This window comes from Hordeum vulgare, chromosome 5H (assembly GCF_904849725.1).
Source record: "Hordeum vulgare subsp. vulgare chromosome 5H, MorexV3_pseudomolecules_assembly, whole genome shotgun sequence".
Lineage (NCBI taxonomy): Eukaryota > Viridiplantae > Streptophyta > Magnoliopsida > Poales > Poaceae > Hordeum > Hordeum vulgare.
The window spans coordinates 63,936,144-64,008,232 of record NC_058522.1 but is presented as its reverse complement, the minus strand read 5'-3'; the positions used below and the strand labels follow the sequence as shown (position 1 = coordinate 64,008,232).

The 72,089-nt window shown below is 45.8% G+C and overlaps 1 protein-coding gene and 1 pseudogene across 1 annotated transcript; both read right to left on the bottom strand.

Annotated features, from left to right (window-relative positions):
- Nucleotides 1–22,668: 22,668 nt before the first annotated feature.
- LOC123396326 lies at nucleotides 22,669–30,735 on the bottom strand (annotated as a pseudogene).
- Nucleotides 30,491–34,286, bottom strand: LOC123452767. The gene has a single exon (XM_045129478.1). The coding sequence runs from the start codon at nucleotides 33,502–33,504 to the stop codon at nucleotides 30,760–30,762; it is 2,745 nt and encodes a 914-aa protein (XP_044985413.1). The 5' UTR covers nucleotides 33,505–34,286; the 3' UTR covers nucleotides 30,491–30,759.
- Between the last annotated feature and the right edge of the window lie 37,803 nt (nucleotides 34,287–72,089).

Genomic DNA, 72,089 nt, shown 5'->3' with positions numbered 1-72,089 from the left:
TCAATGATATCATGCTTTTGTGGTAAAATTTTATTTTTAAGTGTTTTCGCATCAAGAGAAATTCTATCCATGTTCCTAGCAATATCATCAACTTTATGTAATTTTTCCTCTGCCATAGTATTAAAAAATGAGAACTACTGAATTCTTTAAGTGTTCTCAAGATGAGAGGAAAAAATATTATTTTTGGTAGAAGTATTTCCATAAGAATTACCATAAGAGTTGCCATAACTATTAGAGGAGTTACCGGGATATGGCCTAGCACTGAAATTACCTATATAAGCATTGTTATTGAAATTGTTTCGTGAGATAAAATTCACATAAATGACATTATAATTTTGATCAATCAAAGTAGACAAAGGCATATCATTGGGATCAACATGAGAATTTTTACTAGCAACCAACCCAATAAGAGCATCCACTTTCTCACTCAAAGTAGCGATTTCCTCAATAGAATTTACCTTCTTACCAGTTGGAGCTCTTTTGGTATGCCATTGAGAATAGTTCATCATGATTTTGTCCAGAAGTTTGGTGGGATCTCCTAATGTCACCTCCATGAAGGTACCACCTGTGGCATAATCTAGAAGATTTCAAGATACAAAGTTTAGTCGAGCATAATTTTTTTGGATAATCATCCACAAGTTCAAACCATGAGTAGGGCAGTTTTAATCATCAATTTCATCCTTTCCTATGATTGTGAAACATGTTGTTGGCCATGTTGCTTAAAATAAATAATTTTATTTCTAAGGGAGATGCTCTTAGCAGGAGGAAAATACTTGGCAATAAAAGCATCTTTACACTTATCCCTTGTTCCAATATTGTTACATGGTAAAGATGGAAATAAAGCCTTAGCTTTATCTCGTAGAGGAAAAGGAAAATAATAATTTGGCCACATAATTATCCATTTCCTTTTTGTTTTGAATATCACATAATTCAACAAAGGCATTAAGATGAGCAGCAGGATCCTCATTAGGACTTCCCGAAAATTATTGTTTCATCACTAGATTTAGCAAAGCAACATTTATATCATAAAACTCTGCACTGGTAGTTGATGGTATAGGAGTACGAATAAAATAAATTGTTATTATTATTTGATAAGTCACACAACTTAGTAGTACCTTGAGACGTGGTGACCGAGCAAGCAAAGTAACAAGCAGAACGAGTAAACTAGCAAGTAAAGCAAGCAAAGAAGTAAACTAGCAACTAGCAAAGATGATTTTTTTGTCTTTTACATTTTTATGAAGCAAGCAAAATATAATAGAAAATAAAAGTTATAACAATTGAAAGATAATTTGTGCAAAGGTACTTGATAGTAGGTTGGTGATACTCCCCGGCAAGGCCGCCAGAGATCCTTCCTCATACTCGTGATGTGCATTGGTTTTCCGCAAAGAGGAGCGGGTGATGCAGCACGGTATAGATAAGCATTTCCCTTAGTGAGAACCAAGGTTATCAAACCAATAGGAGTAGCACGCAACCCCCAACTTCAGCAACTACACACAAAAAAGCAAACACTTGAACCCGATGCAGGCAAGAGGGTTGTCAATCCACTTGGACTCGTTACTTGCAAGCAAATGAAGTGTGTGGATGATAGCTGATAAATATAAATTGCAAAATAAGTAAAAATTAAATAATGTCAGCAAGAAAATAGAGGTTTTGTTAATATGAAAGTGGCTAGACCCGGGGGCATAGTTTTCTCTAGTGGAATCTCTATCGAAGTAGGCATACGGTGGGTAAACAAACTACTCTTGGGAAATTGATAGAAAAGCGCATAGTTATGCAATCTTTATTCATGGTAATGATCATGTGTATATAGGCATCACGTCCATAAGCAAATACGCTGACTCCAGTCTACACCTCTTACTATTACTCCCCCATCAACCGCTATCTAGCATGCATCTAGAGTATTAAGTAAAACAGAGTAATGCTTGGAGAATGATGACATGATGTATATAAAGAGAATCCAATTAATATGAATTAACCCCATTATTTTATCCTTAGTGGCAACAATGCAAAGATGTATCTTGTCCCTTTCTGTCACTGGGATATAGAGCACTGCCAGATTGAACCCACTACAACACACCCCTCTCACTGAAGATAAATTAATCTAGTTAGCCAAATGAAAGGACGTGGATGTCGCCTAAAGGGGGGTGAATAGGCGCTTTAAAATAATTACGGTTTAGGCTTGAACAAGTGCGGAATAAAACTAACGGTTAATTTGTCAAGCACAAAACCTACAACAACTAGGCTCACCTATGTGCACCAACAACTTATGGTAAGCAAGATAAACAACTAAGTGATAGCAAGATATATGACAATAAATAATATGGCTATCACAAAGTAAAGTGCATAAGTAAAGGGTTTGGGTAAGAGAAGAGATAACCGAGGCACGTGGAGACGATGATGTATCCCAAAGTTCACACCCTTGCGGATGCTAATCTCCGTTGGAGCGGTGTGGAGGCATAATGCTCCCCAAGATGCCACTAAGGCCACCGTAATCTCCTCACGCCCTCGCACAATGCAAGATGTCGTGATTCCACTAAGGGACCCTTGAGGGCGGTCATTGAACCCGTACAAATGGCAACCCTTGGGGGCGGTTACCGGTACCCGTACAAATTGCTCGGGGCAATCTCCACAACCTAATTGGAGACCCCGACGCTTGCCCGGAGCTTTACACCACAATGATTGAGCTCCAAGACACCACCAAGATTCTAGGACGCCAAAGCATCCACGAAAAACAATCTCTAGGGTACTAAGTACCAAAAGATAATATGGCTTCTCAAACTTCACTTCCACGTATCACCGTGGAGAACTCAAACCGATGCAACTCATGCAATGGCAAGAACACACGAAGTGGACAAGTACCTCACACTCAAATCCCTCCACAACAACAAAAGCTATGGAGAAATATAAGAGGAAGAACAAGGAGCTCACAAAGAACTCCAAGATCTACATCCAAGGGGTTCCACTCACATAGAGGAGAAAGTGATTGGTGGAGATGTGGATCTAGATCTCCTCTCTCTTTTCCCTCAAGAACAAGCAAGAATAATTGGAGGGATTGAGAGTTAGCAAGCTCTAAGAAGGTCAACAATGGGGGAAGAACACGATCTCAACGGATATAATTAACCAAGGGGGAAGAAGACCCCCTTTATATAGTGGGGGGAGGAATCAGACCGTTACCCCCACTTACAGCCCGAGCCAAACGGTACTACCGCTGGCTGCAGCGGTACTACCGCTGACCCTCCAGCGGTACTACCGTTGACCCTCTAGCGGTACTACCGCTGTGTGCAGCGGTACTACCGCTGAGCCCATGGTAGTGCAAAGATACTACCGGGCCAACCACCGCAAAAAATGTCTTCGCAAAAAGTCCGACGTAGTACAGCCGCAAGGATGACGGTACTAAAGTCCTCGAGCGGTACTACCGCTGACCAGGGGAGATGCTACCACTGGGTTAGCGGTACTATCACCAGCTCTAGCAGTACTACCGCTAGGGCCAGCGGTACTACCGCCAGCTCTAGTGGTACTACCGCTAGGACTGGAGTGGTACTACCGCTCGCCACTGAAACAGCCATTACTTTCGTATACGAGCTCTGAATCGGGCAAACCCAAGCTTGCTGGATTTAGGACGACAAGAGCTGTCCAAACTAAATCTTAAGACCATGCAGATATGAAAATGCCAATGATATAGAGATGTGAGTCCTCTATGAATGAAGAACCGGCAAAAACTCCAACATCGAAAACATCATAGTAGATGCATATGGACTCCGTTTTCGATGAACTCGAGCTTGTCATGAAGATGACCATAAGCTCTAAAACTCACAAAGAGAAACACCAAATAAGAACCAGGAAGTATGATGCAAGGATGGAAATGGTTTGAGCTCTCAACGAACGATACGATCGAGCTACTCACTTGAGAGCCCCTCCTTGACAGAACGGCAAGCTATCCTAAAACAGAAAACCTATCAAGGGAAAACCTGTACCTTGCACCTCGTCCTCTTGAGCTAGATGGCGATGATCTTGGCTTCCTCAAGATGGACCACCTTCTTGATTGTGTTGTCTTGATGAAGACTAGTTGATTGCTCCCCCATACTCACTATGGGTGAGCCACTCCTCAGCATATCTTCACAAGTCCATTGCCACCACAATGGACGGCAAACTTCAAGCATGATATATTCGTGCTGATCCACTTGAACTTGCACATCGCAATCTTGATGACACTCACCACTTGACGTCATCCTTCATGGGTTGTATGAGATCTTCCTTTTGACGCAAGCCCATGGAAACACACCTAACCCCCACATAGAACTCTCACGAAGACCATGGGTTAGTACACAAACATGTAATGGACAATGCTTACCATACCATGTGATCACTTGATCCCTCTCGGCACATCTTGTACGCTTTGTGTGTTGATCATCTTGATTTACTCTTTGTGTGAGATCTTGATCAACCTTGTGTCTCTATGACCATTCTTTGGATAATACCTTGAATACCATCTTGGTCATCATATAAACTCCTTGAACCCAACAGATGGACTTCAAGAAGTGCTTATGGACAAATCCTATAAATATAACTTAAGGCAACCATTAGTCCATAGGAATTGTCATCAATTACCAAAACCACATATGGAGATATATGCTCTAACACCAAACTACATCAATAGGTCAAAGAGATTTATGAAGCTATAATAATCATGCAAATAAGAATCATATATTTCATAAAGGACTCAAATCTTTTATCATGAATAATTTGAACATAAACCAAAAATTCATCAGATCCCAACAAACGCACCGCATAAAGTGATTACATCGAGTAGATTGCCGCGAAGATGCGGTGAACTCTGTATTGAAGATCAAGAGAGAGATAGCCATCTAGATACTAACTACTGACTCGTTGGTCTGAGGTGAACTACTCACGCATCACCATGGGAGCAACAAGTTTGATGTAGAGGCCATTCGTGCTCGATCCCCCTCCGACAAGGCACCAGAACAGGGCTTCACATGGGAATATGGCAGAACAGAGACTTGCAGCAGCGAAAAAAGTGTTTCGGGTTGCTCTCTAGGATTTTTGGAATATATTGGAATTTATAGGCCAGAGAGGGGCATCGAGAGATACCAGGTGGGGCAACACACAACAGGGTGCGACCACCCCCTGGACGCGCCCTGATGGGTGATGCCTTCCTTGTGCGGCCTCCGGTCTCCTCCCAAGCTTTTGGATCTTCTTTTGGTCTAGAAAAAATCATCATAAAGTTTTGTGGCGATTGGACTTCATTTGGTACTATAAACCTGAAAAGCCAAAAATACGCAAAAAATAACAACTATCACTAGGAACTGGGTTAATAGGTTAGTGCTCAAAAATAATACGAATCAGCAAATAAATGGCCAAAAAGTATCCTAGAATGATAATATTATAGCATGGAACAACAAAAAATTATAGATCCATCGGATACATATTAGTTGCAAGGAGAGCTTTGATCTTCTATAGAGCGGACCCTTCTTCACTTGTCCATCTAAAGTTCTTGGTCTGTTTTAGTAGCTTGTATATGGATAATGCCCTCTCCCCAACTCGGGATATGAATCGGGTGAGAGTTGTGACGCATCCTTCCAACTTTTGGACGTGTTTCAGTTTGGCGGGCACCTCTAGGCGAGTGAGAGCTCAAATTTTATTAGGGTTAGCCTTTATCCCTCTATGGGATGTGATGAACCCGAGCAGTTTACCCACCGGTACCCCAAAGACACGCTTCTCCAGATTGAGCTTGATTTGATATGTTCGGAGATTGGAAAATGTTTTGCGGAGATCATCAACCAGGTGGTTGACATTTTTGGTTTTAACAACCACATCGTGTACGTATGCTTCTACTATTTTGCCAATTTGCTTCTCCAGACATGTTTGAATCATGCGCGGGTATGTTGCGCTAGCATTCTTTAGTCCGAAGGGCATTGTGTTTAAACAGAACGACCCATAAGGCGTTATGAATGTCGTGGCAGCTTGATCATATTCTTTCTTTTTTATCCGGTGATACCCTGAATAGGCATCCAGAAATCACAAGGAGTTGTGCCCTGCCGAGGCATCCACGATCTGATCAATTCATGGAAGTGAGAAAGGCTCCTTGGGACATGCCCTGTTGACATCCTTAAAGTCAACGCAAAGGACACATGACTTGTTCTTCTTGGGTACCATGACCAAGTTTGCCAACCAGACGGGGTGTTTAATATCTCGGATGAATCCAGCTTCGAGCAATTTTGTCAGTCCCACGCCCATGGCCTGATGCTTGGGTTTGGAAAAACGGCGAAGAGCATGTTTGACAGGTTTAAAACCTTTAATTATGTTCAGGTTGTGTGGGATTCCTCGCATATCAAAAGGATGCTAGGAAAAGGTACCCCGATTTTCGTGAAGGAAATTGCGTAGGGCCTCGTCAACTTCTGGGTCTAACCGTGCTCCAACGGATGATGTCTTCTTTGGGTCTGTTGGGTGCACCTCGAACTTGATGGTCTCATTGGCTGGTTTGAATGAGGTAGACTTTGACCTTTTATCAACAATGACGTCATCTCTGTTCACGGTGTCCCAAAGGGCAGGCAACTCCTCAACCGCAAATCTTTCATCTAGCAACTCTAGGGAGAGCGACGTTGTCTTGTTCTCGGCTCAAAGTGGTTTATATGTATTGCTTGCGAGTGTAATGATTCCGTTGAGTCCCGACATCTTGACTTTCATGTATCCATAGTGCGGGATGGCTTGAAATTTCATGAACGCTTCTCATCCCAATAAGGCGTGGTAACCACTTCGGAAGGACACGATATGGAAGGTCAACTCCTCAGACTGATAGTTCTTAGGGGTTCCGAACACCACATCTAGTGTGGTTTTTCTGAACATCGCGCCCTTTTCCTTGGAAAATCCCTTTAAATGTGGTGTAACTTTGCTTGATCCATCTTTTGCCAATCTACATCTTGTCGAGCGTGTCCTCGTATATTAGGTTGAGGTAGCTACCGCCATCCATCAACACCTTATGCAGTCGACACTCATCCATGATAGGCTCGAGGAGCAAAGCTGTCGGACATTGATGGAGATCGAAAGTCGGTCGATCCTGCTCTCCAAAGGTGATTGACATTGACTTTAAGGATGGACTTGAGTCAACTCATGAAGAGCTCTTTTCCGTTTGTTCTTGGATGTCCAAGTTTCATAGATCATTAAGACTTCTTCATCGTCCGAGTACGTGGCTGGGCATATAGGTGTGATTGCGCCTTGAAGGAGGGTCTCTCCCCCCTTAGCCACCTGTTTGACCACCCAACATGCTCTAAGGCATGTGTGGGGCTGGCGTTCAATAGGATTGACTGTATTGGGCACCGCTTATCCAACAAGCCATCAAGGACGGAACTAGTTCTCGTAGCCATCTTCTTCTTTTTTCGAGGTCTCTTACTTGGTGTGGACCGACGGGTTTGCGCCCTTGGGTGTTTTTTCTTATTCTATCTCGACTCTTCATCTTAGAAAGAATATGTTTGCTCCTTCTGAGCGACCCAGTAGTCCTCCATGACACAGAAGTTCTCCACCATATCGGCAAGTTTGAAAAAGGTTTGGACATGACGCCGCACGAGGGCGTTTAGAAGTCCTCCATCCAGGCAATTATATCGGAAGGGTGTCAGGACTTCAGCGTTGCAATAATCCATTATTTTGTTCTTGATGAATAGGAATGTGTACTAGAATTGTCGAACAGTCTCATTGGCCTTGTGTATTACATAAGATAGGTCCCAGACATTAGTAGGCCCGGAGTTACGTGGGAAATACTTGATGTGGGTTGCGGGCGGGATCAAAAATTGACCCCGGTCGAATGCGGGCCCGAGGATCTTAGGTACCTCTCGGGGAAGGGACGTGCTGACGCAACGTCTTCAGAACTAACTCGGATGTCCAAGCCCCTAGGCTCCTTCATTCAATCAGTTTAGTTGGATTCTGTTGGCTGGCATGTTGTCTCCAATAGGCCTTTAACCGAGCCGGGAGAAGGTGCTTGAAGCGTCGGTGTTGGTTCCTCCTCCCCGCTCTTAAGATTGCCAGGGAGGAGGTGAGACACGATCTCTTCCCCTCCTAAAAGGGTTCCGACGGAGTGTAGTTTTGGCGTGGAATATACGCCGTTTAGGTTTTGGTCATAGACCGACACCTCCATTGCTCCGGACCGATCACACCGGGACATGCATGGCCACCAATATCGATACTAAAACTGGCTAATCTTGGGTAGGTGGTTCCGAGTTGTGGATCTAAGATCAATTGTAACAAGGGACCTAGGGAGACGAGATTTACTCAGGTTCGGGCCCTTTCGGAGAGGTCAAACCTTACGTCATGTAATGCCCCAGATGTAACCCTTGCCATATTTGGAACCCTTTCCTATTTTCGAACCATGATGTCAATGCTATAGAGTTATCATTTCATGTCATCACCTTTGCATCATGGCATCATCCTTTCTTGCAACTTTTTTTTCTTTCTTGTCGTTGTTGATAGCTATGCTTGTGGTGTGTTGTGATGATGTGGTGAATCCCAAGTTATGTTTCAAACTATGATTGTTTTCAAACTAGGTTTCAAAAACCCCTTCTCCATTATTTATTTGAGCTCATGTTTTAACTTGCTCAAAACCTATTTTAAAAATGTTGATCTTTTAGTGTGTTACCTTGTGTTTGAGGGGTATTGAGTTTGGGGTTTTAAAACTTAAGTTAAAGGGGGTTTTATTTACAAAAACAGTGTATTAAATTCTGTTTTGGAATTAATTTAGTTGCTCCAAAAATCAGTTTTATATTTTATTTAAATAGGGCATAATTCCCTTATGCCCAAGGTATTTTCATTTTGTTTTTTTCAAACCCCTGTGTGGCTGCGTGAATTTTGTTTGAGGTTTGTATTTAAAAAAATAAAAAAATCCTTTTGTTTTAAATAGAGTGGCCAGGTGGGCTGGCTCCCTCCTTTCTCCCTGGCCCATCTCCTTCTGTCGCCAGCGCCAGCCCATCCCGCGACCATCTCCTTCCTCGCGCGACGTCACCACTGTACGACAGAAGCTCCACCGCCGATCTCTTCTCCCCTTCTATCTTGTGGCTCCAAGCACGCCTCCTGAGGTCATTTAAGCAGCCAGGCCCCCTCCTCGCAACCCTAGGGCTTCATTTTCCTCCTCCTCTCCTCTCTGGCGCCGTCAGGGCTGGCTCCCGAGAAGCTCCAACTCCATGGCCGAACCTGGTGAGCTCGTCGCCGGCATGATCGTGCCTAGTCTTCTTCCCCGACCGGATCAAGAACACGCGGTGGACGCGGGGGTTCCATTCCCGACAAGATCAAGCGACGGGAGCGGCTACATCGACGACCTCGACGACCCCCTCTTCTTCCACTTCGGCGGCCTCTTCTGCAGCACCTCGTCGTCGGCACCTCCTCCTCCACGGCGAGCTCCTCTCCTCTCAACGCAGGGTGAGCAAGGCCCTTGTTCTCCTCCGCTTCTCCTCTCCGTTAGTTGCGTCCGAGCCGTGAGCTCGAGGCCTGCCGGAGTTGCACTGGCAGGTTGTGCAGCTACGGGCGTTGCTTGCTATTGCGCGTGCATGTCGTAGGTCCTCTGCTTCGTGGCCGACTTGTCCCCCTCTCGCAGATGTAGAGCAGCCGCAGTAGTCCCCGCAGGCATAGCGTATGTGTGAAGAACGACCCACTCCGGTGAGCTCGTCGTCGGCGCCTCTCTGCAAAAGCAGAGCAAGGCCGCCCTTTTTTCGTGCTTACCTGGTTAGGGACCCCCCCTCTGGGATAGTAGCATGCGCAAGCTCAACTGGTTGGTCCTTGCACGCAGAACGGCGCGACGCGGGTTCGATTCCCCGCAGGGCCCTTTTAATTTTGTTTCGCTAGTAGCAGTGCTTGGCAGAGAGAAGGCTTACCTGGTTTCCTGCCCCTTCTCTGTTGAGAGCAAGGCAGCAGCCAAGTGGTGTGTGGGTGTGGTAGCACCAGGGAGGTCCTGGCTTCAAATCCAGGGGCCTCCCCCTTTTATTTTTTGTTTTTTTCCCTTGTACATTTTTTCCCTATTCCTTTTCTTGGGCAACAAGTTTTGCTTAGTTCTTCTTTTAGCTAGACCATGGTGTGTATTTCTTTTAGTGCCTAGGATATTCATGTATGTGTGCATGTAGTGTGTGTATGCACTTGTATGTATATGTGCACATGAGTGTGTGGATGGGTGTGGATGGGTGTGTATGCACATGAGTGAGATGTGCACACATGTGAGTGTGTGTGTGTTTGTATTTGGTTGCACATGCACATGTGCAAGAGGGCCTAGCCCCTCATGTTGCACCTTTTGTAGTGTGTATGTGTGTGTGAGCACACAGATGTGTGTGTATGTGCTCATGCATGTGTGTGTGGGGGCATGTGTGCACATATGAAATTGTGCATAAGGGCTAACCCCTCATGCTTGCCACTATGGAGTGGTGTAGTGGTGTATGGGCTTGTGTGTGTGCATGTGTAGGTGTAGTTGATGCTACAAGTGCTATATGTACATGTGATATTGTTCCTATTGGACATATTGGATTCTAGGTGTGATTTTCGAGCTAGCCTTGTGCCTAGATGTTACATGCAAGTACCCATGTATTATATATGCTTTTGGGGTAGAATCATCCCAAGAATCCATTGGTGCAATCAGATTTCACTTTGGAGCAACTTCATAAAACTGTCATTTTCTGTCATGATACCATATTTAGTGATTTGTATTATGTGGTGCTTTGACCCTATGAGGATGATTCCTTGATGTAGTGGTAGTGGGTGAATGCTACTGCAACAAAAGACCTTCCAATGGCGCCAGAAATAGGCACGTTGTCGGGAAATTCTCTTGACGTGCTCCTCCCGGCAACGGCGCCAGAAATAGGAGTGTTGCTTGATACTCCTCAGCAACGGCACCAGGAATCCTTCAGTTGCGGCTACGCCTTAAGGGACTTCCTAGGCAAGTATACAAAGGATTTCCCCCGTGGCCTTGGAGCCTTGCGTTGGTGTTCCCTCGAAGCGGAAAGGGTGATGTAGCGTAGCGGTGGTAAGTATTTCCCTCGGTTTGAGAACCAAGGTATCAATCCAGTGGAGGAGTATCTCAAGATCCTGCACAAACACAAAAGCTTGCTCCCAATGCTATGAAGGGGTTTTCAATCCCTTATAGATTGTTCGCCAAGTGAGAACTGAAAGCAACAAAGTAACAAGCAAAGTAAAAGCGAAGGTGTAAACGATGCATGTGAATAGACCCGGGGGCCGTAGTGTTTACTAGTGGCTTCTCCCATGAAAGCAAGTAGACGGCGGGTGAAAAAATTACTGTCGAGCAATTGATAGAACCGCGCAAAGTCGTGACGATATCTATGGCAATGATTATATCTATAGGCATCACGTCCAAAACAAGTAGACCGATATTGTCTGCATCTACTACTATTACTCCACACGTCGACCGCTATCCAGCATGCATCTAGTGTATTAAGTCCAAAAGAACAGAATAACGCCTTAAGCAAGATGACATGATGTAGAGGGATAATCTCAAACCAATGATGAAAACCCCATCTTTTTACCCTTGATGGAAACTACTTAATGTGTGCCTTGCTGCCCCTACTGTCACTGGGAAAGGTCACCACATGGTAGAACCCAAAACCAAGCACTTCTCCCATTGCAATAATCATATATCTAGTTGGCCAAACAAAACCCAAGACTTGGAGAGACTTACAAGGATATCAAATCATGCATATAAGAAATCAGCAAAGACTCAAATATATATCATAGATAATCTGATCACAAATCCACAATTCATCGGATCTCGACAAACACACCGCCAAAGAAGATTACATCGGATAGATCATCGTGAAGATCATGGAGAACTTTGTATTGAAGATCCAAGAGAGAGAAGAAGCCATCTAGCTACTAACTACGGACCCGTAGGTCTGAAGTGAACTACTCACGAGTCATTGGAGGGGCGATGATGATGATGAAGAAGCCCTCCAACTCCAAAGTCCCCTCCGGCAGGGCGCCGGGAAGGGTCTCCAGATGAGATCTCGCGGAAACGGAAGCTTGCGGCGGCGGAAAAGTATTTTCGAGGCTCCCCCGATTTTTTGCTGTATTTTTGGGAATATATAGGCCAAGGATCTAGGTCAGGGGGCGACCAGGGAGGCCACAAGCCCTGACACTGCTGCCTCCCCCCTGGTGGCGGAGTGGGAGCTTATGGGCTCCCTGGAGCCCACCTGCCTTGGCCCAAAGGCCACCTGATCTTCTTCCGTTCGGGAAAAAATCATTTCAGGGTTTTTATTCCGTTTGGACTCCGTTCCAAAATCAGATCTGAAGAGAGTCAAAAATACAGAAAAAACAGGAACTGGCACTTGGCACTGAATTAATAAGTTAGTCCCAAAAAAGATATAAAAGATACATAAAACATCCAAAGATGACAAGATAACAGCGTGAAACCATCAAAAATTATAGATACGTTTGAGACGTATCAAGCATCCCCAAGCTTAACTCATGCTCGTCCTCGAGTAGGGAAGTGATAAAAAATGAATTTTTGATGCTTTCATGCTACCTAGCATAGATGTCCTTTGTAACTCCTCTTATGGGACGTGAATGTTCAGATCCATTAGATTCAAAACAATAGTTTGCTATTCACGTGGAAACAATAATAATTCAAGCAAACTAGCAAGGTAATCATGAACTTTCAAAATAACAAGGCCAAAAGAAAGTTATCCCTACAAAATCATATAGTCTGGCTATGCTCTATCATCATTGCACAACGAATTTAAATCATGCACAACCCTGGTATTGGCCAAGTAATTGTTTCACACCTTTACTTTCTCAAACCTTTTCAACTCTCACGCAATACATGAGCGTGAGCCATGGTTATAGCACTATAGATGGTGTGGAATGTGGTGGAGGTTGCAAGACAAAAAGGAGAAGATAGTCACATTAACTAGGCATATCAATGAGCTGTGGAGATGATCATCAATAGATATCAATGTGAATGAGTAGGGATTGCCATACAAATGATGCACTAGAGCTACGAGTATGTGAAAGCTCTTAAAGAAAACTAGTGGGTGTGCATCCAACTTGCTTGCTCACAAAGTCCTAAGGCAATTTTGAGGAAGCCTATCATTGGAATATACAAGCCAAGTTATATAATGAAAATTTCCCACTAGCTATATGGTGGTGACAAAACGAGAGACTCTCAATCATGAAGATCATGGTGCTTAATATGCACAAGTGTGGAAAAAGTGGTAGCATTGTCCCTTCTCTCTTTTTCTCTCATTTTATTTTTATTTTTATTTTTTGGTGGGCTCTTTGGCCTCTTTTTTTATTTTGGTGGGCTTCTTTGGCCTCTTTTATTTCCTCACATGGGACAATGCTCCATTAATAATGATCATCACACTTTCAACTCAAAACTTAGAGCAACTATGACTCTATATGGAATGCCTTCGGTAGTGTACTGTGGCAATGATCTAGCATGGCATAGACATCAATGGAAACATCATGCTAGCTATCTTACGATCATGCAATGGCAATGTAGACGTGATGGCACATGTCATGGTGGTAGTTGCATGGCAATATATCTCGGAATGACTTTGAAAAAGCCATAGTAGGTAGGTATGGTGGCTGTTTTGAGGGAGGCTAATGATGGGTTTTGTGTACCGGCGAAAGTTGCATGGCACTAGGAAGATAGTGATGGTGGAAGGTGAAAGTGCATCTAAACCATGGACTCAACATTAGTCATGAAGAACTCATATACTTGTTGCAAAAAAATTATTAGTAATCGAAACAAAGCATTCAACGCATACTCCTAGGGGAAGGGTTGGTAGGTATAAACCATCGCGCGATCCCGACCGCCACGCAAAGGATGACAATCAATATACTAATCATGCTCAGATTTCATCACATAGCGGTTCACCATACGTGCATGCTACGGGAATCACTAACTTCAACACAAGTATTTCTAGATCCACAACACCTTACTAGCATGACTTCAATATTACCACAACCATATCTCAAAACTAATTGAGAGGAATCAAACTTCTCTAACTATTCAATGCACATGAAGGTGGAAGTTTTCGTATCCCTTTGGATAACTACCCCTTTTGAGACTACTTTCAAAGCATAGATCAACTACCAAGCCACGCACCGTTGTGCTCTAAAAGATATAAGTGAAGCACATAGAGCAAAAGTATCTAGCTCAAAAGATATAAGTGAAGCACATGTGAGCTGAATTGTCTACCAAAAGATATAAGTGAAGCTCGACAAAATCACGGTGTGTGCATGTCTCTCTCTCTAGGTGTGAAGCAAGGATGATTGTGACACAACAAAAATAAAATACTCCTACGATACAAGACGCTCCAAGCAAAAACACATAACATGTGGTGAATAAAAATATAGCCCCAAGTAACGTTACCGACGGATTGAAGACGAGAGAGGGGATGCCTTCCCGGGGCATCCCCATGCTTAGGCTTTTACGGCATCCTTGAATCTCTTGGGGTGCCTTGGGCATCCCCAAGCTTGAGCTCTTGCCACTCTTTATCTCTTTGTCCATAAGAACTTCATCCAAAACTTGAAAACTTCACAACACAAAACTTAAACAGAAACTCGTGATAACATTAGTATGAGAAAGCAAACCACCACTTCCTTAGGTACTGTAGCAAACTTAAATTCTACTTGTGTTGATGTTGGGTTACTGTATTTTCAATCTTCCATGGCTAATACCCCCCGATACTATCCATAGTTTCATCAAAATAAGCAACCAACACAACAAAAACAGAATCTGTTAACAGCAGACCAGTCTGTAGCAATCTGCATATTTCGTATACTTATGTACTTCACAAATTCTGAAAAATTACGACAGTCTGAAGAATTTGCATAGATATCAGCAGAAAAAAGAATCAACTCAAAATCTCTTACAGAAAAAAAATGAAAATTCTTTTTGTGAGCAGAAAGTTTTCGTCTTCTCCAGCATGACCAAACGATCATCCCCAAGACTAATCATAACGGTTTTGCTTGGCACAAACGCAAAAAGAAACACAAAAAACACAATCATAACAGAATTATGAAAGTGTGGAAAACCAAAACAGAAAGAAAAAGGATAGGTTCGTTGGGTTGCCTCCCAACAAGCGCTTTTGTTTAACGCCCTTAGCTAGGCAAAAAGTGATGGAATCACGTATAGTCATCTTTGGTGCTCAAACCATAGGTAGTGTGATCATTTATCATCTTAAGAATTTCATCTTTATTGGATGACTCACCACTAGCTTTAGGAACAAAAACAGGCTTGACAGTCTTTTTGAGAGTAAGATTTGGAGTATTTTGCACAGCGGCAAAAGCGGAACCCAAATTGGTTATGACATCTTCTAATTTGCCAATTCTAGAAGAATCATTAACTATAAGTTCCTTCTCCTTTAAATTTTTCAAAAAGTTTCCCACTTTGGATCCGTACTGAGTAATTTGATTGTGGATCTTTCTATCCAAACCCTCAATAAGTTCAATTGTGGCAATTTTGTTTTCAATAGCGTCAAGCCTTTGCATCACGTGTTCCAAGGTCAAGATAGTTCCATTAACCATGAGCGGGGATGAGCCCACCAAATTCATGATAGATCTATAGGAGTCAACAGTATGGCTCTCCAAAAAGTTCCCGCCTACAATGTATCAAGGATATACCTATACCAAGGAGAAATTCCAATATAGAAACTACGAAGGAGGACGGTAGTGGATTGCTTACGAGTAGATCTACTTTGAGCATTGCAAATCCTGTACCAAGCGTCCTTCAAATTTTCTTCCTCATTTTGCCTGAAATTGAGAACTTCATTTTCAGGGGTGTCGTTTGGAGTGGTGGGTCTAGCCATGGATGGACTATCTCACACACAAACAAGCAGGAAGAGAGAGTGAAACGGGCAAAAGAAAACGGCGAAGGAGAAAGGCAAATGAAAACGGCAAATGTGAAGTGGGGGAGAGGAAAACGAGAGGCAATTGGCAACAAAATTAAATGCAAGAGAAGAGTTTGTGAGACCTACTTGGATAGATCTTGATTTCTCCTCCCCGTCAACGGCGCCAGAAATACTTCTGCTACTGCAACAAAAGACCTTCCAATGGCGCCAGAAATAGGCACGTTGTCGGGAAATTATCTTGACGTGCTCCTCCCGGCAACGACGCCAGAAATAGGAGTGTTGCTTGATACTCCTCAGCAACGGCACCAGGAATCCTTCAGTTGCGGCTACGCCTTAAGGGACTTCCTAGGCAAGTATGCAAAGGATTTCCCCCGTGGCCTTGGAGCCTTGCGTTGGTGTTCCCTCAAAGCGGAAAGGGTGATGTAGCGTAGCGGTGGTAAGTATTTCCCTCAGTTTGAGAACCAAGGTATCAATCCAGTGGAGCAGTATCTCAAGATCCTGCACAAACACAAAAGCTTGCTCCCAACGCTATGAAGGGGTTGTCAATCCCTTATAGATTGTTCGCCAAGTGAGAACTGAAAGCAACAAGTAACAAGCAAAGTAAAATCGAAGGTGTAAACGATGGATGTGAATACACCCGGGGTCGTAGTGTTTACTAGTGGCTTCTCTCATAAAAGCAAGTACACGGTGGGTGAACAAATTACTGTCGAGCAATTGATAGAACCGCGCAAAGTCGTGACGATATCTATGGCAATGATTATATCTATAGGCATCACGTACAAAACAAGTAGACAGATACTGTCTGCATCTACTACTATTACTCCACACGTCGACCGCTATCCAGCATGCATTTCGGGGTTTTTATTCCGTTTGGACTCCGTTCCAAAATCAGATCTGAAAAGAGTCAAAAACTGAGAAAAAAAAGGAACTGGCACTTGGCACTGAATTAATAAGTTAGTCCCAAAAAAGATATAAAAGATACATAAAACATCCAAAGATGACAAGATAACAGCGTGAAACCATCAAAAATTATAGATACGTTTGAGACGTATCAGTGAACCCCTCTACAGCATGGGGTCTTTGTTTTGTTCATAGGAGTTTGTATGCACCTGTTGTGCCTTGCCAAAGTTGACACTTGGTTGAAACTGAAAGTTTTGTGAAAATCTGTGATTTTCACTAAGTCTGAGAATCTGCTGTTGTTTTCTTCCCTTGTTGTCTTCGTTGCTAAAGCTCATGTATTAGGAATCAACCAATGCAACAAACTAAAGTTTGTGAGATTTTGTGTTTTTCTAGCTCCCTGTTAAATTTCATGCTTATACACTTCCTGTAGATATCATTTTGCAGGCTGCCAAAATGCTTCAGAGCATAAGCAGCTGGTGAAAATCTGTGATTTTCACTAAGTCCCAGAATCTGTAATTTTTGTCCAAGTTAGCGCATGTAGATCTGCTCATGTGTGACTCCTTTGCATTAACTTCTTGCACAGGGTTGTAGAGCTTTTGAATGGCTTTTGCCTCATATCTTGCTTGGCTAATTTGGATGGTTGTAGCTAGTTTAAAAGTTGTAGACAAACTGCTATGATGCTGTTAAAAACAGATTGCATGTTTTGTTGATTTGAAGCTTGTGTGGGCATTGTTGATGGAGTGGTGTGTTTCTATGCACCACCCCACTTATATTTGGTTGTTTTATCATGTGGCAACCTGGTAAGACCAGAGAAGTGCCATTGGAGTGTGTTTGTGGTTGATTTGAACTATAGGTCTCCATATCTTGTCTCGTAGTTTCCGGTTGATCCGTAGCTCCGTTCTCCATGATCTTTATATGTTTTTGCATCGTTTTCTCGTGATGCACATGTTCATGCCATCTTCATGCATGTCAAGATAACTTAATATGAAGTTTTGTCCAGAATTCTATTAACTCAACTAATGCATATGAAAGTGACTAGAATAGTGATGCATGCTTCCTTCTTCACTTATGCATCATATTGTTTGTTGCATCATGTTGTGTTGGTGTTCATTGGCTGTTATTTTATCTTGGGTAGCATCGGGGTCGGAGAGCGAGTACGTGGATTCTGGAGAGTACGTGCAGGAAGATCAAGAGCAGTGCCAAGCTGAAGAATTCACAGGCAAGATGACCGTGACCTTGATACCGTATCTAGCTTTGTTATGCTTAGAATCACGTTTCCTTCGATACATGCTCGCTGCCTACCACTTGATATAAATGCCTCCTGACATTGCCATGAAACCCAAACACCTCCCTCTCCTAGCAAATGTTGTTTGGCTAAGTAGGCTTGCTCAACCTCTAATGAATAGCTTTGCTAGTTGCAGGTGCCAGCTGTCTCATGTGCTAACATGAGTATTTTGATATCATTGTGTTAATCTGCTATGTAATTAATGCACCTATATACTTGGTAAATGATGGAAGGCATAGTCTTTTGCCGGGTGATTTGTTTCGTTGTTGCTGCCTTAGTTTCGGTTACTGGTGTTTGATTCCATAACTGATCGCTCCTAACACGTTCGGGGTTGTTATGGGGACCCCCTTGATAAATCGCGTAGTGTTAAGGCTTGTCTGGTAGGACCCAACATTGGTTTTAATCTGCTAATCACCTTATAATAATTTGCATAGGGAATAGCTACCCCGAGGATTTAATCAACAACCCAGGGCAGTGCTCCTCATGAGTGTTGGTCCACCCACCTAGCAGTCGGCGGTGCCACCTCAGGGCTACTTGAGGCATTTGGTTATCGTCCACTATGCATAGACGGTGTTGTCCTGAGAACAAGATACGCGGCTCCTATCGGGTCATCGACACACCGGGAGGTCCTGCTAGAGTTGTCTTGCCTTAGCGATATATCTTGCGTATAGGGATTCCGGTTAAACTTTGGGTCTCCTCAAAGTTGAGGTTTTCCTCTAAGGAATCCGACGAGATCACGAGTTTCATGATAGAGGATTACTTTGCGGCATGTGGCAGTTTGTGATGGACTAGTTGGAGCACCCCTGCAGGGTTTAATCTTTTGGAAAGTTGTGCCCACGGTTATGTGGCAAACATGGATAATTTGTTAACATCCGATTCTAGACAACTTAAAGTAACTCTAATAAAACTGTCAACTGTGTGCGTAACCGTGACTGTCTCCTTCAAAGATCGTTCTTCGATCAGGAACACGGTGGGGTTATGTTTGACGTAAGTAGGTGTTCAGGATCACTTAGTGATCATCTACTCTTCGATTGTTCGCGTAGACCACCACATAAACTACTCTGATCATCGTAAGTTAGCCACCATATATGCTTAGGTTGCTGCAAACCTATACACTAAACCTTCCTCACCTAATAACTTGACTAGATTCAATACCAAGGTCATTCTTCAGTTATGTAATGTTATGATTATCTCGCTTGCGAAACGTTTAGATGCACCTCTTTCCCTTTTGAGGCATCGTCCCAAAATAGGAAAGGGCCGCATCTTAGTTGTTACACGTCATGATGGGGTGTCAAGTACACGATGATGATCTACCTCGAGATCGTTGTGTCCGTTCTAACCCTAATGTGAAAAAGGTGTCCTTCTGTAGACGAAACCTTGGGCTTATATAGATACCAAGGTGACTAGGTTACATGTTAGGTTAGTTGTAGACATGCCGAATACAAGGTTGTCCCTGGAGTGCACGTCAAGTCTTCGATATCTTGCATACGAGTAGATCTTGACGCTCCGGCCGTCCTTCACGCGGTGGCTTAGCAGGTCCTTATTCGGCCCATACGGGTTAAATACGTGAGTTAGTATCCTAGTCTGGGACACTCTCACCATATCTCCCCTAATAATAAAGCGTGCGGCGCTTCTGTCGTCCGTCACGGCATTTTTTGCAAGAACACCCCTCGATTTTCCGGTATTCAACCCGCGGTACGTTTTTAAGTGATACAAACAGAAAAACATTTTGTTTTTGTAGAAATGCCCCTGTAGAAAATAAAAAAGCCCACCTTCCACAGATCCCGATCCACATCCCCCGCACCCAACTTGCCACCCGCCCACCGCCCCGCGCCAGCCGACCGCTCGTCGTCGGCACCGTCTCCATGCTCCATCCATGAAGCTCCGCCCCAACCGCCTCGTCTCTTCTCTCGCGACCACCCCCTACCCTCTCTCCACCTCCCCGTCCCCGCACCCGGTCCGGTCGTCTCCTTGAACCCTGGCTCCGCCATCGCATAGAACGACCACCTCGACGACCTCACCAGACCAGGAGCCCTCAGGGCCGACGATGTCCTCTTCCGCCACCTCAAGTCCCGCTCCAAGACCGACGACGCCCTCGGCCTTGTCCTCTCCACCTACACCCCTACCGCGCAGCAGCAGTAGATATCCAAGTAAAATTATATGGGCTCACTATTGTTGAGAGGAAGAGATCAAAGTTGAAGGGTTGGAGCAACCTGGATTTTGGGACGCCTTTTCCAGTGCACCTATTAATTCAGACAGCAAAATGAAGCCTGGCAAGGAGCAGATTGATTCACCATCCAGGACTGGAGTGGGAAGCCGGAAAGTGGAATCTTATGATTCTGATTTTGAGCTCGTCCAGAAAGCGATAGCTAGAGGTGTTGTTCCAGCATTCTCGTCTTCTGGGACTGGAAAGGACCCCATGGAGGAGTCCATGAATCATGCTCCTATGATAAGTTCTGCATCTGCAAGAGATGGTGATTTGTGAAGTTGTCACAACTCTTCAAAGGCCTGAAGTAGTAAAGGAAGGTTGCTACTGCTCAGGGTCTCCGGGGCTGTTGCTGCTGTTGAATCCACCCCCACGCCGCTGAGATGCAGCGACCGTAACCTCGTCGGTACTGATAGCACATCAGCCACCGACGAGGATTCCTTCCTGAAGGCCATGCGCAGAACGGCTTCTCGCAACCTTGATTTCGAAGGTACCTCTCCGTGTAAATCTTTTCTGTCCTTTGATAAAGCCAAAGTTTCGCCGTGCTCGAGATTTACAACGAGGAAATCTATGATCTGCTCGTCGGCAGCAGGCCCAATACTAAAGGGAACGCCCTCAAGGTGATACGCCCTCGTGATTATGTTTCAGATGCTACTGCTGGTTCATCGTTGTAGATTACTATTTTTGCGAGATATCGTTGTAGATTACTTAGTTACAGAAGTCAGTTGCTGTTATGTGAGGATGTCAGGTGGATGTAAGTAGCATAATTTGGGTTTAAACTTCACATCTTCGTTGTTATTTCAGAGAAGATCTGTTCTACCTATCTCTGTGTTGTGGTCTATCTCTGTGTTGACAATGTTCGGTACTTTCTTAGGAAATGTCACCGTTTTCTAGATACTACAAAGTTCACAAATATCAGTGGGTGCATACCAATAGTTCTTTAGATGAAATTGGCAAATTGTATAAGTTTATAAAATACAGTTATTTTAGATATGTCCATATCATTGTACTGTATATTTACCTCTATGTTGGTGCTACAGTATGAGTTTACTTTTTACATGTTAAGATAACCCATGTTGATTGCTGCAAAGCTAGCGAGTACTATAAGCCATTATATTTTCTTAATCGAGACAGTATTGGAAGAGATATATACCAGTTACAGGTTAAAATATTTGATGCTAAGTTGCAAGAAAATATACCAATTATAAAAAGAGATTTATTATTTTATACTGTTTGAGTTATTGAGTTTTCCTTAAAAATGAAACTAAAATAATCACGGCTACCATAACAATGATCTTTCTTGCATCATTTCCTTTAGATCTTTTCTCCCCCCTTAAGGATGAAGTTATTTTTAAGATTTTATACGAAAAAGAAGATCCGTTGATGAAGGAACCACTATTTTTCATTTTGATTAATCTACCCTTCTAGAATACATAGTATGTAACAAAGGAAATATGGTGCTAAATTAACTGTTTATTTTTTCCTTTTCGTATTACACAGACGTGATGATATTATAGCCATGTGGCTATAATAAGTTTTTTTTAATCCTTTCCTAAAACCAAACCGTTGTATTCTCCTTTTTTTGTGTACTCCCTCTATGAACTACATATGGATTAAATGGATGAACAAAGACTTAAAATATGTTTACGTACATCCAAATCAGAAAAAAGTTATAGTATCTTATTGTAGTGATCCGAGGGAGTACCTTTGGTTTTAGGAACTGTACGTGCTATCTATGGTCCATTTTCTTATTTTTAAAGCATTAGTCTGTTTAGGGATGTGAAGCTGCGGTATTCCTTTCTTCCTTTTTAACCTTATGTACTTGAATTACTTTTGCTTATCGTGCAATGCATGTGTTATACATAACTACTCTCTCCATCTCAAAATAATTGACTCAACTTTGTATTAACTTCATACTAAAATTAGTATAAAGTTGAGTCACTTATTCCGTGACAGAGAGAGTACATATTAGTACCTGCATATGAAATGAATAGCCAAATGTTTAATCTGATAGGTGTTTCAAAAACTAAATAAAAAATATGCAGCCTAAATTAGTGGGTGTGGTCTTAAATCATGGTTATTGGGTTAAGAGTGTGTTTTTTTTATCTCGTTGCAACACACGTGCTCTTTTGCTAGTACTACTTAGGAGAATACCCTTTGATTTGTGGGTGTATATACACCTCATACAAGCTTTCTTTTTTTAAAAAAAATGAAAGTTTTTCTACAATAAACTTGACTAATTTTCACGAACAGAAAACCAGCGTGACTTCAGGGCGGGAAAAAAATATTTGCTATTATAGATCAATATTCACATTATTTTAACCGAAAATTTTGTCTTTTTTAAAAAGAAGTCAACGAGAATTTTTCTTTTTGTGGAACTTTTTTTACCAATGCAATGGAGGGTTAAGTTTATTTCAAAAATATTTTCAGAATCTGTTGACTTTTTATTTAATTATTAAATTGTTTTTTTCATATAGGGTGTATATACATCTATAGACCAAAAGTACCCCTCCATACTACCTACTACTACGAACCCTTAGTCATGGAGGTACACCTCTCACATCTCATTGGGGGCAGCCGAAAGACAATTGTTGATGAAAATCAGTGGTGATTTTCCCTCCGGTTCAGAAACATTCAGCACACTGCTCAGCCCAGCTAAGTACTCCCAGTTCAGGTTTCAGTACTAGGCACTTGCACATATCTAACTGCATATTGGTACATGCCAAAACATTCAGCACACGTCTCACACTGCGGGACCTTAGCCCACTAAGGCAAACCGGCCGTCGGACTTCTTCCTCCTGACGACATGGACGGCCATCGTCGTCCTGGCCATCTTCTTCTCATTCCTCGCGCCTTTGATCAGCTCGAAGACGCAGACATCCCCCTTGTGCAGTTTGTTGTCGCGGACGAACTTCGCCCAGGGTTGGCCCCTGAAGCCTCTGCTGGATTGCCCCTGGTAGTACCTGACATGCCACCTCTCTTCTCTGTTTGGCCTGAGGAGCACAACCTCATGAGATCTCATGTGGAGATGTTTGTCTACAAATGCACTGGGGATGACCTGCACAAGCCACAAGGAGAAATTAATGTCTAAAGATGGGAATTCATGTACCTATATGCCACAGTTGACAAAGAATTACACAAGCTTGCTGCAAGTGTGTTAGATCGTTTTGATCAGTCCAAACTGACCAGAAAGTTGTCCTTGTATTGCAGGTGGGCCCTCAGCAGAACCGTGATGAATGCTGGATTGCCCGGTTGGATCGAAGCCAGCCCGATTATTTCACGTTTTTCGCCGTCGACTAGTTGCTTCGCAGCCCTCGAGTAGCAGTAGTCGAAGTCAGCATATGTGTCATCATCACTGTCTTCCTCAGTTTCCTCATGCTTAACTTCACATGAGCTACAACTGTTTGGTAATTCAAGAAGCTCTTTGCCTGAAACAGTGTGTGCATGAGCTTAAATTTAGTATTTTAAATGATCAGCAAAAGATGATCATTGATCATGCATAATTACATGGGTCTGTGTTAGCTGACTACACCAAGATCTCAAGAAAGGGATTTATTCAGAGATATCATCTCATGCATTAGTCGGACCACAAAATCGTAATGCCTTACTTGGTTTGGTCTTGCCACTGAATTTCCTTAAAGTGGAGACCTTCTGATGAGACACAATCATCTGAGTTGGCACACCTGTATCATCGTCGTCCTCGTCATCATCATCATTATCAGAATCATCATCATCATCATCATCATCAGAATCAGAATCATCACTCGGAGAGTATTGCTCAACCTGTTGACCCACCATACCATCAAAATGTTTGTGCATGCCAGCGCCAGCGAAGAGAGAAGACAGTTTCTCGCAGCCGGTTGCATCGAAGATGAGGACCTCAAAAGAGGAGTTGCCGCTGAATGTGAAGACCACCAGGTCATTCTCCTGCAGTTCATGAGCCTTGACAAAATCTCCCCATCCTGAACTGAAGAACAGGTCATTGGCAACCTTGGTAACACCCACATGCCATGTTTCGCCGCTTGGTGCTTTCAGGTCAAATCCCTGTGAGCTCTGCATCTGCCTGATGAAATTGCTCGCAAACTTGTCCGGTATGCGCTAATTAAGATGGAGAAACATAAATTTTACAAATAAATCACATGGTTTTTAAGGGAAAATTACAGTCCTTTGAGAGAGGTGCATCGATGCACTCTATCTTCTATGGATGAACTAATCAAGTAAGACTTGTTTATGAACTCGATGAAAACAGGGACATTTTAATCTATTTTCACTAAATAAGTAAATATAATCTAAATTTAAAATGAATAGGATCATATGGTTTGTTCTTTAGTATTTAAAAAATTGTTCTATTTTCGTTACTCAGTTTTACTAGTAAACCGTCCATTGAAATTGAAACTAACCTAATCCTGGCAAGAAAATTTGAACTTTTTTTTACTGAAACCTCCAAATATAAACTAGCTATCCTTCACCCTTTTTCTTAGAATCATGTCACTTGTTACTTGTCAGGCTGATCTATATATACTTACAATACCCTGCGAAGTATCTCCTGTGATGAGCTTGCTGAACCTGATCTTCTTCACATCCATGTGCTCCCAGTAGTAGTGTTCTTGCCACTCCTTGCAGCTCTCACACCCCTGCCCACTCATCACCTGCTGCCATTCAAAAATCAGAGAAGCAACATCGTCAGCCACAGCACACACACACACGCAGAGAGAGAGAGAGAGAGAGATCTTCTTGCCTTGCCCTTCATGCGTTCCCCGATTCTTCCTGATGAGTGAGAGAGAAAGAGGAGTTCTGCTGGCTGACGAGAGAAACTACTAGCGGTAGTTCTTTGGTGAGGGTGAGTAGAGTAACTGCGTACATAAATAGATTTCACCTACAAGTTACAGCTCAGTGGAGAAACACCAGTGGACTCTAGGTATTCATGGACCAGGCCCACTGAAAGGTGGGGTCACCAGGGCAGATTTATGCTATTTTTACTTTCATCTTGGGGAGACGTAAAGTTGGCAGTAACTTGAGGGGACGGTGCTCAGAACTTATTTTCTGCCTGTAATGGTAGTATCATAGGTGGTATCATTCATGCCAACTAATCAATTTTTATGAGGTGATATAGAATTAAATGAAAAAAAAGAGGATTGAGTATCATATCATGATACCGTATCATATTAAATTATGTGCTAGTATGTGTCTTGCATGGCAATAAATAAGCTACCCTATGATACTAACATATGATACTATGTATTATGGATGTGGTATCATACACTAGTATCATATGCATGATACTAGTATATGATACTACCCATTACAACCAGCCTTACAGTGATTCATTCAAGTAGTACCATAAACTATGCCATAAACCTAACTGTAATCAATTTCGCTGTGATCTCTTGGTTGCAGCACACAATTGTAAGAGGCGACAAGCAAATCCACAAAAATATTAACATAGGCATTAGAGTTGTTACAAAAGCATATTAGCATCCATACATAAATATTGACATTGGGGGGTTGAAAAATCAAAGCACCAATGCTTAGTGAAATTGAATAGTTTGCCAGAAGTTTTTTTTTTCTCACTTGAGAAGTACTACTTCAACTGAAGTAAAAAAAAAAAAAGATGCATGAAAGCTTCTTGATTTTTTACACATAAATTTCATGAGATTAGCAGTATTTGTGCAAATTATAAGGATGTGTCCCCCAATGAATATCCGAAGTGTCTTATACTGCTATTTGATAAAAGTAAAAAATATGAAGTGCTCATAATTCTGTAACACAGGCTAACCAGGAAGTAACATCATATCAAAGTAATATATCAGGATGGATATGATCATAGGCGAATTCCTACACAAAATCTACCAGCAAAACTAAACGTTCCGATTACAAAAAGCATACGCAAAAGAGGCAGCAAATCAACAGTAGTCTTCTTTTTGGATGATATGGACCATCATCCTGAGCTTCTTCTTGTTTTCAATCCGCTCGAAGAGGCAGACATCGTCTAGTTTCAGTTCGTTGTCAATAACAAATTGATTCCAGCCTCTAACAAGCCAACGCCTTGAAGCAAATCTCCTGAATTGAGTTTTCCAAGGAGCGCTTTCCCTGGGCCGGTGAAGCCTGAAATTTTGGTCCTGACCAGGGAGATAATCATTGGCATAGTCCAGACTGAAGGCCTAGATTGCACGAAAAAAAGAAGTAAGATTCAGTGAGTACTTCACTGCTCTAATTTTCTGTTTTCTGGGAATAAACTTCCGCTGATGAATCGTATTTTTCCTTTTCTTTTAAACATGAACAAAGTGATGGTGACTCACCAAACTGGAGTTGTTGCCGCTAACATTGGTTTTCGACATGATAGACACGAAAATAGGGATTTCAGGCTTAATAGCTTTTACTTTCTCATATACTTTAGTCTTCAGCAGACCTTCCAGAGTGACAAATCGTGAGAGCCTCACCTTATCTTCAGGCCTAAAACTCTTGGCTTCAGGCCTAAGACTCTTGGAAGAAGCGGCAAATCCTACATAAAAGACCCAGTCACAAATTACTAAACATGGGACACGAAACCATTAGTGCATTAATTTAGACAATTTCTGTTACAGAATCTGCTGGATTCATTTTCAAGTTTTTCCCTACGGTAATTAGAGCTACATCCAAAGGACGATCCCCCAGACTACAGGTTTTACCTGGTGGATGATGATATCTTGTTTTAAGCAGATGAACTGCCATTGTGAAACTTCTCTGCCTCATTAATACTTCAAACACGCAAGTATCACCTTTTTGCAACTCGTTGTCATTGACAAATCCCGACCAGCCGGCAGAAAGATGATATGTACCATCAGCGTTAATCTTGTAATGAACAACCCATGTCTTGCTATGACTTGCATGACAAAGTGTGATGGCTTCGTCTTCACGTGGAAGGTGTTCGATAGCATAATCTTTGCATATGGCCTATTACAAATGATCTCGCAGTTAGTTTCGATGAGTTCAGCAAAGCTCCAAGATTTGACAGGTGAATCTGAAGTTCTAACATCGCAAGAATATGCTCGGAAAAAATCAAACAGCTCAAGTAGTCATTCAAGTATGCACTGCAAGTAATGCAATTGCCAACATACCAGAAATCCATCAACCAGACTGGCACTGGATATGGTTTTGGCATATAGTGGAATCTCAGGCCTGATGTTTTGCTCAATTCTGTTGACTTCCACCTTATGTGCCTCCGTCAGGTTGCACCCTGTTGCTAAGAAATAGCGAGACCTGGTGGAAGTCTGAAGTTCACCTGAACTCCTGGCATCTTCAGAAGATGGGGCTTCCTTTTTAGCTGCGCAATGTCAATCATTAATGCTGTTAATAATGAAACTTGATCGCACTGTGCTAGAACTTGGATAAACATATGTACCTTTACTTGGTTTGAGTGGAGAGCCTGCTGCATTCATCTTTGAAGTTTTGCAAATGTCACCGCAGCAACCATTGTGGCGCTTTGCTAACCTTTCGCCCTCCGGGGACAACATTGGATCATCATGAGGAGCGCCCCGTTTTGGGGGACCTGGATTGTGGTTCATTACAACGCAGGATGTCTCTTTCTCGCAAGCACTTGGATCATAGATCTCAACTTTGAAGTGGGAGTCCCCATTGTATTTGAACCTCAAGAAGTCACCATCTTGAAGCTCATAACTACTGGCAAATTTTGACCATCCAGAACGAAGGACCAGTTTATTCAGTTCCTTGGCAATCTGAACATTATATGTATTACCATCTGGAGTTTCTAGTTTGACTAATTCAGAGATCTTTCCTCCGACACTGCGCACAAACTTCTCTGGTATGGTCTGCAGGGATTAAAAATAAATTTGACATATGAACGCCGTAGTGATGTACATCATAGAATTAAACAGGGGTAATTTACACTAACATGGAGTATGTCATAAAATTGAAAGCTATCACGCCGTTACTAAGAGTAATAACTAGTTATATTGATCCTTATAAATAACAAGGTCACTGCTGCTAATTTTACCTGAAAACCAAGAGCAAACATTTTTCTTCTCAATGCAGATAAAATTTTCTTTATTTGAATATATGCCTTGTGTATATTGTTTAGGAGGGTTTCAGGACATGCCACCCCATTAAGTCAGTTTTTCAGGACATGCTTTACGAATTATCCATGTCTCAGAGTTACAGACATGTGGATCCAAACTCCATGCATGAACAGAATGTTGAAGTGGAATATCCTGATAATTCCCGATTACCTTTTTACGTTCAACATTTTTGCTTGGAATTGATTCTTGAACAACTACTCATACAGGAAAGCAAAACTGGTTCGAACCTCCAACTCAAGTACTAAGATGAATAAATCATGAAACTGTTACCCAAAACAACAAACTACAGAACATGTATATTTGTCCACAGGAACGGCATAATCGAGAAGATCATACCACCCCATTCTTGAAATTGCCAAGCATAAGCTTAAAGAAACGCTTTTTTCGATTATGCATGCGGTCCCAATATTGATGTGCGGAGTAATCCTTGCAACCTCTGCAAGACTTGTCCATCCTCTGATCACTCCTACAATGTTAATAAAGATGAAGTTATTAGGAAGGGAGGTCACAATCAATTTACAGTTGGCACGCAAACAAGTGGGAACTGGGTAATAACCTACAAACTTCAGTATTCAGGCTAATTGACACGAACCGACTATACTATTGTGTTGAAAAGGAACATCACTAGTAAAGGTTATTAAGGCAGATGCAGATGAAAGCATGACAAAAGTTGCTATCTGATAGCTTTGACTTTTGAGCACCAAAAGCTGAAGAATCTACTGACATATTCCAGTATTATTTCTTCTAGTCTAAGAAGATAAGGAAGAGCTGCAATATCTAGAGTGTAGTAGCAGATTTTGTCAGTAGCAATAGCCAAAACAACAGCAGAGATTAAAGCAGGAGATTACCAGGACTTTTGCAAAGATTCCAGTTGCCACGGATCCAGAGGGATGTTCTGAGCAGTGCTGGTGCAAAGGTCACAGTTAAATAGTATGGCTGTACGGAGAACCCAAAGGTCACAAGCCACATTCAACACTTAAAGACACATATTTATGTGAATCAAAACCCACTGTGGACAGAGAAGTAAAAACTGATTAATTAGTGAGAGGAGAGGAATAGACTGGGAACTGAAAACCATCCTCTTTAACTTTTGCAATGAAACGTTTTCTTCTGAGAATGAGCAATGAACACACACACTGCCACTGCACTGCTTCGATGTCCCTGGGAAGATTTTCTTGACTATGGCTGTCAAACTGAGTGAACAGAGTAGGGTATGGCAGATCAGAGCCAGCCAGGCCTAAACAGGAAAGAATGTTTCAGGCATTTGTTCTAGGAAGGAAATGCATTTAATGCTGGGATCATTTTCCTTTTGTTTATCCAATGTAGTAGAATCCAACCATAAGGCTGTACAGAAAAAAAATGCATTTACAATTCCTTCATTTTATAGCCCAATGGTTGCATCATTTTGTAAGTTGCTTGGCATAAAATGTGATGTTGCTGCTACATGGCAGTACAAGAAGGAAAGGGCAGCCACAGTATGTAAGAGGTTTATCAAAATTCTATTATCAGCCACAGTATGTCAGAGGTTTATCACAATTCTACTATCTTCTGCATTTCAAGGATATAAAATAAAATGGCACCTTTCGGCAATTGTGGCATTGTACTTAAAAGGGAAAAATAATGAAATCGTCATATTAAGCATAACACTTGGCGATGCACATGAGTTAACATGAGCAATTACTGTAGAAACCAGTACAGAAACTGAACATTGACAGGACATAACACATGATAAGCTTCAGATCAGCTTATCGAAGGCACTCAAGTTTCAGATTAATAGTAATCCTGCCAAAAAAAACATAACATACACAAAAAGGGGGTTGAAATTGTATAATACCAGACTGAGACAATTCATGATTGAAGTTCAGCAAAGAAGGAAAGCGATAGTATACTTACAAACAGTTCAAATCCAACTGAATGGTTCCATTTCAACAAGACATAAACATGTTGAACAGACTGACTGGAATAAAACCAAAGTGAAAGTGGATCATACAAGTGGCCCACACCGTTCTCAGTTGTGAGTTTCCGTGAACAAAAAGGAGTCACCCAGCAATATTGATTATCAAAGGTCGGCGGAAAAAGTTACAGCTTTAAGGGACAACCACAAACAAAAATACATCAAAAGACAATTTTAACAGATGACGTGAAAACTGCATCATGAACACATTCCAAGTACAAAGCACTCAAAACTATTTCATTTCCAGTGAGCTGCTTTACAAACATTGTTCAGTGGAAAGGAGCTCTACTGATGAGCCGCTGGTACATATTTGAGCAAAACTCTACATGACACAAAAATAAGTCACATGTCGAGGAACTAGGCAAAGAATGAAAAAATCTGCTAAATCCACTACCAAATACCCCTCGAGAACATAAATTATGGCTCGACAAAAGGAGAAAGATCACCTTCCACTCCTTCATTGGTCGATACATCATACATCAAGCTCAAATTTGCCCTTCCATGTGCTCAGCAGCTATGGCTTCCATGTGGTCAGTAGCTATGGCAATGCGCTCACTTTCCAGGAATGAAGGGTCTAGAAACTTGGCAACAAATGCCCACATCTTGTACACATCTTCAAAGTTAGTGAGGAAGCCAAGGGAAGCAGTCACAACTTCAACTCTTATAGTCACCTTTTTACTGTCTCTGCGACCATTCTTATAAAAGGAAGCCTCGGGTATATCTAGTGCTCCATTTGACTGTTTCTGGTTTGGGTCTATCTTTATATGGCTAAGAAAACCGATGCCGAGAGATATGCCATTTTTCTCAGCTATCTTCTGGACAAATTCAGCATTAATGAAAGCACCACCACTTTGCTTCAGATTGAAAGCAACGGACGCTCCCCTTTCATACTTAATCTTTGGACCATAAATGTGGACAAGAGGAACTCCATCACTGTCTTTTGAGCCTGGCAGCTTCAGCTGCAACAGCGAAGTTACTAGCCAATTGATAAGGTACCTTAACCTGAGAGTTGTTCTGTTGAGGCCCATCATGTCAACATGATCAATGTGCCTGCAAATTATCTCTGGTTCCCTCCTGCTCCACTCTTGAGCATCATCATAACCATCACTTATACAAGCATCGTCGTCACGAAATGGATATCCAGACGCTTCAGCAGCATCTGAGGCCCGATGTAGTCTGTCAGCAATCATATTCGCCTCGGTGTTGAATGAAACCCTGCGCCCCATGCTTAGAGCTCCGTCAATCTCTTCAACACCGAAGAGACGACCCCCAGCAAACCTGCTGTTTCCATCCCTCCGTCCCAGCAGCCTGAACTCCCCTTCAGTCTCCCTTCTTATCGCACTTTCTTTGTGGTCCAAACCACCGTCCATGGCATGCTGGCATGCAACCTCTTCAACCTCTGGCTCCTCTTGGATTTCACTAACTTGCCTGAAATGATTTCCCCGGCCATTCTCATAGATTTCTTCTTCAGGGCCTTCCCTGAGGCAGTCTACATCTTGTGAGACTGACAGTACAGCAGCATCAAAAGAAATCACATTACCATCATAAAGTGGGCTTCTAGATATCCTTGACGGTAGGTTAGGTGACATCCTCTTGTTACCCTTTCTGCCAGTGAACCAAGACGATGGTAGCGGTGATCCCAGTTTCCCTTTCTTGAACTGGCCGGACTTCTCTGACCCCAACGGGCTCTGGCCAACATCAACCCAGAAGGAGTTCTCTGATGAACAGTCCTCGCTGAATGCTGGGCTTCTCATCACCTCACCGACAGATATGCTCTCGGTTTCTTCGAAAATGGTGCTCGCCCCGTCCCTATCCGAGCTGCTGTCACGGCCAGGGTCGCTCTCAAACGTCTCTCTGACCTGAGCAGACGTGTACACACCCGAAAATGCTGGCAGCTGCGAGCCATTCCGAACATCAGGCACTGTATTTTCATCTATCGGAGTGCAAGAGTCGTCTTCAAGTCCCTCAGTTTCCACTGCATCAAATTCATCGATGGAGTCACTCAGGTACTGTGGAAAGACTGGAACAATCCTGACCATCCCAGAGGCATTGCAGCCATTCCTCCCCTGCAAGCTCCCAATAACCGACTTCTTGATCAGAAGGCAACCAAATCCAGTTGGGTCAGAACCAAACACCCGGTAGAATGACGTTATAATGAAGTCGGGCCGGAACAGCGAGAGCCCCAGCGAGTCCATGTCCTTGGGACCAAGTGCACCAGCATCAAGCATAACATGCCAGCCATTCTGCTGCGCCAGCGCCATCCACTGGTAGGAGTACTTGGCGCCGGTCACCCGAGACTGCGCAGGGAACACGAACAATCCGACCGCAGCATCCCGTCGCCTGGCCTTCCTCTTGCCCACGATCTCCTTGCGCAGCTCCGTCGAGCAGAGCTTCAGAGTGGGCCAGCGGAACCATGCGGTGCGCGTCTTGGCACCCTTTGCCCGCGCACTCTGCGCCATCCAGTTCACCGACTGGCTCTCATGGTCAAACATGGTGAGCAGCCTTCGGTTGTTCTCAAACGGGTAGCACTCGGCCAGCAGCTTGAATGCTGACCCCCGGCTCACGGTGAAGACCAGGGCGTACTCGCTGGCCGGCACATTCAGGTACTCGAGGATCCGCTCCTTGATGTCATTCTCGGCCGTGCCGGGCTCAGCGCCACCGTAGAGCGCGTGGTTGCTGAGATTGGCATTGAGTTCGGACAATGTGAAGGAGGAGGAGGAGGAGTCCCAGCTGGAGTCGAAGAGGCCGAAGCCGCAGTAGTCGAGGCAGACCCTGGCGGCGCCGGGGGCGTCGAGGTGGGAGTAATGGTCGAGGCGGAGGCGGTCGACGTCGGAGGTGGAGGCGTAGTCCGGGTACATGGAGAGGAATGTGGCTATGGCGTGGGCGAGGAGCGGCAGGTCGGAGATGGAGCGGAACGGGCCGGCTGCGGCGGCGAGGGCGGTGGCGCGGAGGAAGTCGCGCTGCGCCCGCAGGCGCGCCAGGGAGCGGGAGCGCGTGACCGCGGCGTCCGCCTCCGCGCCGGCCGCGTCGGGCGGCGGGCAGAGGGCGCCCTCCTCCGACGCGGCGTCCAGCGCGTCCCGCAGCTGCCGGAGGAACGACGCCGGGTCGTCACGCCGGCCGTTGCCGTTACCGCCGCCATGCCCGCGTCCGCCTCCTCCCCGCCGCCGGTGGTTCTTGGAGAGGAGGATGGCGGCGCAGTGTGAGAGCGGCTTCCACAGGGAGAGATGCATGTGCCGCCCGCCCGCCCGAGCAGCCGGATCGACGACGAGGAACAGAACCAACCGCAGCCCCTGCGCGCCCGGATCAACGGGCGGAGCGCGGCATGGGAAGACGGAGCGGGCCGGAAAACCCCGAGATTTCTGGGCGTGGAGGCGGGATTCCGGATCGATCGGCGCCCAGCAACGGGCGCGGAAAAACTGCGGCTCCGGGCAAAGGGGGAAGAGAACCGGATCTTCCGCCGGGGTGGAGGTGGTGGGGGGAGAGAGAAACCGGGGGATCGGATCGGGGAATGCCAGAGCCGGCAGCCAAGAACAGTGGAGCTTTCTTTGAAGCGGAAATGGAGGAGGGCTCGGGACGCAGCCAGCGACACCCTCGGCCTTTCTCCCAGCGGAAAGAGGGAGCTTTTTGGCAGGACCAAGAACTCAAATTAAAGAAGACGAATAGATAGATAGAAAGAAAGAAAGAAAGATGGATGGATGGAGACCTCAGCAAGGATTTGACTCCGCTTTGCTTGCTTTTGCACACCACCAAGAAGAACTCACTCACTGGCTCCTTCACTCGGTGGGAGGTGAGAGCTCACTCAGATCCTCCCCCGCTCTCACCAAACACGTCGATAGTGGTTTGGGGCGCACTAAATGCGTTGTGGCATCATGGAGAGGAGGCTTGCATTCATTTCGTTTCCGCCCACCCAAGAACTACCAACACCACACCAACTTCTTCATTTTTTCTCTATCTCTTTGTGTTTCTACACTACCACTTCCACTCCTAGTCTGCTACTGCCTTGCCTCGCTTTGGAGCTGCAAAAGGTACCGGCACTATTTTAGTGAGGCTGGCCTGGCTGGGGTGGGGTGGGGTGCTTTGGTACCGTCCACCCGGTAAAAAACAAAGTGTTTGGTGCTGTCATATTATTATTGTTATTGGCTCTACCTTGTTAGTTTTTGCTCCCTTGGACTGGGGCTCACACACGGGCAGTGGGCTGGAAAGCGGGATGGGGAGGGGTCGCTGCAAGCAAGGCTTTCTTTCCTGGGGCATTGACTTTTCTTTATCTCTTTCTTCCTTAGTTTCTTTCCCCCGTTGAGGAATTGAAATGCAGAGCGTCCGCACTGTGGTTGGGTGTTGGCTTTAGGTTTTACGAAGGTTTTGTTTTTTTGGTATACCTATGGTGAGGCTAAAGCAAAAGTTTTTGTCCGAATGATTATTCCCTCGACCGGGTTCTCGCGTGTGTGTGTATATGTGTGTGTGGAGTTGTCTTTATGCACGTGTGCTTTGTTGAGGAAAAAGATTATTTACTTGCTTGTGATGATGTCCTTCCATTGCATTGCATGATGATAATTCTTCTGTGATCATGTTGTTTTGTTTGTGCTGCCTTTTTCATGATTGTTTTGGACACTTTGGTGCGGCAAAGCTGGATAGGCCCTCAAGGAAATAAATAGCGTTTTCCCCAGCTTTGTTCAACCTTTAGGCCTCGTTTCGTCAAGGGGAATTGGGAAGGTTTTGAGAGGGAGGAATTTTAAGGGATTGGATGAATCTCTTTGTTCCATCCAATTCTCTCAAATCTCCGGGGTTTTGCTTCCACCAGTCCCCTAAGGCCTCGTTTGGTTAAGAGGGATTGGGGAGGTTTTGAGAGAGAGGGATTTCAGGGGATTGGGTGAATCCCTTTGTTCCACTCAATCCTCTCAAATCCCCAGGGCTTTGCTTCCACTAGTCCCCCGAGGAGGATTTTGAAACACATGGATAGGAAGGGATTGAAGGGGAACGGAGGGGGTTGGGCTAAGCAAACCCCTCCTACCAAATGGGCGTCCGAGAATCTATGGGGTTTCTGACCCTTTCGGGGATTTTCCTCTCAAAACCTATCCAATCCCCTTTAACCAAACGAGGCCTGAGGAGGGTTCTGAAACACATGGATAGGAATGGATTGAAGGGGAACGAAGGAGATTGGGCTAAGCAAACCCCTCCTACCAAATGGACGCCCGAGGATCTGTTAGGTTTCTGGATCTCCGGGGATTTTTCTCTCAAAACCTACCCAATCCCCCTTAACCAAACGAGGCCTTAGTGTTGATAATATGTCCTTCGTTATGGCAGACCCCGAACGAGTGAAGTGGGCATATAAGTGACACTTGTTCTTCTTGTTAATGGCAGCTCCATATATCTCGTGGTGTTTACGTCTGAATGATAGTAGTATTCCCTTCGTTTCATACTTTCATAGGAGTATTATATTAGTTGTCGCAGATTTGAGTGCACGGGATGGATGAAGTGTTATCATTTTTCTCTTTCCATCTTAGCATTTTTCTAAGCTGAAAAAAAACATAAGCCGTAAACAGACAGCGTGCCATATGGACCCTCTGAATCCATCTGTAGACACGCCGGCAGCAGTGTCGCATCTACAGCGCCCATGCGCAGAGGATCATGGGCAATGTCAAACGCGGCCGGCCACGTAAGCCCTGTGAGGCCGTGAGCGGAGCTGTCGCAGAAAAGGCCGCAACTCTTTTATATTTCTTCCACGTCCATGCTGCACTGCTGCCCGCTGACCTAGTGACACTGATAGCAACAGTTGCCCTCTGCGATGTGTGGCCTCGTCTGGTCTACTCACTGGGCGAGAGTGACCGAGATTTTCCTATCGACATTGTGAAAATGTCAATGCGATTTTACACAGCAAGACTCTGAAATGTACTATTAGAGCAAACTCTAATAAGTGGACGACCCATTTCGTCCATCATCATTTGTTTCAGTCCGTGGGGATAAAAAAATTGTCCCAACGCGCTGACTTAAACAGACGCAAGTCCTTTTTTTGTCCGTCTGCCTATCCATTTTCGGTCTAATTTTAATTCCGATTTGCGTCGTCGCGGACACGAAACGGACGCGCGCCTACTTCCCTCTTTGGTCCGCAAGTCGGCGACAAAGCGGCCACCATTTTTCTCCATTTTCTTCAAACTCTCCTGCTCGCTCCCGCGCCCGCTCCCACCGTCATGGACGACGACTTCGAGGCCGCCGCCTCCATCGCCTCAATGGCCTTGTCCGTAGCCGCCGCGAAGCTAGAGGCAAGGCCCGTGCCCCCCGCAAGGTCGCCGCACCGCCTAAGAAGAAGAAGAAGGAGTTGACGTCCGAGGAGCGGGTCGTGGAGTCGACCAAGAGGAAGGGCCGAAGGCACACGCAGGATGCAAGGGGCCAGCGCAGCAGGAAGACACCAATGTCGGGGTGAAGGCGACAACGATGGAGGCCTTGTTGTACCTAGGGGTAAACCCTAGCCAGCACGTGCTTGTCAAACGCCGCCGTTGCCGCAGCCACGGCCAGCACGGGCTCGTCAACATATCCTCGGATGATGTTGTCGGAGTCGTCGCGCGCGTCTTGCACGCAGCCGATTCCCGGCTTCCGCGTCTACCGCAAGGCATCCGCTTCTCCGGGAAATGCTCGCCGGAAGTGAGCATTGTGGCCCCTTCCACGCCTGCGCCGGTGAGCATCGACCTCAACGCCATGCCGGTGGCAGACGGATCATCGTCCGGAGACATGAGAAAACGCCAGTGCGAGATGCCAGCCGACATGTTCACCGGCGCCCGCAATCTGTTCGACGAAATGCCGACGGACGTCGACGATGACACGGCCAACCGTTTCCTCGAGAACATGATCTTCGAAGGTGCACCGACGGCTGGTGCGTACGATCCCGATGAGACCCAAAGCTAGGACGGCCGAACGCCGTTCAGCAAGCCACCAATGATCCACATGACGCCTTCATGCAAGATCAGGTCGGCCTAGATGGCTTCCCGCTCGACCATGAGGTCCCGGAGGACTACGGCCTTGAGGAGGAGGACGATGACATGGACATCGATGGGGAGCCTTTGTTCGAGGAGGAGCTCGCCAACCAAACTGTCGTCGGGGCAAAGCTGAAGCACGAGAGCAAGCGAACGAAGGCATACATGCCTTACTTGAAAAGGTGGAGGGGATGATAAGCAAGAAGGACTTGAGGGAGGAGAAACGCCGGTAAGAAAAGGAAGAGCAAATGCACGTCTTCATGGAAATCCAAAGGAGGAGGTTCGAGATGGACGCGGAGAGGCAAGCCAAAATGCTTGAGTTAGTGGAGGCGAAACAAGCCAAGATGCTCGAGATCGAGGTCACCAATGCCAGGACCAAGGCGCAAGAAGTGGCCCTCGCAAGCATGAAGACGGGCGCGGAGATCATGAAGGTTGATCTGAACACCGTGTCGCGGAGGAAGAGGCTATGGTTCGAGAAGATGCAGGCCGAAATGTTCAAGTTCGACCAGCTCTGATTTGTGACGGAGATCATAAAGGTTGATCTGAACAGCGTGTCGTCGAGGAAGAAGCTATGGTTCGAGAAGATGTAGGCCGGAATGTTCAAGTTCGGCCAGCTGTGATCCGCGACGGAGATCATGGAACATTTTTTGTATGCCGGCAAGTGTGCTGGCATGACCACGGGCCGACATGGCGCGGTCGAATTCCCGCCCCTTTTGGCGTGTTGGCATGTGTGCCGGCCGCTGGCAAGTGTGCCAGCATGAACTGCATGGTGGTTTTAATTGTAGGCTGGCAATGTATGCCGGTCGCTGGCAATGGTACCGACATGAACTCTCGGACGTTGGCATGCTGGTCTATTTTATATAATATGCGGACATAAGAGCAACTCCAATGGGGCGACCCATTTCGTTCGCCGCCGCCCGTTTGGGTCGGCGCAGACAAAAATGATGGCCCGACGCGCTGACCCATTGCAAAAACGCGTCCGCTTCGCGTCCGCGCCGATCCATTTCCGGCCCAAATTTGGGACTGAAATGCGTTGGCACGGACGCGCGCGCGCCCCCTCGGTGTCCGCCCCCGACCACCGCGGTCAATATAATTTATGACGGCCACCATCCTCGGGCCCACGCGTCAGCGACCGTGGCCGACCTTTTTTAATCCGAGCGTGCGGTGGGGTTCGGCCATCTGCTTTGAGAACCCTCCCCCGTCCCCATCTCGCCACCCCTCTATTTCCTCGTCGACGGTCCAACAGCCATGGACAACGGCGACAACCTCGTCGTCCATGCCTGCGCGAAGCTGCCAGAGGAGGTCGCCTACCTCCAGGCTAAGAGGGGATGCACCATGCGCACGAGCGCGCCCGTGCTACGCCCGTCTTCTTCCAAAACACACTCATCGTCCCCCCTCCCCCTCGCGCTTTTCTTTCAGAGGAGTCCGGCTACCTTCAAGCTAAGATGGCGCTCTGCGTGGCGAATGAGCGCGCCCGTGCTGCATCACCACCGACACCAGCACTACCCGCGCCGGCACAGCCCGACCTCGCCCCCACGCCGGCACAGCCCGACCTCGCCGCCGCCGCCGAGGACGCCTAGGTTCTTTTTCTTTTTTCATTAATAATGTAACGCGTGGACTCTCGTCGACCTTCGTGGTCGGCTTTTTTAATGTTTAAATTATGAATGTTTGGTGCACTTCGGCAAAAATGGGTCGAGCCAGCGTTTGGCGCATGCGCCGATCCAAACATTGAATCGTGTCCGCCTAGCCGACCTAAAAGACAAAAAACGGACAAAATCGCCATTCGTTTGGATCGGTCCGTTGGAGTTGCCCTAAAATGAGTCAATCGTGTTAGACCGCGACCGACAAAAAAAATAAACTGACGCAAAGCGTACGACCGATCCAAACGAACAAAATGCGGATAAAACGGTCGTTAGTTAAGGTTGGCCGGTTGCAATTGCTCTTATTATTATTAACCGTGGCCCCTTGCTCCATGTCCCAATTATTGTGGTGGCAGCATCAGGACCACTCGCTGCAAATACGGGTCAAGGGCAGGGTACTGGAGATAAGCAGAGTGCAGGACGACTGGTCACTGGTGCACTGTATCTCCCAATTTATTCATACTCCCAAAAATACAAACGCAGGAGTACATTTTGTACTGCTAAATACTTAAAGGAAGGGGGGCAGATGAGATCGGGATGGATGGATGGTCAGCCCACGCAGCGCCATGGCACAGATCCCACTCCCAGACAGATAGATACCCATGCAATAAAAAGAAAAGGGAGGAAGCAAACTGTCCCTGACGACGTTCCCTCTTAAGCACGGGGACTGATTAGCTGCAAATTGCATCGCAGTGGTGCTGCAAGTTGGTGTTACTGAGCAGCCTAATCATTGACCTGTTGATCTGAAGAAAGCACGCTGATTAATTATTGTCTCCGTGATCTGAGTTCTGAGCCAGCCATGCTGCTGATTATTGCCCACTGAAGAAAAAATTGCCTAGAGACAGTTTCTGGCAATCATCGTTAGTTAGTGCAAAGCTACTGGCTGATTAGGAGCTAGCATTGGTTGCTCCTAATCTTGTACTGGTGGGCTTTTGTTTTTGTGTGGGCGTTTGGGATGAGGACACGGGCAAGGCCACGGAGCACGTCGAAACAAAGGTGAGCTGAGCTAGGCTAGGCAGAACCCTAGCTTAGCTAGCTTGGTTGGGGCAGCCACCCACTTTGTCAGCCTTTTTGTTTTTTCATGCCTCGGCTATGCTCACAGCTCTCAAGGACCTACAAAACCCAAGGCTTTTTTAGACCTGTTTGGGTTGAGAGTGAGAGGATGTCCGGAGAAGACGTCGGTTTTGGGGTGTTCGTTTCCCCTTTGTGCCGCAAGCTCTTTATTTGCAACCCTTTCTCTTGGTTTTGGGGATGGTTTATCTTTTGGTTTTTCAAAGGGGTTGTTGACTTCTTGTGCATTGTTTAAGGTTTGGTTTCCTATGGGTATCTTCAAAGCTACACTACAAGTCGGAGCGTCTCTAAACGCCTGGATTTTGTTATCCAGCGTCTTGTCTCAAACGTTTATGGACGCGCCTTGATGTTTGAAATTTCGTAAATCGACATCAAGGAAAGGTTTGCGGGCATCCGGGCACGTCCCACATACACATTCACTAGCTCATCCCTGTTCAAAGGTATCCTCACACACGTCTCGAACAGCTACCGTGCATTCATGTCGATCTACCATTCTAGAGCACACACAATTGGACGATGCCGGTACCTCAAACAGTTTAATTTATTTTCTTATTTGTTTGAACTTATATAATTTTGTTTGGTTTTGCATAATATATCAATCTTTCTTAAATTTCATCAGTTTTATTCAATTTGCGTTTGAAATGCGGTGGACGTTTGATGCATGTAGTTGGATGGCCGGTTGTCATATCTGTGTCTACGGACGCATCCAAAATGTGGGATATGCCGGTGAAGATGCCCTTAGATGTTTAGAACACCTAGTAAAATGAGGAACCTCAAAAGCCAATTTGGTGGATGCTAATTGCATCCAAAAATCCCACATTTTCATAATTCAGTATAGGTGGCCTCTACGAGTGTGGCCTTTGTTAGGACACGCACCACGGAGACTGTTTTTTGAAAGTGAAAGAAAAGACACCTTTTCTATAAATACATATTCATGTTCTCTCATTACCTGTAAAGTTCCATTCAATAATATGGTTATTTACATGCTACACAAAAATCTAGTGCAAATACAACAAAAAACCACTTTAATCTCCGTATTTGGTATATTTGATGGAATTTTGTATGTGTATACGTAAATAATTTCTATCAAGATTTTGTTTTCGGAATCAACCTCCAACATCCACTGGGGGAATGGGGTGAGTGAGATGACTAAAGATTACTTTCGCTCCATATAATTCGACTCCAACATGATTTGAGATAGCTCTGATAACCTAAGTCTCTTCAGCTTGCAGGACTTCAAAAGTGCTTAAGGCAGTTGTCGTGGCCAGGGTATTTCTTGCATGACGAAAACAAAGAAATGAGCAATGCAAAATGTTCGGCCGAAAGAGAAGAAAGAAGGGCATGTATGGTTGTCTACATTCCTTTTGGATATTTTTACATCTATGTCTTGGTTAGCCCTTGCTGGGTAGAATCAGCTTGAAATACAGACGTCGGAGGAAATTTAGATAGATTAGCTTTTGCTATGTTAAAAATTGCCATGTCATAAAAAAATTGTCATGTCCATTTTTGTTAAACGAAATACGTCGGACATTTCATGAACGTGATCTTATGTAAATGAAAATTATTTGGTTTTCATGAAAATCATTTGATTTATTCAAATTTTATATGTCTGGATGTTGAAGGTATACGATTGGATGACCGCCTCTCGTATCCATGTCCGCCAACGAATACTATGTCCGTTTTAGTCATGTATATATGTATAATCAAACGAGCTTTGTGGAGGAAAAAAACTAAAACATAAATAATACACCAAGATTCTTCCAAGAAAAAAAAAGAGTCCAAAGGTGTTGTGTATAAAAGCTGGCAGCACCCCTGGTTATCACATCCACAATTATTTAGCGTTTCCACATGTTTGACCACGAGTGAGTGCCTGCCCCGTTGTCTTTGTTGCGTTGCGTGCGCTCGCAAGTCCGTGTCCACTCCACCATCACACCATGCCACCATTTGTTTACTGCTCCCGCTCTGATCTCTGATCGTTACCTGTCGTCTCGGGCCCGTCAGATTCTTCTCCGTCCCCAGCCTCGAGACGGAGATGGCGTGAGCGTTTGGTTGCAAGCGTTGAAGAAACCCACCTAGGGTTTCAACACTCCTTGTCCATTAGTACCTCCCGATGATCGGCGCGCGGTAAATTTCTTAGTTTTCATCTCCCGATGCCCCTGCCCTCGTGCCGAGCTACACAGTCAAAGTTGATAACGTCTGTTTGGTTCCTGCAAATCGAGCCCGATGCGAATCTGAGCCGGACCAATGAGGCTTTGAATGGAAAGCGAGATGCCTTTGTTCAAGGAATGCAGGTCAAAACAATTTCTTCACCGGCATTTCTGTTGTTTTCAGGCGGCAGTGCACGAACCTTACAACAGTCCTCAGCTAGGCCTGTTAGGAACGGTTGAATGGACAGTTTTCGACGAGCTAGGCTCGAGCGATACACGGGAGGGGAGCGCAACGCTGACCTCTTGAGCGCATGGAGATGACGGAAGCTTGCGCGCGTCTTTGAATCGTCCTATATAGTCAGGATGACCGCAACAGCAAAACTCCCGCCACCATTTCCCCCCTTTCGGGCTTTTCATTCGCTGCGGATCCACATCGATGACGAGGTAAGCAACGCAACAACTTAGGCCGCCAATTTACGGCTATGGCGAATCGACTCCTCCTCTTCTCCGACGTGTTCCATGCTGCTCTCATGGCGTGTGTGAATTCAATCATTCCCTCCTCTCTAGTAGTTCAAGCTAGATCTGTGATGTTCAATGTGTGTGACTCTGATGTTCTAGTAGCTACTTGTGATGAATTTGAAGCATGCTAGGAGTTGTTTTCATGTCAACAATGAGAGATAGCTAGTGGTTATGGCTAGATTGGTAGCATGCTTGATGTGTGGTAATACTAGTGTGCAAGTATTTCGTGGTGTTGTGTTGAACTAGATCATCCATGTGTGCATGTGGTAGTGCTTGTTCAATCTGTCCATATGCAGTGCTCATTCATATTATCCATGTTTACTGGTAGTTCCTAGAGTCGATGTGTAGTGTGTTGTGGTCTTGGTGACGCTTACGTTTGTAGGAGATGAGCACGCAAGTGTTTAGTCAGGCTATTGTCGTTTCCGAGAGCAAGTTCCCAGCATCCTACGTCGAGGACTTCCGACCTCACATCGACCAGATCACTCCCGGTTCAAACATTTTTGAGATGCTGGCTACAGTTCCTTCATTTGTGCTTGCTCAGTCCAATGCTCATATCCTCTGGCACTATCCATGATGTGCCATGATGAAGTCATGATGGCGCATGACTTCAAAGTCTAAATATCTCTCAGGTAGCATAAGGTCATTAGGCTGGGGTGAGATTGTAACGACTAAGATGCGACACTTTCCTTATTTGGGAGCGAGGCCTCAAAAGGGTAAAGGATCGCATCTAAGCGTATCGCAAGCAGGATAACATTGCCATTACATAAATAGAAGGATAAGTATAAGATTTGACTTACACTCGCCCCATGCTAGATTACAATCCACACAAGCATTCATCATTCATACAAAGACACGGTCCGACTACGGACAAGATAAACTGCAAAATAATGCTATCCGCCTTGCTAGGCCCACGATCACGACCAAGTGCCTCTAATCCTCGGGATACGTCATGTATAGTCTACCAGTGTCTTCGTCGAACTCCCACCTCAGCTGGGTATCCTCGGGGACGTCTACATCTGGAGTACCTGTACCTGTGGGTGGTTGTAGTAAACTGTGAGCCACGAGGACCCATCAATCCCATGACCTTGGTATCGAGTCTAACTAAGTTAATAGGTGAGGTAGGTTTAAGTGTTTGAGTTTGCAGCATCCTAAGCATATATGATGGCTAACTTACGAAGAACAGAATTAAGTTATGGTGGTCTACGTAAGACGATCGAGATCTAAGAATGGTCACTAAATGATCCTGAACACCTACTTATGTCATTCATAACCCCACCGTGTTCTCGGTCAGAGAAGGAGCTGTGAAAGAGACAGTTACGGTTACGCACACAGTTGGCAGGTTTTATTTAAGTTACTTTAAGTTGTCTAGAACTGGATGTTAACAAAATATCCATGTTTGCCACATAACCACGGGCACGGCTTTCCAAAAGATTTAACCCTGCAGGGGTGCTTCAACTAGTCCACCACAAATTATCACTGGCCGCATAGTAATCCTCAACCACGAAACTGGCGGTCTCGTAGGATTCCTTAGAGGAAAACCTGGACTCTGAGAAGACCCAAAGTCTCACCGGAATCCCAATGTGCAAGATATATCGCTAAGGTAAGACAAGTCCAGCAAGACCTCCCGACGTGTCGACGATCCCGATAGGAGCCGTGGATCTCGTTCTCACGACATGACAGATGAGTAGTACGTACAGTGGCCGGATAGAAATCCCCCGAGTTGCCCCGGTTGGCCCCCGCAAGTGGCTCTAGTTTTGACCAACACTCATGAGGAGCACTGCCCGGGTTGTTGATTAAATCTTGGGGATAGCTATTCCCTATGCCTTTTATTGTTAAGTTGTTAGCAAATTAATACCAAAGTTGGGTCTTGCCAGACAAGCCTTAACACTAAACGATTTATTAAGGGGGTCCCCATAACAACCCCGAATGTGTTAGGAGCACTCAGTTATGGAATAAAACACCGGTAGCCGAAACTAAGGCGGCAACAGTGGAACAAATCACCCGACAAAAGGCTAGGCCTTCCTCTATTTACCAAGTATATAGGTGCATTAGTTAAATAGCAATTAAAATAGGATGATATCAAATGCCCATGTTATCACATGGGCCAGCTAGCACCTGCAACTAGCAACGCTAATAAATTAGTGGTTGAGCAAGCCTAACTTAGCCAAACAACATTTGCTAGGAGGGGAGGTGTTGAGGTTTCATGGCCATGTTTGATGGCCTATATATCATGTAGTAGGTAACGGAGATGTAACGATAGAAACGAATCACTAAGCATAACAAAGCTAGAAACGGTGTCAAGGTCACGATCATCTTGCCTGTGATTTCTTCAGAGTGGAATTGTCCCTGATCTTCCTGCACGAACTCACCGGACTCCTCGAATTCGTTTCTGGCCCCAGTAGCTACCCAAAAGAAACAAGCATCTAATAAACACCAGCAACAGATGTTGCAACAGACAATATGATGCATGTATGCACAGCTCCAAACATGCACAAAAAACACCCCTACTCATACGACAAAGTGCCAACTCACCACAAAGTGACTTTTACGGAACTGCTCAAAACTGAGTTCCAGCACCACCATTGGATTCCTTGGGATTTTCTACCCCAAATCCATATATCATAATGCTATATTTGCATGCAGAAAACACCACAAACAACAAAAGAAAAACTACTGAGAATCAAACTAAACTAATGTCAAGAACATGAACTGTTCTTGAGCCTGCCAAATTTGGCATATGCCAGAACAGGAAAATTCCATTTCTGGACTATTCCAAAAATGGAATCATCACATCAAATAGAGTAAATAATAAATAAAAACAAAAGAAAAAAATAATTCAATTAAACCTAAACAGACAGGGGCCCACTAGTCATAGGTACGAGGGTCCCTAGTGCATGACATGTGGGCCATGGGCCCACTTGTCAATGGCACACACAGCACACAGTGCAGCCATGGGCCTACTAACTCACGCGGTCAACAACCACTAGGATATGCTCGGGCAACTGAACTAGCAAGGGAGCTAAACCCCATATACTAGCTCTACTAACAAGTGCAACTGAAGAAAAACCCCAAATAAAAAGGGGTGCGCGTGAGGGACTCGAACCGTGGACCTGCCGGTCTCAGCGTGGTGCTCGAACTAGTATGCTAGGTGAGTGGATCTGTCTAGAGAGGGGGAGCCACTCTAGGTAAGCACAAAACAGGGCCTTGCTCTGCTTTAGCAGAGAACGCCAACGACGATCCTGCCGGTGCAACGCACATATGCCACGACACTACACGGGGAACTATGCTAAGCTATACTACGCACACAGGAGAACCACGCCACGATGCAGAGGCTGCAACCCATGCACAATACGCATGCATAAGCAGAAACAACGCGAGTCTCACCTGCCGGTGCAACTCCGGCATGCCTCGGGCTCACTGGCTGCGACGTGTTAATAGAGAGGGGGAGCGGACGAGAACGGGGGCTGCGGCTCACCGAGGGCTCACCGTAGGAGACGTGGCACACGAGAGGTTGAAACGTGACGAGATGGTGCGGAAGAAGCTCGCCGGAGCTCGAGGAAGAAGCCAACCGCCATGGACGTCGGGGAGGAAGCTCCTGGCATCGATCTCCTGAAAAATGGAATGCCTGCTTTGTCCTCTTGCTCCTGGCAGGGTCGGGGAGGAGGGAGTCGTGGCCCTACGACAGCGACGAGCTCGGGCTGGAGCTCTCCATGGCGACACGGTACCCTGACGGCGCGAGGTTGGAGATAGGAGGGAGAAGGCGAGGGTTAGGGTTAGGAGAGGAGAAGGAGGAGCTGCTGGTGCGGTTATATGGCTCGAAGCGGCGCTCATGGCCGTCTAATGGAGGAGCGCTGGTCGTACAAGGATGACAACAATGAAGAGGAAGAAGGGTCGCCAGCCAGGCCTTGGGCCGAAGGTACCAGCAACTGTGCCTCTCTCTCTCTCTCTCTCTCTCTCTCTCTCTCTCTCTCTCTCTCTCTGGCACTCTTTGAAAATAAAAATAATCTGAGGTTTTGGAATAAAGTCAAAGGCTAAAGAAAAGGAGAAAAAAAATAAAAAAATATATATTTGTGCTTCTAAAATAATGCTCCAATTTATAAAAATAACCTGGGCATTTTTTGAAGAGTAAAAATAAAACCCTTTTATTTAAAATGAGGGTCTGTTTTTAAGTAAAACAAAAGGAAAATAAAAACTAAAACCAAAGGGTTGCCTCCACATTTAGGGCTTGTTCAGTTGAGGTGGATTTGGAGGGGATTGAGGGGGATTTAATCCCCTACAAGCCAAAATCCCTGCAAATCCCTTCCAATCACCATAGGGATGGGATTAACCGAACTAGGCCTAAATAAGAAGATTTTTTAGGAAAAGATGAACATTTTTATTGGGGCAAAACAGAAACTTAAAAATCTGCCTCAAAAGAAATAAGAGAAGGGTTTTTTATCCCATGGTGCAACTAGTGGGATTTGACATGCACTTCTTGCACCCCACCTAAAAAACACAAAAGCATCTCCACACATGCACTCGCACATCAAGGTTCACCCACATTATCACAAACAAAAACAAAAGGAAAAGATGCAATGCATGAAGGCATGATGCACATAAAATGATGACACAGTGATGGGCTCACACAACGTATAATACCATATCAAGGTTGCCATACAAGGAAAGATTACAAGGGGGGAGAATTGCATTGGGGTTGTCACACAGATGTTTAGTTTTGTAGCTGCGCGGGCGACATAAATGCCTCCATATAAGTCCCCTCTACCCATGTTACACTACTGGAATCACGGAATTTGCCATCAGCCAGTTCTTTGCCGTCTGCTGGATAATGGCAAAGGGCCTCTTTGCCGTCAGCTGCCACAGAACACATGACAAAGGCATGGCTGTTGGCAAAGAACCTATTTGCCATCAGCCTACACTTTGTCGTGTGCCAGTGGACGACAAAGAAGGCGCAGGAAGATGACAAAGGGCCCAGCCCCCCCCCCCAACTTTACCGTCCGCCAGCGGACGGCAAAGGACCAAGGCCCCATCCTCCTAACGGCCGGCGCCACCCCTAAACCCCACCCTGCTCTTTACCGTCTACCTCCTCCCCTTTGTCGTCCGCGTGTAGAAGACAAAGGGGACGACCCCATAATGGTCAACACGCCCACCCCACCCGTCCCACTCTCTCTCGCCCCTGCCCACCCCGACCGTCGCCGCCGCACCACTGAAGCCATGTCGGCCCCCACCCCACCCCGGCCACGCACTCCTCCCTGCACCGGCCCCCACCTCGCAATCGGCCACCCCTCACCGGGCCTCCTCGCTGCGCCGTTGATGACCCACAAGTATAGGGGATCAATCGTAGTCCTTTTGGATAAGTAAGAGTGTCGAACCCAACGAGGAGCAGAAGGCTCTGATAAACGGATTTCAGCAAGGTAATAACTGCAAGCACTGAAAGTAGCGGTAACAAGTGATTGTGTAACGAGGTGAAACATAGCAAGCAAAACAAGTAACAAGTAGTAGCAACCGTGCAGCAAGTGGCCCAATCCATTTTGTAGCAAGGGACAAGCCTGAACAAAGTCTTATAGGAGGAAAAACGCTCCCGAGGACACACGGGAATTTCTGTCATGCTAGTTTCATCATGTTCATATGATTCATGTTCGTTACTTTGATAGTTTGATATGTGGGTGGACTGGCGCTTGGGTACGGCCCTTACTTGGACAAGAATCCCACTTATGATTAACCTCTCTCGCAAGCATCCGCAACTACAAAAGAATAATTAAGACAAAGTCTAACCATAGCATTAAACTAGTGGATCCAAATCAGCCCCTCACGAAGCAACACATAGACTGGGGTTTAAGCTTCTGTCACTCCAGCAACCCATCATCTACTTACTACTTCCCAATGCCTTCCTCTAGGCCCAAGTATGGTGAAGTGTTATGTAGTCGACGTTCACATAACACCACTAGAGGAAAAGACAACATACAACATATCAAAATACCGAACGAATATCAAATTCACATGACTATTATCAGCATGACTTATCCCATGTCCTCCGGAACAAAAGGAACTACTCACAAGACATAATCATAATCATGACCAAAGGTGTGATTAATAGCATCAAGGATCTGAACATAAACTCTTCCACCAAGTAATCCAACAAGCATCAACTACAAAGAGTAATCAACACTACTAGCAACCTTACAAGTACCAATTGGAGTTGCGAGACAAAGATTGGTTACAAGAGATGAACTAGGGATTGGAGAGGAGATGGTGCTGATGAAGATGTTGATGAAGATGCCTCCCCTCCGACGAGAGGAGTGTTGGTGATGACGATGGCGACGATTTCCTCCTCCGGGAGGGAAGTTTCCCCGGCAGGATCGTCCTGCCGGAGCTCTAGATTGGATCTGCTCAAGTTCCGCCTCGTGGCGGCGGCGAAACCACGAAAAAGCTCCCTCTTGATTTTTTCCAGACCAGGACGCTTCATATAGCAAAAGAGGGGGCTAGTGGGCCTTCAAGCAGCCCACAAGCCTGCCCTGCGCCACCAGGGGGGTGCTGGCGGTGGGCAAGCTTGTGGGGCCCTGGTGGCCCCCCTCCGGTAGTTCTTTCACCTAGTATTTTTAATATATTCCATAAAAAATCCACGTAAATTTTCAAGGCATTTGGAGATGTGCAGAATAGTGGACTAGGATTTGCTCCTTTTCCAGTCCAGAATTCCAACTGCCTGAATTCTCCCTCTTCAAATAATCCTTGCAAAGTAAGAGAGAAAATGATAAATATGGTACCACAAGTAATATAACCGCCCAAAAAGCAATAAATATCAACATGAAAGCATGATGCAAAATGGACGTATCAACTCCCCCAAGCTTAGACCTCGCTTGTCCTCAAGCGAAAACCAAGTTCCACAAACATGTCCACATGTTGAGGGACGAAGGTGTCGATAAAACATAATAAGGACATGAGGGCATCATGATCACACATAGGACAACAATATATCATAAAGATTCTTATGGGAAAGTAACAATTCCTTCACAAAGCAAAGCATGAAGCAAAAACCTTACCGAGAAGTAACCAACAATTGTCCATAGTCATTGAAGCAATTGCAATTTATCACAACATCACAAAGAGTCAAATAAGAGCTTGTAAGGCAAACCCACATACTCAATCATCTCTTTTGTTTTCCACAATTGTTACAACTCACGTGGTACTCATGGTGTCAAAGTTTCAGCTGGACACAGAGGAAGATAGGGGCTTATAGTTTGCCTCCCAACCATTTACCTCAAGGGTAAAGTCAACAACAATAAAGCATGAGTACTCAACTCCAAGTTGATATATGAATATAGATCTTTCCCAAGCATGTGACAGTAGCCAAGACAAAGGCAAAAAGGGAATTGGTGATGATCACCATGACTCTTACAAGGGTAAAAAGTAAAGGTACAAGATAGGCCATTCGCAGAGGGAAGCAGAGGTTGTCATGCGCTTTTGAGGTTTTAATGCGTGTCCTCTTAGTGCGGAGGAACGTCACTTTATATTGCCTCCTATGACAAAGAACTTTATTATGCAGTCTGTCGCTTTTATGTCTTCCTCATCACAGGTTCGTACAAAGCTTATTTTCCACACACTAATAGAGCATACATATTAGAGAGCAATTTTTATTGCTTGCACCGATGACAACTTACTTGAAGGATCTTATTCAATCCATAGGTAGATATGGTGGACTCTCATGGCAAAACTGGGTTTGAGGTTTATGGAGGCACAAGTAGTATGTCTACTTGGTGCGGGAGTTTTGGCTAACATGAGGTGGAAGCAATCGTCACATGCTAAGGGATCTCTAATCATATAACATTGTTTGGAACCAAGCAAACACAATTCATTATGTTGTCTTCCTTGTCCAACATCTACTCCTAGGCATGTAATAGTTTGGTGAGTGCTCACAATTGTAAAAAGTGTCTAAGATGATATATTTATATGTGAACCTCTCTTTCCTTATTACTTCTTATTAATTACAACAATGACTAATGTCTATGTTGATTTATTCTCAACAAGTTTCAATCATCATATGTGTCATAAGTGAAGTTATCACTTTCCATAGGATCGTCTCATGATCTTTCATGCTATCGTTCTTTTCATACTCTTTGATCATGGCACAAAGTAAAGCCCTTGATTAAGTCACTCTTTATTATATAGCTCGTAAGCTCGAATACATCAGGGGAGAGACAAAAGCAAAAGACTCAAACTAAAAACTAAAGACTTATTCCTCTAAAAGAAGAAATAAAAACTGAAAAGGAAAGAACTAAAACAAAGGTAAAAGCAACAGATATAAAGGTGATACAATACCAGGGCAACTCCCCCAAGCTTGGCAGAAGCCGAGGAGATTGCCCATACCAATGCTTAGTTGTCTACCTTTGGTGGTGATGGTGTTGTTGTTGTCGCCTTTGATTCCAAGAGAGCTATCAATCTTTCATTTATACCTTTGAGATATGTGACATGGTTTTCGAACAAAACAACTTCACGAGAAAGAGAAATATTGCGAGCACGAGTTGTTTCGCAAAACCTCAAGAGTTCAATCAAGGATGGAGATAGCACGTGGAGGAAGGGTTGGAGAAAATCTACTCCTTCAACGTCTTCAATGTTGAACATAGGTTGAACTTCCTCCCTAGCTTGGGTTTTCTCCTTAGCTTGGTCCCTGGCTTCCGTGACTTCTACTCTTTTCAGATCAACATCAACTTCCTCATAAACTTGGTGAAGATCATTCTCCCCAACAGATTCGTGAGACATCTTTGCTCTAAATCTGCGGCAGAAACAAGCTCGAAACGAAAACAGAGGAAAACTGCATGATACGGAGATCAAAACTATGTATTGATTTTTCTGGGCCAGAGGGAGTCCTCCGCAAGAAACGGAGTCCGGGAGGCACACGAGGTTCCCACAAGCTTGCCCATCGCCACCAGGGGGGTGGTGGCGGAGTGGGCCCTTGTGGCTGCCTCGTTCGCTCTCCGGACTGCTTTTTATTTTTCTAATTTTCCAAAAATTCTAAAACTGAGGAAATTTCCTATTGGAAAAGTATCGGAGTCCAGTTTCTTGCCGAAACAGATACATCTTTGTTTTCAAGGTCTGAAACAGGCTGATAAACATCCCTTATGTACTCCTCTGGAGTTATGACATTGATGATATTGGTCTCAACATTTATGGGAGTACCAGAGATGTAATGCTTGATTCTTTGACCGTTTACCACTCTAGGAAAATTTCCTTCCGTGTTATTGATTTTGATGGCACCGGAACGATATACTTCCTCGACAACATAGGGACCTTCCCATTTAGAGAGAAGCTTGTCTGCAAAGAATCTCAAACGAGAATTGTATAGCAAGACATAATCACCTACATTGAACTCTCGTTTCGGTATTCGTTTGTCGTGCCATCTCTTAACCTTTTCCTTGAACAACCTAGCATTCTCGTATGCATGGGCTCTCCATTCATCTAACGAGCTGATATCAAACAACCGCTTCTCACTTGCAAGTTTGAAATCAAAGTTGAGCTCTTTGATTGCCCAATAAGCTTTGTGTTCCAGCTCAAGAGGTAAATGACAGGCCTTACCGTAAACCATTTTATACGGTGACATGCCCATGGGATTCTTATAAACAGTCCTATAAGCCCATAGTGCATCGTCAAGTTTGCTAGACCAGTTCTTTCGAGATCTATTGCCGGTCTTTTGTAGGATCAACTTGATCTCCCTATTACTCAACTCCACTTGACCACTAGACTAAGGATCATAAGGAGATGCAACTCTATGGTTGACATCATACTTACCTAGCATCTTGCGGAAAACACCATGAATGAAGTGTGAACCGCCATCAGTCATCAAGTATCTAGGGACTCCAAATCTTGGGAATATGACTTCTTTAAGCATATTTATAGAGGTGTGTGCTATTGCAACAAAAGACCTTCCAACGACGCCAGAAATAGGAGTGTTTCTTGATACTCCTCAGCAACGGCACCAGGAATCCTTCAGCTGCGGCTACGCCTTAAGGGACTTCCTAGGCAAGTATGCAAAGGATTTCCCCCGTGGCCTTGGAGCCTTGCGTTGGTGTTCCCTCGAAGCGGAAAGAATGATGTAGCGTAGCGCTGGTAAGTATTTCCCTCAGTTTGAGAACCAAGGTATCAATCCGGCGGAAGAGTATCTCAAGATCCTGCACAAACACAAGAGCTTGCACCCAACGCTATGAAGGGGTTGTCAATCCCTGATAGATTGTTTGCCAAGTGAGAACTAAAAGCAACAAAGTAACAAAGCAAAGTAAAAGCGGAGGTGTAAACGATGGATGTGAATAGACCTGGGGGCCGTAGTGTTTACTAGTGGCTTCTCTCATGAAAGCAAGTAGACGGTGGGTGAACAAATTACTGTCGAGCAATTGATAGAACTGTGCAGAGTCATGACGATATCTATGCAATGATTATTTCTATAGGCATCACATCCGAAACAAGTAGACCGATACTGTCTGCATCTACTACTATTACTCCACACGTCGACCGCTATCCAGCATGCATCTAGTGTATTAAGTCCATAAGAACGGAGTAACGCCTTAAGAAAGATGACATGATGTAGAGGGATACTCTCAAACCAATGATAAAACCCCCATCTTTTTACCCTTGATGGCAACTGCTTGATGTGTGCCTTGCTGCCCCTACTGTCATTGGGAAAGGTCACCACATGGCAGAACCCAAAACCAAGCACTTCTCCCATTGCAAGAATCATAGATCTAGTTGGCCAAACAAAACCCAAGACTCGGAGAGGCTTACAAGGATATCAAATCATGCATATAAGAAATCAGCAAAGACTCAAATATATATCATAGATAATCTGATCACAAGTCCACAATTCATCCGATCTCGACAAACACACCGCCAAAGAAGATTACATCGGATAGATCTCCATGAAGATCATGGAGAACTCTGTATTGAAGATCCAAGAGAGATAAGAAGCCATCTAGCTACTAACTACGGACCCGTAGGTCTGAAGTGAACTACTCACGAGTCATTGGAGGGGCGATGATGATGATGAAGAAGCCCTCCACCTCCAAAGTCCCCTCCGGCAGGGCGCCGGGAAGGGTCTCCAGATGAGACCTCGCGGAAACGGAAGCTTGCGGCGGCGGAAAAGTATTTTTGAGACTCCCCCGATTTTTTGCGGAATATTTGGGAATATATAGGCGCAAAACCTAGGTCAGGAGGCGGCCAGGGAAGCCACAAGCTTGCCCACCGCCGCCTCCCCTGGTGGCGTGGTGCAAGCTTGTGGGCTCCCTGAGGCCCACCTGCCTGGCCCAAAGGCTCCCTGGTCTTCTTTCATTCGGGAAAAAAATCATTTCGGGGATTTTATTCCGTTTGGACTCCGTTCTATTATCAGATCTGAAAAGAGTCAAAAACACGGAAAAACAGGAACTGGCACTTGGCACTGAATCAATAAGTTAGTCCCCAAAAAGATATAAAAAGGTACATAAAACATACAAAGAAGACAAGATAACAGCGTGAAACCATCAAGAATTATAGATACGTTTGAGACGTATCAAGCATCCCCAAGCTTAACTCCTGCTCGTCCTCGAGTAGCGAAGTGATAAGAATGAATTTTTGATGCTTTCATGCTACCTAGCATAGATGTCCTTTGTAACTCCTCTTATGTGACGTGAATGTTCAGATCCATTAGATTCAAAACAATAGTTTGCTATTGACGTGGAAACAATAATAATTCAAGCAAACTAGCAAGGTAATCATGAACTTTCAAAATAACAAGGCCAAAAGAAAGTTATCCCTACAAAAGCATATAGTCTGGCTATGCTCTATCATCATTGCACAACGAATTTAAATCATGCACAACCCTGGTATTGGCCAAGTAATTGTTTCACACCTTTACTTTCTCAAACCTTTTCAACTCTCACGCAATACATGAGCGTGAGCCATGGTTATAGCACTATAGATGGTGTGGAATGTGGTGGAGGTTGCAAGACAAAAAGGAGAAGATAGTCACATTAACTAGGCATATCAATGAGCTGTGGAGATGATCATCAATAGATATCAATGTGAATGAGTAGGGATTGCCATACAAATGACGCACTAGAGCTACGAGTACGTGAAAGCTCTTAAAGAAAACTAGTGGGTGTGCATCCAACTTGCTTGCTCACGAAGACCTAAGGCAATTTTGAGGAAGCCTATCATTGGAATATACAAGCCAAGTTATATAATGAAAATTTCCCACTAGCTATATGATGGTGACAAAACGAGAGACTCTCAATCATGAAGATCATGGTGCTCAAAAAGCACAAGTGTGGAAAAAGTGGTAGCATTGTCCCTTCTCTATTTTTCTCTCATATATTTTTTATTTATTTATTTTGGTGGGCTCTTTGGGCTCTTTTTTATGGGCTTCTTTGGCCTCTTTTATTTCCTCACATGGGACAATGCTCCAATAATGATGATCATCACACTTTCGACTCAGAACGTAGAGCAATTATGACTCTATATGGAATGCCTTCGGTAGTGTACCGTGGCAACGATCTAGCATGGCATAGACATCAATGGAAACATCATGCTAGCTATCTTACGATCATGCAAAGGCAATGTAGACGTGGTGGCACATATCATGGTGGTAGTTGCATGGCAATATATCTCGGAATGACTTTGAAAAAGCCATAGTAGGTAGGTATGGTGGCTGTTTTGAGGGAGGCTAATGGTGGGTTTTGTGCACCGGCGAAAGTTGCACGATACTAAGAAGATAGTGATGGTGGAAGGTGAAAGTGCATCTAAACCATGGACTCAACATTAGTCATGAAGAACTCATATACTTGTTGCAAAAGTTTTATTAGTAATCGAAACAAAGCATTCAACGCATACTCCTAGGGGAAGGGTTGGTAGGTATAAACCATCGCGCGATCCCAACCGCCACGCAAAGGATGACAATCAATAGACTAATCATGCTCAGATTTCATCACATAGCTATTCACCATACGTCCATGCTACGGGAATCACTAACTTCAACACAAGTATTTCTAGATTCACAACACCTCACTAGCATGATTTTAATATTACCATAACGAGAACTCAAAACTAATTGAGATGAATCAAACTTCTCTAACTATTCAATGCACATGAAGGAGGAAGTTTTCGTATCCCTTTGGATAACTACCCCTTTTGAGACTACTTTCAAAGCATAGATCAACTACCAAGCCACGCACTTCTGCACTCCAAAAGATATAAGTGAAGCACATAGAGCAAAAGTATCTAGCTCAAAAGATATAAGTGAAGCACATGTGAGCTGAATTGTCTACCAAAAGATATAAGTGAAGCTCGACAAAATCACGGTGTGTGCATGTCTCTCTCTAGGTGTGCAGCAAGGATGATTGTGACACAACAAAAATAAAAGACTCCTACGATACAAGACGCTCCAAGCAAAAACACATAACATGCGGTGAATAAAAATATAGCCCCAAGTAACATTACCGATGGATTGAAGACGAGAGAGGGGATGCCTTCCCGGGGCATCCCCAAGCTTAGGCTTTTACGACATCCTTGAATCTCTTGGGGTGCCTTGGGCATCCCCAAGCTTGAGCTCATGCCACTCTTTATCTTTTTGTCCATAAGAACTTCACCCAAAACTTGAAAACTTCACAACACGAAACTTAAATAGAAACTCGTGATAACATTAGTACAAGAAAGAAAACCACCACTTCCTTAGGTACTGTAGCAAACTTAAATTCTACTTGTGCTGATGTTGGGTTACTGTACTTTAAATCTTCCGTGGCTAATACCCCCCCATACTATCCATAGTTTCATCAAAATAAGCAACCAACACAACAAAAACAGAATCTGTTAACAGCAGACCAGTCTGTAGCAATCTGTATGTTTCGTATACCTCTCGTACTTCAACAATTCTGAAAAATTACGACAGTCTGAAGAATTTGCGTAGTAATCAACATAAAAATGAATCAACTCAAAATCTCTTACAGAACAAAAATGAAAATTCTTTTCGTGATCAGAAAGTTTCTGTCTTTTCCAGCATGACCAAACGATCATCCCCAAGACTAATCATAACGGTTTTGCTTGGCACAAACGCAAAAAGAAACAGAAAAAACACAATCATAACAGAATTATGAAAGTGTGGAAAACACAAAACAGAAAGAAAAAGGATAGATTCATTGGGTTGCCTCCCAACAAGCGCTTTTGTTTAACGCCCTTAGCTAGGCATTCAATGATGCTCTCACAAAAGACAAGAATTGAAGCATAACGAGAGCATCCTAAAGCATGTGAAAATCACATCTAAGTCTAACATACTTCCTATGCATAGGCATTTTATAGGAAAACAAATTGTCAAGACAACCAATAGTTGCCATATGCAAGGAAGAAGAAAGAGACAAGAGCAATCTCAACATCACGAGAGGTGAATTGGTAACATGAAAGTTTCTACCAAAATATTTTCCTCTCTCATAGCAATTACATGTGGGATCATATTCAAATTCAACAATATAGCTATCCCATAGGATATTCTTTTCATGATCCACATGCATGCAAAGTTGACGCTCTTCAAAAATAGTGGGATTATCATCAAATAAAGTCATGACTTCTCCAATCCCACTTTCAGTATTGTTGCAAATATCATATTCATCATGAGGTTTGAACAAATTTTCAAGATCATAAGAAAGATCATCACCCCAATCATGATTATTGCAACAAGTAGTGGACAAAGCAAAACTAGCATCCCCAAGCTTAGGATTTTGCATAATTTTAGCATGATTTTCACTAATAGGAATTATAGTGAAATAATTGCAATCATGCTTTTCATCCAAGGAGCCTCGTGAATCACTTCATGAATTTCTTCCTCACAATTTTTAGATTCACGCATCTTACGCAAAACTCCAAAGAAATAGGCAATTTCCCTCAACTCAATAGCAATTTGTTCCAGACGAGTGGGTCTCTTAAAGAGACTAGCAAGTGGATGAGGATCCATATCATTAGATTTTCAGCAAGCGAAGATGCAAGCATATTGAGGGCACATGGCACACAAGCGAACAGAAAGCAAGCGAGAGAAAAGGGCGAACAAAAAAGGCAAAGGAGAAAACGGCGAAGGAGAAAGGCGAATGAAAACGGCAAATGTGAAGTGGGGGAGAGGAAAAAGAGAGGCAACTGGCAACAGAAGTAAATGCAAGAGAAGAGTTTGTGAGACCTACTTGGATAGATCTTGATTTCTCCTCCCCGGCAACGGCGCCAGAAATTCTTCTGCCATTGCAACAAAAGACCTTCCAACGGCGCCAGAAAGGAGTGTTGCTTGATACTCCTCAGCTACGGCACCAGGAATCCTTCAGCTGCGGCTACACCTTAAGGGACTTCCTAGGCAAGTATGCAAAGGATTTCCCCCGTGGCCTTGGAGCCTTGCGTTGGTGTTCCCTCGAAGCGGAAAGGGTGATGTAGCGTAGCGGTCGTAAGTATTTCCCTCAGTTTGAGAACCAAGGTATCAATCCGGCGGAAGAGTATCTCAAGATCCTGCACAAACACAAAACCTTGCACCCAACGCTATGAAGGGGTTGTCAATCCCTTATAGATTGTTTGCCAAGTGAGAACTGAAAGCAACAAAGTAAAAAAGCAAAGTAAAAGCACAGGTGCAAACGATGGATGTGAATAGACCCAGGGGCCGTAGTGTTTACTAGTGGCTTCTCTCATGAAAGCAAGTAGACGGTGGGTGAACAAATTACTGTCGAGCAATTGATAGAACTGTGCAGAGTCGTGACGATATCTATGCAATGATTATTTCTATAGGCATCACGTCCGAAACAAGTAGACCGATACTGTCTGCATCTACTACTATTACTCCACACGTCGACCGCTATCCAGCATGCATCTAGTGTATTAAGTCCATAAGAACAGAGTAACGCCTTAAGCAAGATGATATGATGTAGAGGGATAATATCAAACCAATGATAAAAAACCCATCTTTTTACCCTTGATGGCAACTTCTTGATGTTTGCCTTGCTGCCCCTACTGTCAATGGGAAAGGTCACCACATGGCAGAACCCAAAACCAAGCACTTCTCCCATTGCAAGAATCATAGATCTAGTTGGCCAAACAAAACCCAAGACTCGGAGAGACTTACAAGGATATAAAATCATGCATATAAGAAATCAACAAAGACTCAAATATATATCATAGATAATCTGATCACAAGTCCAGAATTCATCGGATCTCGGCAAACACACCGCCAAAGAAGATTACACCGGATAGATCTCCATGGAGATCATGGAGAACTTTGTATTGAAGATCCAAGAGAGAGAAGAAGCCATCTAGCTACTAACTACGGACCCGTAGGTCTGAAGTGAACTACTCACGAGTCATTGGAGGGGCGATGATGATGACGAAGAAGCCCTCCACCTCCAAAGTCCCCTCCGGCAGGGCGCCGGGAAGGGTCTCCAGATGAGATCTCGCGGAAACGGAAGCTTGCGGCGGTGGAAAAGTATTTTCGAAGCTCCCCCAATTTTTTGCGGAATATTTGGGAATATATAGGCGCAAAACCTAGGTGAGGAGGCGGCCAGGGAAGCCACAAGCTTGCCCACCACCGCCTCCCCTGTTGGCGTGGTGCAAGCTTGTGGGCTCCCTGGGGCCCACCTGGCTTGGCCCAAAGGCTCCCTCGTCTTCTTTCGTTTGGGAAAAAATCATTTCGGTGATTTTATTCCGTTTGGACTCCGTTCTATTATCAGATCTGAAAAGAGTCAAAAACACGGAAAAACAGGAACTGACACTTGGCACTGAATCAATAAGTTAGTCCCCAAAAAGATATAAAAAAGGTACATAAAACATACAAAGAAGACAAGATAACAGCGTGAAACCATCAAAAATTATAGATACGTTTGAGACGTATCAGTGTGGTGATCAACATTTTTAGTGGGGATAGCTTCTACCCACTTAGTAACGTAATCCACAACAACTAAGATGTGAGTGTACCCACTGGAACTCGGGAAGGGTCCCATATAATCAAAGCCCCAGACATCAAATGGTTCAATGACAAGTGAATAGTTCATAGGCATCTCTTGACGCTTACTGATGTTCCCTATCCTTTGGCATTTGTGAGAAGACAAGACAAACTTATGGGCATCCTTGAAGAGAGTGGGCCAATAGAAACCTGATTGCAAAACCTTATGGGCAGTTCTATCTCCAGCATGGTGTCCTCCGTAAGCTTCGGAATGACACTTCTGCAGGATCTGTCCCTGTTCATGTTTAGGCACACAACGTCTAATAACACCATCTACTCCTTCCTTATAAAGGTGAGGATCATCCCAAAAGTAGTGTCTCAAATCAAAGAAGAATTTCTTCTTTTGTTGATAGGTGAAACTGGGTGGTATGTATTTGGCTACGATATAGTTTGCATAATCGGCATTGCCACGGTGCACTAAGTGAAGTGCGGATGACATTTAATTGCTCATCAGGAAAGCTGTCATCAATAGGTAGTGGGTCATCAAGGACATTCTCTAGCCTAGACAAGTTATCTGCTACAGGGTTATCAGCACCCTTTCGGTCAACGACGTGCAAATCAAATTCCTGTAGCAGGAGAACCCATCTGATCAGCCTAGGCTTAGCATCCTTCTTCTCCATGAGGTACTTAATAGCAGCATGATCAGAGTGAATAGTGACTTTGGAGTCAACATGCAAACACGACTGCTAAAAATTCCTTCTCCGTAGTGGCATAGTTTCTTTGGGCACTGTCTAGAGTTTTACTAGCGTAGTGAATGACATTCAACTTCTTGTCAACTCTTTGTCCTAGAACAGCACCAACAGCGTAATCACTAGCGTCGCACATGATTTCAAAGGGCAGGTTCCAGTCAGGTGGTTGAACAATAGGTGCGGTTATCAAAGCCTTCTTAAGTATTTCAAAGGCTTCCTCACAATCCTCATTAAAAACAAAAGGAACATCCTTCTGAAAGACGTTGGTAAGAGGCCTAGTAATCTTAGAGAAGTCTTTAATGAACCTTCTATAGAAACCAACATGACCTAGGAAACTTCGTATACCTTTGATATCTGTGGGGCAAGGCATTTTCTCAATTGCATCAACCTTAGCCTTATCAACTTCAATGCCTCTTTCAGCGATTTTGTGTCCTAAGACGATACCTTCATTAACCATAAAGTGGCACTTCTCCCAATTCAAGACGAGGTTGGTTTCTTCGCATCTCTGTAAGACTCGATCAAGGTTGCTGAGGCAATCATCAAAGGAAGACCCGTAAACGGAGAAGTCATCCATGAAAACCTCGACAATATTTTCACAAAAGTCAGAGAATATAGCCATCATACATCTTTGGAAGGTGGCAGGTGTCGTGGGTATAAGTCTGACAGTAGATGTGTAGGGTACGAAAGGATGGGCAGAGCCTTAGCTACGACGAGGTTGTATGAGTTCAGGCCCCTCTACGGTGGAGGTAAAAGCCCTACGTCTCAGTGCTCTTGGGAGCTTGTTGTCGAGTGGAATATGGATTACAGTGAATTGCTAACCCCTGCACCAGTGGGGAAGGGCGGCTTATATCGAGTGCGCTACCCTTCATAACGGTTCGGTGTACGGGGGTGGAGTAGTGGCGAATAACTGCATACGTTACAGGTAACGTATGTCTTAAATGCTAATAAAGGTATATGGAAACTTATGACCATTGCCCTCCATGGGGTTACGATGTACACAGTGGAATCCAGTCGGTAAGTTTGATACGCTCCGGATGCTCATCTCCGACTGGATGATGTAGGAATCGTCACCGACTGGATGCTGGGAAGTCCTTAATTCAGTCGGAACTGACTAAGGGCCTTATCCCTTATGAAGGGTAGTCCTTGGGTAGGACCCATAGGGCAGGCCTATGACCCTACCCTAGGACTATAACCCCATCATTAGTCCGTGAATGGATTGGGGTTGGAACGACGAAGCGATGCTTGGAGTACGGATCCGACTGGTATGGATGCGACTTTGGCGTTGTTTGCCTCGATCCATTTTATCCTCTTGACCAGTGATCCGAGTGGATGTATTTGTGAAACGAACCGACAGGGACCGAGTGCTCCCGTGGAATCTTTTGACGTGACCAGTCAACCGACAGCGACGGATTTTCTGGGATCCTAAAATTTCGGTTGCCGCGCGCTCAGCGGGGATGTCGACATCGTAATCGAGTTGTATCTGCCACCTCGATTTCTGCGCCTTCATCTCCTCCACTAATATCGCAGCAACTGGTCGGGGGATAAGATTTCGGGGCCACCTGCTAGTGGCCCAGTTGGAACCTCATTTAAACCTCTACAGCGAGGGTTTTTCGTTGCACTTGCCTGATAACACGCACTTGCCCCGCTTCTCTCGTGACCTTCTGCGCATCCTAAGCTCCTTCCTTCCCCTCCTCCCCCGCGGATCTGCAGCCTCCACCATGACGAAGGGGTAGACGAGCAAGCTCAAGGCGCGGAAGAAGAAGAAGGCGGTGGCTCCTGCTGAGCGGCGGCAGCGAGCACTGGCAGCGGGTTGGATCCAGGGGGATTTCCTCCCCTCCATGGTGACGAAGGAGGACATGTTGGAGCTGGTGGAGCAAGGCATGATCGAGCACAAGACGTGGAGGCTGCCGGCGGAAGGCGAGACGGAGCCGGCGCCCCAGGAGGGGGAGCGCGTCTTGCTGCTCAGTCACGTGCACCGAGGCTTCTCTCTGCCTCCTCATCCCTTCTTCAGAGGTATAATGAACCACTTCGGGGCGCAGCTCCACCATTTTCCTCCCAACGCAATAGCTCATCTCTCTGCCTTCGTCGTGCTGTGCGAGTGTTTTATCGGCTGTCCTCCCCATTGGGGGCTCTTTAAGCACATCTTCTCTGCTAGATCTCAAACCATCAAAAGACTCAGCCAGTCGAATGACAAAACTCACCTCCTCCAACTCTGCAGAGGCTTAGGCTTCCAAAAGAAAAGTAAAAGTAGCTATCCCGCTCTTCAGTTGTTTGAATCCGTTAGGAACTGGCAGTCGACTTGGTTCTACTGCCAGGACGTTGCTTGCCCGAATGCCGCAACTGGACTGCCACCTTTTAGCTAGACCGACCGGCTCCGCCTAGGCAGCTTGCGCTCACGAAGATGGAGAAGATCTAGATCCAGCCTCTGGTCGATGTGCTGGTAGAGGTCGTCCAAAAGGGGGTCACTGGCATAGAATTGCTGGAGATTTTTCTGGGTCGGCGTATCCAGCCTTTGCAAGCTCGACACCACGCCATGTGTCACTACACGGGGCCTGAGGACTCCACTCGGACTAACCCCGAGTGCGTGACCGGGGAGCTTGTGACGTCGTGGGTCCGCAACATCACAGGCGCGTGCGATAACCCCAGAGGAGCCCGACGAGTGAAGCCCTTCCGCGCGGACAACCCTCCTCCGAATGAGGTGAGTATAACTTGTCGAGTGCACACAATTGTCTTAGGTTTATCGCTTTTTTCTGGTATCACTGTCTGACGTCTGATGTTGTCGACTGTATCTCGTGCAGGCGTGGACCAACTGGTTTTCTCCTGTCTCGAACGGGAATCCGGCTGAGGAAGAGGAAGGCAGCCAGGAGGGCAGCGTGGAGAGCGTCGAGTACGTCTCCGACAGTGGGGAGACGGAGGAGGAGTCCGAAGAAGAAGAAGGGGAAGATGAGGAACAGAACTCGCCACCCCCGTCACGAGAGCCTCGAACTAAACGCCGTCACAAACCCGTGGCTTCGTCGGCTCCCCTAGCGGCCTCGAGTGCCCCGCCAGCTCCTCCTGTGGTTCCGAGTACCTTGCCAGCTTCTCCCGTGGTTCCGAGTGCTCGGAGCACAAAGAGGACCAGGGACTTTGCTGCTGAGCCCGCGGGCCAGCCCTCTAAGGTGGCCAAACCGAGTGGATCCAAGCCTCGGAAGGTTTGCCGCGGATGAGGATCGCCGTTCCCGTCGCCTCAGCGTAAGTGTGTTGTTCTCCTATCTTCTTCCAGTATTTGATCAAACTCATGCTTAGTGGCCGAGTGAATTTTGCTCGACAGAGCTGCCACCTCCGCCACTTCTCTGCCACGCCAGGAAGACGATCCCATGGATACAGACAACGTTGTCACATCCCAGCAAGGTATGTCGTGGCGACTCCGGGAGCCTACATCATTGTTTCACGAATTCTGTCTTTGGTCTTGCCTTTTTTCCTGTGGTCTCACGTCGTTCGGTCGGGCTTCCTTCAGAGGTGATTCATGTGGAGGAGGACGACCAGAAGAGGTCCGAGCAAGCTGCGGTGCCTGTCCTTGAGGCTGTTCCACCTGTTACTACTCCCGCCATGGACGCGCCACCAACTGAGACGATGCCGTCGACTGAAACGGCGCTCATCGCTGCTGAACCGACTGGAGCAGGACTTGGGATGCCCAAGGAGTCTCTTGTGGTGCCAAGTCCATCGACCGTCCAGTACGACGCTCAGCGCCTCCCGGAAGATCAGGTGGGAGCTGCCAAGGGGGCCATGGTGCAGGCGGAGTTGATGGCGGGTGATGCCAAGATAGCGTACGACTCCATTGCGTCTGTGTACAAGCGAAGCTTGGAACTCCGGGACGATATCCGAGTAAGTGGGCTAGTAAGTATTTGCTTTCCCCTTGTAACCCAGTGGGTGTTTAAGCAATATACTCGGATACAAGATGATTATTTTGCAGTGGGTTCACTCTTAGTGAACCCAGTGGGTGTAGTCCCCGAGACTTCTGTCGAGTGCTTGCACCGGCAGTTGTCTTGATATACAGTTTCTTTAAGTTGATCAGATCAAAACTAATCTGTTCGAATGTTACCGGTGAGGGCACGCCGAGTGCACCTACTGGGTTAGTCCCCGAGAGTAATTTTACTCAGGTCGGGTAGTAGTATCCGCATAGGCTTGTTTGTGTTATGTATCTCAATTGGGCGGACCTGTTTGAGCTTCATGCCAGTGGGGTCACTCTTAGTGAACCCACTGGGTGTAGTCCCCGAGACCGCTGTCGACTGCTTGCGTCGGCAGGGGTCTGAAGAACTTTGAGTTTTTATTGTTTTCCTTGTTGAATTTGTCTGATCTTCTCTTCGCGCTGATTTGCAGAAGACTTGCGAGATGGGATCAGCGTACAACGCTATGAAGGCGGAAAAGATTCAGCTTGCTGCGGAACTGGAGGCAGCTGTTCATGAGTTGGCTGGTGTGAAGGGTGCTCTGGCTGAACGAGAGAAGTCCTTGGAGGAGTCCCGTGAGGCAAACAAGGCATTGGTGGCCGAAATGGAGAAAATGGGGAAACAAAGAACCGAGTTGATGGGGCAGATGAAGGTGATGAACAGGCGGTGCATATCACAGGAGAAGTACGTCAGTGATTGGGCAAGGAAGATGATTGCGCTTCTCGGTGGTAAGTTCTGTTTTTCCGAGTGCTTCTTGACTGTGTATTTCATTCTGCGCTTACTTTTTGCTCGTCTTGTCTTTGCAGATTTTTGTATGGACGCTGAGGCTGAAGCAGCTGACGTTGAGCGGTCGGTTCTGCCGAACGTTCCACTCGGCAAGGACGCCAATCGAGACATGCTCTGGGCACACATTCGCCTGGGCAAAGTGGGACCTTTCATCGGTCGACTGAGAGAGGTGATCGGCCGAATCGACAAGGAGCTGTGGCCCAAAGACGAGTCTCGGCAAGAGATGGAAGGGTTGATGACTCGGCTGGAGGAGGTCCCGAACCGAGTGCAGGCGTGGAAGAAGTCTGCGGCTCGCTGTGGTGCGGACGTGGCGTTATCGCTGGTCCGAGTGCACTGCAAGGAGGCTCGCGAAGAGAAGCTGAAGGCGTTGCAGGTCACCAACACCAAGAAGCTTCGATTCGAAGATTTCATGGAGACCTTCCTTGAGAGCACCACTCGCATCGCAGACGGGATCGATCTCGACACTTTCGTGGAGCCTGCTAGTCCCAGTGCAAGTCCTGAAGACGCTTGAGAAAACTTTTACCTCGGTATGCTGAGTGTTTGCTTGTATCAAACTTTGGCCACTGCTGTTGGCCGTCACATTCGTGGTCCGGTGTGGATAATCTTGATCTACACCGAACCGACTATCTTTAAACCAACTTTGAATTGGAACCGACTATTTTGCTCTTCCTTTGCCAAAGAATTGTTGACACGATTTTGGTTCGTGGTTTTTGTTTGGCGTTTCTTGGTGAAGCCAATGGCAAACATGCGGAGCATGTGATTATCAGTTGTCTTGACATCTGCATGAGCCTCAATGAGGGTCTGCTAAGCCTCCGAGTGGATCTGTAGGAGTTCTTTACTTAGGCGATTCGTTATCACAGCTAAGTCTTAAAGCGCGACCGTAAGGTCGCACTCGGAGCGAGTTGGTACTCATGTAATTGTCAGTTGTCTTGACATCTACATGAGTCTCAATGAGGGTCTGCTACTCATGTAATTGTCAGTTGTCTTGACATCTACATGAGCCTCAATGAGGGTCTGCTACTCATGTAATTGTCAGTTGTCTTGACATCTACATGAGCCTCAATGAGGGTCTGCTAAGCCTCCGAGTGGATTTGTAAGATACACTCGAAGGAATCTTTTACTTAGGAGATTCTTGATTGCAGGCAAGTCTCCGAGTGCGACGTTTAGAGCACACTCGGAGAAAGTTGTTGCTTAGGCGATTCTGGATCGCAGCTTAGTTTCCGAGTGCCACGTTTAGTGCACACTCGGATAAAGTTTGTACTTAGGCGATTCTTGATCGCAGCTAAGTCCCCGAGTGCGACGTTTAGTGCACACTCGGAGAAAGTTAGAACTTAGGCGATTCTTGATCGCAACTAAATCCCCGAGTGCGACGTTTAGTGCACACTCGGAGAAAGTTAGTACTTAGGCGATTCTGGATCGCAGCTAAGTCCCCGAGTGCGACGTTTAGTGCACACTGGGAGAAATTTTGTACTTAGGCGATTCTTGATCGCAGCTAAGTCCCCGAGTGCGACGTTTAGTGCACACTCGGAAAAAGTTAGTACTTAGGCGATTCTGGATCGCAGCTAAGTCCCCGAGTGCGACGTTTAGTGCACAGTCGGAGAAATTTTGTACTTAGGCGATTCTTAATCGCAGCTAAGTCCCCGAGCGCGACGTTTAGTGCACACTCGGAGAAAGTTAGTACTTAGGCGATTCTGGATCGCAGCTAAGTCCCCGAGTGCGACGTTTAGTGCACACTCGAAGAAAATTTGTACTTAGGCGATTCTGGTTTGCAGCTTAGTTTTTTTAAGACCGGAGTCTGCGAACGCGGAAGAATTTTGAATCTGCAAAAACTCAATCTGCTTTGTAGTACTTCAACGATACTTGTTCTTTACATTGCTTCAGTCGACGGTCACGTGTAGAAGCGCTTCAGGAGATCTCCATTCCATGCTCGCGGCTCGTCCGTTTCCCCATCGAGGTTGTAGAGTCGATATGCTCCGTTGTTCAGCACCTTGGAGATGATGAGGGGTCCTTCCCAGGCGGGAGCCAACTTGTGAGGTCTCTGCTGATCCACTCGGAGCACCAGGTCGCCTGCTTGGAATGTACGACTCCTGACGTGTCGTGCGTGAAAGCTCCGCAGATCTTGTTGATAAATGGTTGAGCGAGTCAGTGCCATCTCACGCTCCTCCTCTAGAAGATCCACTTCGTCTTGCCTTGCTTGCTCTGCTTCAGCTTCGGAGAAGAGTTCAACTCATGGAGCGTTGTGAAGCAAGTCACTCGGAAGGACTGCCTCTGCTCCGTAAACGAGGAAGAACGGGGATCACCCTGTAGATCTATTTGGGGTTGTGCGGAGACCCCAAAGCACCGAAGGCAGCTCGGTGACCCATGCGCCGGCGGCATGTCCCAGTTCTCGCAGGAGTCGAGGCTTCAAACCTTGGAGAATAAGTCCATTCGCCCGCTCTGCTTGCCCGTTTGTTTGGGGATGCGCCACAGATGCGAAATCCACTCGGATACCTTGGCCTGTACAGAAACTTTTGAATCTGTCCGAGTCAAAGTTTGTTCCATTGTGAGTGATTATGCTGTGAGGTACCCCGAATCTGGAGATGATGTCCCTGACAAACTTGATGGCCGTAAGGGCGTCGAGCTTCTTGATGGGCTTGGCTTCAATCCACTTTGTGAACTTGTCGACTGCCACCAACAGATGTGTGAATCCCCCTTGGCCTATCCTGAATGGACCGACTGTATCTAATCCCCACACTGCAAATGGCCAAACAAGAGGGATTGTCTTCAACGTAGATGTTGGCTTGTGGGACTTATTAGAGTAGAACTGACAGCCTTTGCATCGGTCGACCATATCCTTCGCCATTTCATTCGCCTGTAGCCAGAAGAAGCCAGCTCTGAATGCTTTGGCGACGATTTCCCTTGAGGAAGCGTGATGACCGCAACTTCTCGAGTGAATTTCTTCTAGGATTAACTGTCCCTCCTCAGGGGAGATGCATCGTTGAAGGACGCCTGAAACGCTTTCCTTGTACAACTGGCCATCAATGACAGTGAACGACTTTGACCTGCGGACGATCTGTCTGGCTTGGACTTCATCTTCTGGTAATTCTTGCCTGAGGATGTATGCAATGAACGGCACAGTCCAATCGGGGATAATAGCAAGAATCTCCATGATCAAATCAACCACAGCAGGGACTTCGACTTCAGTCGGATCTGTCGAGCTCTTTGGTTGTACTGGTTCCTCTGTGAAAGGATCTTCTTTAACTTAGGGAAGGTGAAGGTGCTCGAGGCAAACGTCACTCGGGACTAGTCTCCGAGTGGATCCGAGTTTCGCCAATTCATCAACTGCTTGGTTTTTCACTCGCGGAACGTGGTGGAGTTCCAGACCTTCAAACTTTTTCTCGAGTTTCCTCACCGCATTGCTGTATGTGGTCATGGTGGGGTTCCTGACGTCCCACTCCTTCATCACTTGATTAACCACCAAATCTGAATCGCCATAGACCATCAGGCGACGGACGCCGAGTGCGATGGCCATGCGTAGTCGATAAAGGAGAGCTTCATACTGTGCCTCGTTGTTGGAGGAATCAAAGTGTATCTGCAACACATACTTGAGTTTGTCACCTTTTGGTGATATGATCACAATGCTTGCGCCGGAGCCATTCAACATCTTGGACCCATCGAAGAACATTGTCCAATGAGCCGAGTAGATGTGGGTCGGTTGCGATTGTTCTACCCATTCTGCTATGAAGTCAGCCAGAGCTTGAGACTTTATAGCTTTCTTGGCCTTGAACTTGATGTCACAGTATAACATCTCCATTGCCCACTTCGCCACTCAGCCCGATGCGTCCCGATTGTGTAGGATTTCCGACAACGGAGCATCAGAAACGACAGACACCGAGTGGTCTTGGAAATAACGAGCCATCTTCTTCGCAGTCATGTAAAACCCATAGATAAGTTTTTGATAGTGGGGATACCTCTGCTTGGAAGGAGTCAGGACTTCGGAGACATAATACACTGCCACTGAACCTTGTATGCTTTTCCTTCTTCTTCCTGTTCGACTGTGAGAACAGTGCTGACGACTTGATTTGTAGCCGCGATGTACAGAAGAAGGGGTTCTTTACTGAGCGGAGCAGTAAGAAATGGCTGGGTGGAAAGTAGGACTTTGAGGTCGTCAAATGCGATTTGGGCTTCGTCTGTCCACTCGAAAGTATCTGATTTCTTCATGAGTCGGTACAGAGGAAGTGCCTTCTCACTGAGTCGACTGATGAACCTGCTCAAAGCCGCTAGGCCACCTGTGAGCCTTTGAACATCGTGTATTATGACCGGCCGCTCCATTCGGACGATGGTCCCGATCTTTTCGGGGTTGACATCGATCCCTCGTTCGGAAACGAAGAAACCGAGTAACTTTCCGCTGGGAACACCGAATGAACACTTGGCTGGGTTGAGCTTGATATCGTACCTACGAAGGTTAGCGAATGTTTCTGCCAAGTCAGTCAGCAGGTCGGAACCTTTGCGTGACTTGACTACGATATCATCCATATACGCCTCCACATTCCGACCGATCTGGTCAAGGAGGCATTTTTGGATCATGCGCATAAAGGTTGCTCCTGCATTCTTCAAACCAAATGGCATAGTGATATAGCAGAAGCACCCGAATGGGGTGATGAAGGCTGTTTTTAATTCATCGGGGCCATACAGACGGATCTGATGATAGCCCAAGTAGGCATCAAGGAATGACAAACGCTCGCAACCCGCAGTCGAATCGACAATTTGATCGATGCGGGGGAGCGGAAAATGGTCTTTGAGGCAGACCTTATTGAGATGCTTGAAGTCGATGCACATTCGGAGCGACTTGTCCTTCTTGGGCACCATGACAACATTGGCGAGCCACTCGGAGTGGTGTACCTCGCGAATGAAGTTGGCTGCCAAAAGCTTAGCCACCTCTTCTCCGATTGCCTTCCTCTTGTGCGCGGCGGACCGACGCAGGCGTTCTCGGACAGGCCGAGCGGCGGGATCCACATGCAGTCGGTGCTCAGCCAACTCCCTGGGTACACCTGGCATGTCAGCGGGCTTCCATGCGAAGATGTCCCAGTTCTCACGGAGGAATTGGATGAGCTCGACTTCCTATTTAGGATCGAGGGTGGTGGAGATGTTCGTCGGGGCAGCGGTGTCGTTCGTCGGGTGGATGCTGACCTTCTTCGTCTCCCCCGCCGACTGGAATGCGGACTCCGAAGCTGGCTTCTTCGAACGCATCAAGTCAGCAGGGTCGACTGTCTTCTTGTACTCGTCAAGCTCGAGGACAGCCATCTGCTGATCGGCGATCCTCGATCCCTGCTGCAGACACTCCTCGGCCCGCTGCCGATTGCGTGTGATAGTGATCACACCTTTTGGGCCTGGCATCTTCAGCTTCAGGTACACGTAACATGGACGGGCCATGAAACGCGCATACGCCGGGCGGCCCAGAATTGCGTGGTACGCACTCTGGAAGTCCACCACCTCGAACGTCAGCTTTTCCTTGCGGAAGTTCTTGTCATAGCCGAAGACGACGTCCAACACGATCTGGCCGAGTGACTTGGCCTTTCGTCTAGGGACGACTCCATGGAACTACATGCTACTCTCGCTAAGTTTGGACATCGGAATTCCCATCCCCTTGAGAGTGTCAGCGTACATGATGTTCAAGCCACTGCCGCCGTCCATGAGGACTTTGCGCAGTCGGACTCCTTCCACCACCGGGTCGACGACCAGAGCCTGCCTCCCTGGGGTGGGTACGTGTGCTGGATGATCCGACTGATCAAAGGTGATCGCAGTCTGAGACCATCTGAGGAACGTGGGGTTGGTCGGCGTGGCCATGTTCACCTCCCTGTTCACCAGCTTCAGTCGACTCTTGCTCTCAACGTCAGCAAAAATCATCAGTGTTGCATGGACTTGGGGGAACGGATCCTCCTTGTCCTCCTCGTCCTTTTCATTGTCCTTTTCACTCGGCTGCCCTTCGCCGAACCCTTGGATCAGGAGGTGACATTGCCGAGTGGTATGCTTCGGAAATATGGCATTGCCCTCTTCATCCATCTTCGTGTGAATTGGACATGGCTGGTCCAGGATGTGGTTTCCGAACTGCTTCTTCTTGGGGGTGAACTGAGCCTTCCCCTTGCCCTTGAACTTGGCATTGGTAACGGCTGCGGCCTCTGCCCTGCGGAGTGGACGGAGCTTTCTGCTTCTGCTTCCGAGTGTTGTTCCCATCTCCATCGGCGACTGCTTTGTGCTTGCCGCTACGAATGTGGTCCTCTTCTTCGCCATTTGCATAGCGTGCCGCTATCTCCATCATCTTACTCATGGAGATGTCGCCTGTCCGACCAAACTTTAGGTACAGATCTCTGTACCGCACGCCTGCCTTGAAGGCGCAGACTGCTTGGTGCTCTGTGACGTTCTCCACCATGTGGTAGAGGGTCGTCCAACGCTGAATGAAATCGCACAGGGGCTCATTCTGCTTCTGGACACAGTGCTGGAGCTCCACGAGACCAGCAGGGCGTTTGCACGTCCCTTCGAAGGTCCAGATGGAGACTCGGGCCAGATCTGCCCAGCTATAGATGCTTGAGGGAGCCAACTGGTTCAGCCACGCTCGTGCCAAGCCGTCGAGCATCAGGGGGAGGTGTTTCATGGCGACGTGGTCGTCCCCTCCTCCGATCTGGATTGCCACTCGGTAGTCGTCTAGCCAAGTTTCTGGCTTGGATTCCCCTGTAAACTTGCTGATCCCCATCGCCAATCGGAAGTTGGGAGGGATGTCAGCCGAACGGATGGCTCGACTGAAACACTGGGGACCAGAGACGATGGTCCTGCTTCCACTCGGACGGTCCATATCGTGACCATCGCGGTGGGCCCGGCCCCTGTCAACCCTCCTCTGGGCGATATGCCCTCTCGCGTCGGGCCTGGGATCATAAGTGTCACCGACTGAACGCCGATCATCATGATGTCGAGGCCCGTAGGGTCCACCCCGCAGAGGGGTGCGTGAACGGCGACGATCTTCAGGATTCATGGAACGGCTGCCTCCCCTGTGTCACTGATGAGAACCGGGGCTGTGAACCGACCGATGCGTGTTCACGTGAACGGAACTATTGTGAATCCTGTTGTGC

Coding starts and splice junctions, on each gene's coding strand:
- LOC123452767 (XM_045129478.1), bottom strand. CDS start 33,504: ATGCATCTCTCCCTGTGGAAGCCGCTCTCACACTGCGCCGCCATCCTC.